The 72,089-nt window shown below is 33.3% G+C and overlaps 1 protein-coding gene and 1 long non-coding RNA gene across 2 annotated transcripts; both read right to left on the bottom strand.

Annotated features, from left to right (window-relative positions):
• Positions 1–49,019: 49,019 nt before the first annotated feature.
• On the bottom strand, positions 49,020–52,032 carry LOC129871053 (uncharacterized). The gene is made up of 2 exons (XR_008762174.1): positions 51,113–52,032; positions 49,020–49,296 (listed from the first exon to the last, which is right to left on the bottom strand). It is a non-coding gene; the product is annotated as an uncharacterized LOC129871053 (long non-coding RNA).
• Positions 52,033–52,974: 942 nt separating this feature from the next.
• LOC129870465 (kirola-like) lies at positions 52,975–53,892 on the bottom strand. Its single transcript, XM_055945271.1, has 2 exons — positions 53,630–53,892; positions 52,975–53,458 (listed from the first exon to the last, which is right to left on the bottom strand). The coding sequence occupies exons 1-2, from the start codon at positions 53,814–53,816 to the stop codon at positions 53,205–53,207; spliced, it is 441 nt and encodes a 146-aa protein (XP_055801246.1). The 5' UTR covers positions 53,817–53,892; the 3' UTR covers positions 52,975–53,204.
• Positions 53,893–72,089: the final 18,197 nt, after the last annotated feature.

The raw sequence follows: 72,089 nt of genomic DNA, 5'->3' as shown, positions 1-72,089 counted from the left end.
TCTAAACTTTGGACTGATTTTATCTTTATTTCAATCACTGAAAACTAGTATTCTATATTAATGACTCTAGCTATGAAGTTTTCTCTTCCTCACTCGTTCCCCTTACTAGCTAGCCCGACGCCCCTGACGTTGTTAAGCTTTTAAAGATGAGGTATGCATGACACTTAATTAGGCGAATCGCACATCATATTTAAAGTGAAAAGTAAAGAATTATATAATATACCTCAAATTTACATAATACATACATTTTTGAAGTTCGATGTGGCGTAGCCGAAAGATATATTTTTACGGACCTAGACAAAAAACTCATGACATGCATGCTATGGACGGGGATCGTGACATATTTCTGCATTCAATTTATATATGGGTTTATGACAGTGACACCATTTTGTCTACAAAATTATTAGAGGCATTGGAATATATTCATGCATGTTACATATACATCGAGCATGTTTGACTTTGCTGTTAAAACTGTTTATTTTTAGAAGCACTTTTTTAAAACAAGGTGTTTTTGAAAAAAAAAATATTTATGTTTGACTAATTTATTTGAAAAATATTTTTGATAAGCATGTTGTATTTGACTAATCTTTTTTAAAAAAGTGTTTTTGAGAGTCAAATTACGAAAAAAGACAAGTATCAATGCACATCTAATATTAAGATTATTTTATAAAAAGAAATTATTTTAAATATCTATTATCAAATTTTTAATTAAATTTTTATCTTTATTTAATTAAAAGGCACATATTCAGATTTTCAATTAATATTATACATAGGTAAATAAAAAATAAATTAAATATTGATATAATATTAACATAATAATTTAAATATAATTAAAAATATCAAGTAGAATAAATTTAAAAATTATTCCACAAATTAAATCACCATATACGAAAATTCACCACAAAAATAAATAAATATAAGAGATATATTGGTAAATATGTATATATGACAAGGATACTTTGGTCTTGAAAAAAATATTTTTTTGGTTCTAGTTCTGCTTTTTTCAAGAAGCAGAGATTTTTATCTTCTTCCCAATAGCAGAAAAGTCGTTTCTGCTAATTAAAAGTAGTTTTACTGATTAGCCAATGTCATGACCCAAAATGGGTCTTGAGTGACACCCACACTTAACCTCCTAGGTGGGAGAACCAACGATACAAACCTCAAGTAATAAATATAACAATAACGCGGAAGCTCAAATAAATACGTTTTTCCCAAAACCTGAAAGTCATCACATGAAGGACATCTAAATTCTAAAACTAAATCTGAAAATATCAACACCAGAATAAACCATTAACATAGTGTGTCCGAAAACTAAAGACATCATGCCATGACAAGAGATTTCATCGCCAGCTAGAAGGATAGCTCACCCTGCAATCCGATGAACTGAAAACTGACTAGAGCTGAGGTCGAGTCGAAGCCTATGGAAGACTCGCTGCACTCCACAAATAAAACAAAGAATGATACAAGTAGGGGTCAGTACATTACAACATGTACTGAGTAGGTATCATCGACTGACTCAAAATAGGAATCAATATGCAATAAGTAATAGCGGGAAATCAGCCGTAGCACTTAACAGGTAGCAACCAACAAGATCAAGATCAAGTGACAACACATTGAACAATTTTATAACCAATCAACAATATTAAAATCACACATGAGGACTCGAGCCTCCACATCATACTCTTTTGAAAAATGAGTTATTGGAGATTGGGTAGTATTAAGTCATTTTAATTTGTTTTCCTTTAATATTACCATGCCGGAATATGACATCCGATCCAAATATACCGTGTTGAAACGTGACACCCGATTCAAATATACCGTATCGGAATGTGACACCTGATCCAAATATAATTAATTTATCATTCTTCATGGTTACATTCCATTTCATTAACAATATTCCATCAAGTCTTCTTTATTCAAGGCACAATTTTTGATAGGGCAAGTTCAAGATTATGGATTTCATGGCCTCGCGATTTCAGACCAATCACAACAACATATCAACCATCCAAACCACAATAATTAAATGCGTAGTAAACTTCACACATTACCCAATGAATATCAATCACTATTAAGAGTCTATTTATGATATAGAATAAAAATCATAACCTTCCTCAACCGAAGTAAAGCAAGCTAATCCACCAATGTCTTTCCTTTCTTCAATGCCTCAGACCAATTTCAATCTATCAAATATATAATATTTATAAGTAAACTAATCCATAAACATCAATATTATATATATGTTTAACCTAGATCCAATAACTCACCCAATTCTATAAACACGTTCCTAATTTTGATGTCACTTAACATGTCAACTCTCATATTTTCTGAATTTCAAAACTAGGGTTAAACCTCAGTTAAATTAAATAATCACTTTAAAACTTGAGCCTTTTGTAATGCTTCCGAACGATCAAAATATGTTCAAATACATAATCTTCATAAGAATATGAATCCAATGACACTCATATAGCTATATTTATTTTCGGATAAAAAATTGGATCAAAAAGTCATCCAGAGTCATTGAAGTCAAATCTAAAATTTTCTTTCCGATTATATTCACTCATGATAAAATAAACTCACATGTCAAATTTCAGCTAAAACGGATCGTTATTCGACCCCCAAATCAAGATTTTATGTGAAGAACCCTAGAGTCATATTTTCTTTCTTCAGCGTTATTTCTCCACTAATATACCCTAAAAATATGTTCATAATCACATAAAAATTTAATGAAAAAGATGAGAATAATTACCTTGACGCTTTGGAATAAAAATTCTTATTTTTCTCTTCTCCTTTATTTTTCTTTTCCCCTTTCTTTTCTTTCTTCCTCCGTGTTTATTTTTTGTTTTTCCCAGCTTCTGCGTTCGTCGTCGCTGGTGAGCTTTGTTCCTTTTCTCTGTTTCTTCTCTTCTCTTTTCTACTTAATTATGTATAAAAATTAATAAACTCTATCATTTTCCTTTAATAATTGGTATAGAGTGTTAAATAAATTATCAACTTAGCCCACTAATTAAATTAGTTATTTAAATTTACCCCTCAACTAAATAACTATGGTTATCAAATAGTCCAAAATACTCATAAAAAATATGAATGAGTCTTTTATGTAAGCTCTATTTCTCAAAACGATATAATGGATCGTTACAACCAAACACCTTTAATTTTCTCAAAAAAATATTTTTATCTTAAAATAAATATTTTTGGCCTCTCAATACAGTGCTAAAGAGGCTCTTACACAACTTGATCAATAATTAGAAAGAAAAAAAGTTCTATTTAGTCCCTCAATATTACTTTTATCTCTCTCTATAATTATTGTTCGTTTTAGCTTAAATTCATGACAATCTTATATATTCAAGGTAGACAAAGACACATGATTTAATAAATGGAACGTACGGTGCATTATTCGTGTAATAAGCCAAGCACTAAATTAAGATTCCATTTTCATGTCAATGTGAGTTAATTGGGAGACAAAACTTAAATGATGAACTAATTAGTCTACCTAATACCATTAAGCAAAGTCAAAAAGAAAATGGTGGTTGGTCCACCAGCTAAAGAACCCCCAAATTTAACATAGTTTCAAGAGAAAAAGGTATATATATCAACTATTCAAAATATGCCAATCTTTTCGTTATATTATTTGCTCAAAAATATCATCCTTCCTTCTAACTGTTATTCCAAAACAAACGAAAAATGATCAATTATATTGTTACACGTACTATTCAAAAGGGACAATTTTATTTGTTGGGGGGAGGGGAAGGTGAATGTGAGAAATATAATAAGAGAAGAACATAAGTAGTATAAACACCTTTAAAAAGTAAAAAAGATGACATAATTTTTTTTTCATTCTTCTTCTAGTTGCGTGCACATTAGATGAGTTATTATTTATGAACATGGTATCATGTACCTTTTCTTACTAACTCTAGGAACAATATGATAAAAGAAATCGATTTCAATTATATCTTGATATCTTTCATTACTTATTTTAATTTTAAGTTATTTCAAATTTCAATTGAGGGCTAGTATAATAGTTTTGAAAAGAAATAATTGAACAAATATTTAGTTGAAAAATTAATATTGGTAATTAAATTTATATTTCGTAAATTTGGCATTTGTATAAAAAAATTCATCTAAAATAATCAAATTACTCTCATAACCTCCAAAATGAATTTTATTCAAATTTTTAAAATTAAGAGCACTATCTTGAACTTTAAATGGATGGAAAAATTATCCCATTTTAAATAATTCAAGGGAAATCGGTTCTTTTTTTCCTCAGAACAATCGTTAGAAGAAATGGTATTTTTTATTCAATTGGATATAATTAAAGGATATCTTTTTTAGCCAAAAATATAAGGATGATGACAATTTTAACCCAAAAATATAACATATAATAAATTAAATTTATTTTAAATAGTTTAGAGATATTTCTTTTATCCTTTTCCCTAGTTCAAGAAAGAAAATCATGTGACAGGAGTGCTAGCTAAGGAGAAAAACTAGATTGAAGGTGTCTAACATTTTTGTGTAGTGAACAATTCCACTTTTATTTTTGTGTCAAAAAATTAAAAACAGATAAAGTAGGAAAAAATTGTTAGGAGAAAGTGACCCATATAATTTTGCATAATGTCACGATCCGAATCCGGGTGTGATGACACTCATCTCAATCCACCGAGATGAGTCAGCCTAATACCCAACGAAAAGTAGATGCGGAAGAAAAAGAAAAGGATCAAAATTTAACTTAAGCGAAAACACATAAAAGAAGCTCAACAACCCCCCATGATTGGTTGTCACGTGTACAAGCCACTAATTTATTATTGAAGTACGAAAAAAAATACAGTCACAATGTCTTTATCTCTAGAGTAGGACTAAAACATAAGAAAAGAGCAAGAGGTGTCCGCTAGATAGATGTAACAGCTACCTCGACACTCGGAATGATAGCCTCGGTTGTAGTAGAAAATGCTAGAAGATCAAACAGGTCCGAGCTCACAACCTACACAAGTGTGGAAGCAAGGGGTGAGTACCAAACAATACGGTACTCAGCAAGTGGATAGCTAAAACTAAGCAAAGCTTAATAGATACAAGTACTCTTGTCCTCCCAACCGAACCTCCTTAACTACAACCTGCGTAAAATCAGTTCAACTCTACACTTGTACAATAACAACAGTAATACAATCCACAAAATACTCATCAATAGTCTCGTCAATGAATCATACCAAGTCAAGTTCAGCACACACAGAGCAATATGGGGATAAACACAAATTCACAAATATCAACAAAATGCGATGCAATGCAATGAAATGATGCATGTCTGTCCTATCGGTACATATCCACTGAATCACAGTACGGAACCCATGGGAGACATTTCTGTCCATGTAACCTGCTACGGAGCGTGTGGCCCGTCCCCTCAATATACATATTCTGCCACGGAGCGTGTGACCCGACCCCTTTGTCTCATAATACCTGTCACGGAGCGTGTGGCCCGACCCCTTTATTTCATAATTCCTGCCACGGAGCGTGTGGCCCGACCCCTTTTGCTTCATATCATTTTAAGTCTCAACACAATATGTCAGAACCAATGCAATCAATTCATGCCCATATAATTCACGATAATAAAATGACAACAACAATAGTTCTTCATATCTCACACCGACATAGTCATTTCATATGTCCAAAATAAACTCATAATCACAACATATCAATTCCACCAATACATGTCATTAGATCACCATTTTATACCCCACATCACCATTTTTAAGGTCAATCATACAGTAAATAACTCAGTCCAATTCTCATTACTCCCTAGTATACATGACACGGAAATACAAGCATCTATAAGCTTAAACTGAGGTTTAGAAATTTACTTGTTTTAAATAATCACGCAATTACTCCGAGACCTGAGCCTTCCCTTTTCGCTGGGTTTCCAAATAAGTATGATCTAAACAAATAATTAACCACAATAAGATTTCAAAACTAACAACACCCATGTCTAGCCTAGACCCCAAACTTACACAAGTCTATAATCAAGTTCCTAAATCTTGATGCCAATTAATAAATCAAATATTATATTTTTAAAAAAAAATTCAAGCCTAGGATTATGGCTTAATTCCTCCAATTAACACTTAATAATATTCGTATAATTTTTACTCCTAATTAGTCACTAATGTAGCCAAATATTTAGTCATCCAATAATTCCAAGGAATTACACCCATGTTGCAGCAGCAACCAAGATCCCCAAATATATATAAATATATATTTTTTTATTTCTTTAGTTCTTTCCAATCCCAACCTGCCATACAAATTAACTAATCATTACCTCACATTTCTTTTTTTAATACTTTAGTTAATTATGGAAAACAAAAAATGTTGTCCCCTCAAAACTTCAAACCATAGGAACGTGACAGCTTGCACCTCAATTTTAATATACAATCACATTAATATATAGTTGATTTGAGCATCTTTCAAGTTTTAATGTATGCATGACAAATTTTGAATCGAGAAAAAGAGGTTCACTTACCAGAATGTTGTCTTTCGTTGCCGACGCCGCACGAAGTCACGTTCTAGGGCAAGTCTCTTCCTTTTTTTTAAAAAACAAAGATGATTATGAATTAACAGTCCTAAATTTCACTACTCATTTTATTATATGGGCTAAGTGGTATAAGATATTAAATAAATTAACCATTTTAGTTCATTAATTAATTAAGTTATCTAAATTCCCCCCCTCAATTAAATAACTATATTTATCAAATAGTCTAAATTTATAATTTAAATTATTATTATTTTTTCGGAGAGAGTATTTTATGGAAGAGAGATGACTCATTCTCAAAATGACCATTGTACCTTCACTGAAGCTATCTCCTTGGTTCTAAGCTTGCGAACCTGCCTATCTAGAATGGCTATAGGCTCCTCCTCAAATGTCAAGTCTGGACCAAACTCCACTGAATCGAGTGACAACACATGAGACTCATCCGAAACATACTTCCGAAGCATAGAAACATGAAATACGTTATGCAGAGCCGATAAGCTAGGTGGTAAGGCCAATCTATAAGCCACCTCTCCAACTCGTGCCAAAATCTCAAATGGGCCAATGAATCGAGGGCTGAGCTTGCCCTTCCTCCCGAACCTCATCACGCCCTTCATAGGAGACACTCGAAGCCAAATGTGATCACCCATCCATGAACTCCAATGGTCGAATTCTCCGATCTGCATAACTCTTCTGCCTGCTCTGGGCTGTCAAGAGTCTACCCTGAATTTTACGAACCTGCTCCATAGCATCTCTAAGAAAGTCTGTGTCTAAGGATTCCATCTCAGCTAAGTCAAACCATCCAATAGGAGATCGACACCGCCTACCATACAAAGCCTCAAATGGAGCCATCTGGATACTGGAGTGATAGTTATTGTTGTAGGAAAACTCCGCTAGGGGCAAGTGTTGATCCCATCTAGCACCAAAATCAATAACACAAGCTTGAATCATGTCCTCCAATACCTGGATCGTCCGCTCAGACTGACCATCGGTCTGTGGGTGAAAAGTTGTACTCATATCAAGTCTAGTGCCCAAACCATGCTGTAATGCCTGTCAAAAGTGCGAAGTAAATACTGAACCTCGATACGAAACAATGGATACTGGGACACCATGAAGCCGAACGATATGGCTAATATACAACTGGGCTAACTTATCCGTTGTGTACTTCACCTTAACCGGAATAAAATGGGCAGACTTTGTCAGTCTGTCAACAACCATCCATATAGAATCATAACCACCCACGGTGGGAGGTAAACCCACAACGAAGTCCATGGTGATCATTTCCCACTTCCAAGTGGGAATAGGCATCCTCTGACTCACACCCCCAGGCCGCTGGTGCTCGCACTTTACCTGCTGATAAGTCAAACATTTGGACACGAACTCTGTGATGTCCTTCTTCATCCCACACCACCAATAGTGCTGGCACAGATCATGATACATCTTGGCCGCTCCTGGATGGATGGAATACCTTGAACAATGAGCCTCTTCCAAAATAAGTCTAGTCAGGTCACCCACTTTAGGCACACAAATTCTGCCGCCAATCCTTAATACACCTTTCAAGTCAAGTACTGCCTCCTTAGCTTCACCCCTTAATACCTTATCTCGAATGATACATAACTTTTCATCCTCAAACTGCCTCTCTCGAATTTGCTCAACCAAGGAAGAACGTGCCTCCACAAAGGCAAGAATACCACCATCCTCTGAAATCTGTAACCGGACAAGGCTATTAGCCAGCCTCTGAACATCTCTAGCCAATGGTCGCTCTTCAACTCGGATCGCAGCAAGACTCCCCATACTAGAGGACTTCCTGCTTAAGGCATCCGCCACTACATTGGCTTTTCCTGAGTGATACAAGATAGTCATGTCGTAGTCCTTCAGCAACTCAAGCCATCTACGTTGCCTTAAGTTCAGATCCCTCTAACTGAATATATACTGAAGACTCCTATGATCGGTGAAGACCTCGCAATGCACACCGTATAGGTAATGACGCCATAACTTAAGCACAAAAACCACAGCCGCTAACTCCAAATTATGAGTAGGATAGTTTTTCTCATGGGCCTTCAACTGTCTCGAGGCATAAGCAACCACTTTCCCCTTCTGCATCAACACACCGCCTAACCCAATGCCAGAAGCATCGCAGTATATAGTAAATCCCACACCTTCCTCGGGTAGCGTTAAAATAGGAGCCGAAGTCAATAAAGTCTTGAGCTTTTGGAAGCTCGCCTCACATTCGTCGGACCAATGAAAAGCCACGGCCTTCTGAGTTAATCTAGTCAGTGGAGCTGCAATAGTGGATAAGCCCTGCACGAACCGTTTATAATAACCAGCTAACCCCACAAAACTACGAATCTCAGTAGGAGAAGTAGGCCTTGTCCAACCTCTAACTTCCTCAATCTTAGTTGGATCCACTCTAATCCCCTCTTTGGACACCACGTGTCCTAAAAATGTAACAGAATCAAGCCAAAATTCACACTTGGAGAACTTTGCATACAACTTTTCTTCCCTCAATTTCTGAAGTACCAACCTCAAATGGCGGACATGATCTGCCTCAGTCTTGGAATACACCAGGATGTCATCAATGAATACTATCACAAAAGAATCTAAGTACGGGCGAAACACTTCATTCATCAACTCCATGAATGCTGCGGGGGCATTTGTCAACCCAAATAACATCACCAAAAACTCGTAGTGACCATACCGAGTCCGAAAATATGTCTTAGGAATATCTGATGCCCTAATCTTCAACTGATGATAACCGAACCTCAAGTGTATTTTGGAAAACAATACCGCTCCCTGTAGCTGATCAAATAAATCATCAATACGGGAAAAAGGATATTTATTTTTAATAGTTACCTTGTTCAACTGCCTGTAATCGATACACATCCTCATAGTTCCATCTTTCTTCTTTACAAACAAAACTGGTGCACCCCAAGGAGACACACTAGGGCGAATAAACCCCTTACTCGACAAGTCTTGCAACTGATCCTTCAACTCTTTCAATTCCACTGGAGCCATGCGATATGGAGGAATAGAAATGGGTTTCGTGCCAGGCTCTAAGTCAATAGCAAAATCAATGTCCCTATCCGGAGGAATACCAGGAAGATCAGTAGGGAATACATCAGAAAATTCCTTAACCACTGGAACAGTCTCTATAGGAGGTGACTCAATACTGGTATCCCAAATAAAGGTCAAATAAGACATACACCCTCTATCAATCAACCTCTGAGCACGAATATATGAGATAACCTTACTGGGATAGAAGCCACTAGTACCCTTCCACTCAATCCGCGGGGCACCAGGTATCGCTAAGGTAACAGTTTTTGCATAACAATCGAGAATAGCATGATGGGGAGAAAGCCAATCCATACCCAATATCACATCAAAATCTACCATCCCCAGAATAATCATATCTACCCAAGTATCATACCCGGCCAAGGAAAAAAGACAGGATCGATATACTTGATCCACCACTAAGGGTTCACCCACGGGTGTAGAAACATGAACGGGCACGGACATACGATCACATGTCAAATCAAAGTTAGATGCAAAATAGGCAGACACATAGGAAAATGTAGATCCTGGATCAAATAATATAGATGCAGGTTGATGACAGACTGGGACAATACCTGTGATAACGGCGTCGGAAGCCTCAGCCTCGGGTCTCCCTGGAAAAGCATAACACTGAGCTCCTCTACCACCTCCGGCCTACCCAACACCTTTACCTCCTCCCTGAGGGATTATAGCACCACCCGCACCCCTACCAGGAGTGCCACCACCTCTACTAGTCTGGGCTTTACCTCGACCTCTGACCGGCGGCGCTGGTCCTCTAACTGAAACTGAAGAACTAGGATGGGTTCCTCCTCGACCCTGGGATGTACACTGCCATGAAAGATGATACGGATCACCACAAGTATAACATGCTCTCCCGTGCGAAAACCTCTGCGATGAACCTAAAGAACTTGTATAACCACCCCGGCTAACCGCCCTCTGCTGTGACCCATGGTAACTCTGACCTGTACTGTAGGACCCACGAGGTGTCTGACCGTCCTTAGAAGCCGGCATAGATGCATGAACTGGTCCTCTACGCTGGAAGGAACCACCTCCTCTATAGGACCCTCTACCTCCAGATGAGGTACCCGAAAACTGACCAGAAGCACGGGCCCTCTTGGGCTCCCCAAACTTTTCTCTCTCCATCAACTCCGCCTCTTTGGCAGTACCCACAATGGACTGGAAGGAAGCGCCCTCACGAGCGGGTCGAAAAACTGCTGTACGAATGGTATAGTTCAGTCCTCGAACAAACCTGGTAATCCGCTCTGTCTCATCAGGAAGGACAACCATGGCATCTCTGGACAACTGGTAGAAACGAGTCTCATATTTAGCAACTGTAAGTCCCTCCTGCCTCAAATTCTCAAACCGTAATCGGCTCTCTTCCTTCACACTTCAGGGGACGAAACAGTCATAAAAGGCACTAGCAAACTCATCCCAAGTCATCTGGGGTAACCCAACTGGCCTGGAACTCGTATACACTCTCCACCACTCTCTGGCTGGTCCACATAACTGTAGTATAGTATAACGAACTCCATGAGTCTCAGCTAACCCTACTGCCTCCAACAACTCTCGGCACATGGTCAAGAACTCGTGTGCATCCTTAGTCTTTCCCCCCTGAAATTGTGGGGGGTCCATTTTTTGGAACCTCTCATATCGGCGTTGCTCGTCGTCAGTTAACATGAGCACAGGTGCAACCTGGGCTCCTCCTACCTGTACTCCATCCTCATCCGCTCTAGGGCTCGCAGGTGGCTGGTCCACCGGACTCCGAACAATTGGAATATGATGCTGCCGTGGGGTCTGAGCTCCTGGTCTAGTCTGAGAACCCTCAGGTGTACCATTCACCCTCACACTCTGATTAAATCCTTCGAGCGCATCCAATACTCATATCAAAGTGGCCTGAAGCAATGGTGTATTAGCAGACTCTTGAGGGACCTGTTCCTCTCTACCATCAATCTGTGGCTCAAGAGAAGCCTCTCTAGCACGACCTCTAGCTGGCGCCGCTCCTCGGGCCCGACCTCTGCCTGCAGCCACACCCCGACCACGGCCTCTAGTTCGGCCTCTATCTCTACCCCTAGTTGGGGTCCCAACATCAACCTCGGGAAGTGCCTCCCTTCCTCTACCTCTAGCCATAATTCTGGTCCTGGCCATCTATCAAAAAAGACACGCAAAAATTCAGTACCAACACAACACACACGATACAAAGTGAAAGAACAAAGGGAAAATTTCCTAAAAGTCCTCATAGCCTCTCGAAGATAAGTACAGACGTCTCCGTACCGATCCGCAAGACACTACTTAAACTTGGCTTGTATACACGTGAGAACTATGAACTTGGGGCTCTGATACCATCTTATCACGACCCGAATCCGGGTGTGATGACACTCATCTCAATCCACCGAGATGAGTCAGCTTAATACCCAACGAAAAGTAGATGCGGAAGAAAAAGAAAAGGATCAAAATTTAACTTAAGCAAAAACACATAAAAAGAAGCTCAACAACCCCCCAAGATTGGTTGTCACGTGTACAAGCCACTAATTTATTATTGAAGTACGAAAAGAAATACAATCACAATGTCTTTATCTCTAGAAAAGGATTAAACATAAGAAAAGAGGTATCCGCTAGATAGATGTAACAGCTACCTCGACACTCGGAATGATAGCCTCGGTTGTAGTAGAAAATGCTAGAAGATCAAACAGGTCCGAGCTCACAACCTACACAAGTGTGGAAGCAAGGGGTAAGTACCAAATAATACGGTACTCAACAAGTGGATAGCTAAAACTAAGCAAAGCTTAATAGATACAAGTACTCATGTCCTCCCAACCGAACCTCCTTAACTACAACCTGCATAAAATCAGTCCAACTCTACACTTGTACAATAACAACAGTAATACAATCCACAAAATACTCATCAATAGTCTCGTCAATGAATCATACCAAGTCAAGTTCAGCACACACAAAGCAATATGGGGATAAACACAAATTCACAAATATCAACAAAATGCGATGCAATGCAATGAAATGGTGCATGTCTGTCCTATCGGTACATATCCACTGAATCACAGTCCGGAACCTATGGGGGACATTTCTGTCCATGTAACCTACCACGGAGCGTGTGGCCCGTCCCCTCAATATACATATTCTGCAACGGAGCGTGTGGCCCGACCCCTTTGTCTCATAATACCTGCCACAGAGCGTGTGGCCCGACCCCTTTATTTCATAATTCCTGCCACAGAGCGTGTGGCCCGACCCCTTTTGCTTCATATCATTTTAAGTCTCAACACAATATGTCAGAACCAATGCAATCAATTCATGCCCATATAATTCACGATAATAAAATGACAACAATAATAGTTTTTCATATCTCACACCGACATAGTCATTTCATATGTCCAAAATAAACTCATAATCACAACATATCAATTCCATCAATACATGTCATTAGATCACCATTTTATACCCCACATCACCATTTTTAAGGTCAATCGTACAGTCAATAACTCAGTCCAATTCTCATTACTCCCTAGTATACATGACACGGAAATACAAGCATCTATAAGCTTAAACTGAGGTTTAGAAATTTACTTGCTTTAAATAATCACGCAATTACTCTGAGACCTGAGCCTTCCCTTTTCGCTGGGTTTCCAAATAAGTATGATCTAAACAAATAATTAACCACAATAAGATTTCAAAACTAACAACACCCATGTCTAGCCTAGACCCCAAACTTACACAAGTCTATAATCAAGTTCCTAAATCTTGATGCCAATTAATAAATCAAATATTATATTTTTTTAAAATTTCAAGCCTAGAGTTATGACTTAATTTCTCCAATTAACACTTAATAATATTCGTATAATTTTTACTCCTAATTAATCACTAATGTAGCCAAATATTTAGTCATCCAATAATTCCAAGGAATTACACCCATGTTGCAGCAGCAACCAAGATCCCCAAATATATATAAATATATATTTTTTATTTCTTTAGTTCTTTCCAATCCCAACCTGCCATACAAATTAACTAATCATTACCTCACATTTCTTTTTTTAATACTTTAGTTAATTATGGAAAACAAAAAATGTTGCCCCCTCAAAACTTCAAACCATAGGAACATGACAGCTTGCACCTCAATTTCAATATCCAATCACATTAATATATAGTTGATTTGAGCATCTATCAAGTTTTAATGTATGCATGACAAATTTTGAATCAAGAAAAAGAGGTTCACTTACCAGAATGTTGTCTTTCGTTGCCGACGCCGCACGAAGTCACGTTCTAGGGCAAGTCTCTTCCTTTTTTTTTAAAAAAAAAAGATGATTATGAATTAACAGTCCTAAATTTCACTACTCATTCTATTATATGGGCTAAGTGGTATAAGATATTAAATAAATTAACCATTTTAGTTCATTAATTAATTAAGTTATCTAAATTCCCCCCCTCAATTAAATAACTATATTTATCAAATAGTCTAAATTTATAATTTAAATTATTAATTTTTTTTTTCAGAGAGAGTATTTTATGGAAGAGAGATGACTATTCTCAAAATGACCAAACAGGTAATTACACATAATTATTGTAATAGCTCTATTTACCCCCTCTCAAAATGATATTAATGGCTTAGCCGTGCTGCCATTTCTTTGTAACGATGCATATTAAGTTTTATTAATATATAATTATTACTAACCAAGAAGAAAAGAAAATAAGATTGCTAAATTTGTTGTCGATCAATTTTTAATTTGAGTACAATTTTACGAATAAAATATATTTTTAAATTAAAAAATTAAAAATTATAAGATAGAAAATCGAATCGAGTCTTATCAACAAAATAGTAAAAGTTCATATAGTCAATTTGTGATGTATTTGTTTAGGGTGGAGAAAAAGATAGTAATGTCATTTATAAGGGAAAAGAGATGCACTTTATATCACATATTGTATTATTTAATTATAAATTCTAATTAGGACATTTATGTTTTATCATTAGCGTAAATGAATTTGTAGCAATCATAACTTGTGTCGCCATTGTGAGAAATTCTCAGAAGACAAATTTTCCTTATTTTCACGGCCTAAAAAATCCTCACCAAGTAGATGAAGAGAATCTTCCATTTGTAAATTCTAGCCGTCATATTAATATGAAATATTCTTATTTTTTTCAATACCTATAATGATATATGTATACATTACGGATATAGTTTAAGAGGAGAGCATACCAATAGACTACTATAAAAAAATTAAATAGATTTAGCTACTCCATTTTTTTAATGAGACTGAATTTCTATTTTTAAAAATCATCTCAATAATTTATTTACGATCTTCATTTCACCCGACTTATCAAAACCCTTATTTTCACCTTGCTTCATAATAATCTCCACTATTATTAATAACATATTCTTATTATTTTTTATTTCACAGACGCAATAGTGAATTAGTGTTCTGCCATTGTTGGAATTAATTCGAAGTTTCAAGGTTTGAAAATTGAATTTTCGCAAATAAGCTTTGTTTTGAGCAGGTATTGTTGTAAAAAATTGGTTATGTATTAAGAAACTCAAATCTGACACTTTAAGTGATATGATGTAGTTTTGAAGTGTTTTTGGATAAATCTCGTGCTTGAATTCAATAAAAAAGACAAAGTCCATTTTTAATATATTAATGTATGATATTGTATATTATTATATATAGGCATATAAATATCTCTTATAATTTCATATAATAATATATTTTGAGTGTATGATAATATATATTACGTTTTAAAAAAATATATGAAAATTTTGTATATTATTATATACCAAATATATAATATTGTATATCGAATTATACTTTCGACTAATATATCAATGAGACAAGTCTAGCAATCTTGTAATTCTTTTATTATGTCATTAAAGATGACGTAATTTAGTGATCAAGGACAAATTTAAGATGAAACAATCTACTACCTTTACTTCAAGAGAAACAGATAACACTGGCTGATTGAATATTGATTACTTATAATTAGTAATATCAAAGGAAGGAAAAATAATATTCTCTACGATTTAATTTGTGTATTCTATTTATTTTTTTTAGTATGTTTTCAAAATAAAAATCTCTTTTCTATTTTTTTAACTCTTTAATTTTAATTTTTTACATGATATATTTTAAATTATAAAATTAAATAATAGTTAAATATATTCTACATTTTAAAATTAATATTACAAAACTCAAAAATTTTGTTTACAAAATAGAACAAACAAATCAAACGAAGGAAATATCTTTCCAAGGTGACAAAAGAGATGGAGACGTGACATAGCATTTTCCATGAAAGAAGTGTAGCAATCAACTTAGGTCGTTTGGCAGGATGTATTATTAATATTTTATTTGATATATTTTTTAATTTATGTATAATTATATTTTATTTGATATTATGTTACGTATAATTGATACATGTTAAATCATAGTATTAGCAATGCAAAGAATTTTAATGCATGCATTAGTATGGGTAAAAACACAATTGTTGTTAACATATTTTTCATATCCTTTCTATCAGGGGCGAAGCTAGTATAGGCTTAGAAAATTTATCTGAATCTCTTTCGGTGAAAAATTATATTATTTATACATTATTAAAATTATTTTTGTGTATATATAGTAGAGATGAGAATGTTGAGATGCATGTGTGGGCATACTAGGAGTGACAGGATTAGAAATGAGGCTATTCGGGACAGGATATGAATGGCCTTGGTGGAAGACAAGATGCGAAAAATGCAACTGAGATGGTTTGGGCATGTGAAGAAGAGAAGCACAGATGCCCCAGTGCGGAGGTGTGAGAGGTTGACCATGGATGATTTTAGAAGAGGTAGGGATAGACCGAAAAAATATTGGGGAGAGGTGATTAGACAGGACATGATGCAGTTACAGCTTAACGAGGACATGACCTTAGATAGGAGGGTGTGGAGGACCCATATTAGGGTAGAAGGCTAGTACATAGTCTCGTTATTCTTCCGTATTAGTAGGCGCATTACCACACTATAATTTTTTGTGCTCTGACTTCTGTTACTATCTCTCTATTACTTTCTGTACTTTGATTACTCTACTTTATCTGTGTCGCTTTCATTATTTGCGTTATTCGTTATTTGATTTTCCATATCGCTTTTTCTTAGCCTTATCTGACCTCTTTTTATGATTCTTTTGATCCGAGGGTCTCTCGGAAACAGCCGTCCTACCTTGGTAGGAGTAAGGTCTGCGTACACTTTACCCTCTCCAGACCCCATGCGGTGGAATTTCACTGGGTTGTTGTTGTTGTTGTTGTTGTATATATAGTAGATATTGAACCTCATTCGGCTTCTTCGTATGTTTACATTTTCATATTTTGAACCCCTTAAATTAAAATTCTGGTTCCACCGCTACTCTCTACTATATTAGTGGAAGATATTTTTGTAAAGCAATAATTATTTTTTTTTGAAATATACAATGCATGTTATTTTTAATATTTCAAATTAAATATTGTAGAAGAAATAATTTCAATTTAACTAATACCAACATATAATTAATATCAACATAACTATTACACTTTATTCAACACTATTCTTATACGCTTACAGAATGACACCTCAATTTTTTTTCTCATGTCTTGAGGGGAAGCAATACATTGGGAGGGGTATTTCTTCTTCTTCTTCTTTTTCTCACAAAGTTGAACCTAATTTTCTTTTAAAAAGAATTTATTTATTTCAAAAATAATTTTAGATGTGATTTTAAATATTTTCGTCTGATATGTGGTCATTAAATGCCAAACTTTCTAAAGTTTGGTATGACATTTTTTTTGAAACCCCAGGGAGATGTTGAGCGATCTCAAATCTTTCATGTGGGAAATCACTTAATCAATCCCTACAGATAAATTGATATGATTTATTAAGGCTAACTTCAAATATTTTTTTACTAAATTATAACTTTAACATAACTTCACATGTATAATGTTTTGCCAAAATCAACTTCAGATAGCTTTGTTTACTTAGAAATCTTTAATTCGTCCATTTATTACTAATGAATTCATGATGACTTTGTTTACTAAGAAATCTTTAATTTATTTTTCTATTGCCACCCATTAATGCCTTCATATTCTTAATTCATTTAATATATTAATGAAAAAAATTGTCATAGCACCATCACTTTCACAAGAAAATTGAATTCATAGAAACCAAAGTTTTTGCATTTTCATATCGTTGTCCACAAGGTCTTCATCAAGAGTTTTGTTTTATTACTTATTCTTCATACAAGTAAAAAGATGTCGTTTAAATAGGGTAAAATTCATAAACAATCATTTTCTTATTCAAATTTTCAATCAATATTATATATAGATAAATTTAAAAAATATATTGATATAATATTAACATGATAATTTAAATATAATTAAAAAGTTCAAGCAAAATAAATTTAAAATTAGTCTACAAACTAAATTACTAGATATGAAAAATTCCCATAAAAATAAATAAATATAAGGGATATATTGATAAATATATATTTATGGCAGGGATATTTTGGTTTTGAAAAAAATAATTTTCTAATTTTATTTCTGGTTTTTTCAAAAAAATGGAAATTTTTAGCTTCTTTCCAATGATAAAAAAAATGCTTTTACTTTCTTTTAAAAGAAGTTTTACTGATTAGTCAAGCACTTTTATTTTACTCGCAGACAAAAAATAACATTGGCTGATTGAATATTAATTACTTAATTATTACAGTGTTTTGTCTTTTCAAGGTGCCAAAAGAGAGAGAAACTGGACACTGCATTTTTCATGAAAGAAGTGTAGCAATCAACTTAGAGCCTCGAAAACCAACTTAAAGTTTTTTTTTAGCTTTTGAATGTGTTTGTCTAATGCTGACTTTAAGTCATAAAGTTCTTAAAGTCAGTCAAAAATGAAAAGTTAGAATTCCTAACTTTTTTTTTCAAAGTGCTTAAAGTCATTTTTTTTTACAATGAAAATTACTTTTATATCCCTTATATTTTAACTAAATTCTCAAACTATCTTTTTTTATTCTTTTATCCCTAAAATTCACATTATAAGCACTTTTATCCAAACACTCAATTGCTTATTTATAAAAATAATTTTCAGCACTTCAAAGTTCTAAAAGCACTTCATACATAAAAGTTACTTTTTTTAAACCCATCCAAACGGGCTCTTAGATTTCTCTTCATGTCTTAAAGGGAAGTAGTAAATTGGGAGGGATATTTCTTCTTCCTTTTTTTCTCTCAAAGTTGAACCAATTTTAAAAAATAATTATTTATGAATTTTATCCAATTTAAACGACATCTTATTATTTGTAGGAAGATTAAGGCATGTAATGAAATTCTTGATGAAGATGAACCATGGTTAAGGGTGGAAATGTTATGAGCAGATAAAGAAGATCTTGTGGACAACGATATTAGAAAAGGAAAATCTTTGGTATATGACTTTAATTTTCTTGGGCAAAATCTATTTTTTTTTTTGATGTAGCGCATCTGTTTTTCTTATAATTTTCAATAATATCTCTATTCAACTAGGTCTAATGTGACTCGCTAAGATACAGAGGCTTGAAAAGATAGGTGGGTCCAGGATTTAATTTGGGTGTGTTTGGTAGAAAGTAGAATATTCTTTGAAAAAAATAAGTGAATTTTTTATATATTTATTTAATATTATTGGTTAGTAAATAAAAAATAATATTTCAAAAATATTTATATGTAATATATCAAAACACTATAAAAATAGAATGGGGTGAATATTGGGGGGTTGGGGTGGTGGGGGATGGGACGGTTGGAGGGTGGGAGTTGGTTACATTGTTCGGTGAGGGATGAAAATAAACTTTGAATGTCACCTGTGAAATTTGTTTTATCTGCTTTTATTATTGAATTCATTTTTCTTATTTTTAAAAAACTTAGAGAAATATTTTCACCAACCAAACATAAAAAATTTAATAATATTTTTTTTTGTATGCCAAACACACTCTTAAAATTTATTGATTCCTACAACAAATTCAAGTTAATTTACAATAATAATAATTAAGTTCATTTAGTAAATATTCTAATACATATATAAAATTTGACTGCAAACTGATGAATTTCTATAAACACATGTTATTTTATGTATCCGCCCCGGATTGGATATATAAGATGCCTATCTTTTAGCCATCACTATGAAAAAAAAATAGATTTTGCGGCGACTTTAATAATGCCACAAAATTTCTAATAGCAGCGACTCTATTAGTAATCGCTGCTAAAATCCATTTAAGGTAACGTTAATAGCCACTAAAATTGTAGATTTTGTGGAAACTGCAGAAATTATCTTTATATCTTTTATTTTGAAATGTAAAAATTATATGGAAATGTTTTTTTTTCTGTTAACTAATAAAAATTGCACATTATGAGGCTTGAGTTGTCTTGTCTTATATATTTTCGTTTATGTATATTTATTGATAGGCCATAATTAATATAATACATTTTCCTACTGTAACTTTGAATGGGTCACATAATATATATAGGAAAAATGTAATTTTTAAAAATTAATTACTGATTTTAACGATATTTTTTATTTATTATAATTTATAGCAATACATAGTAATATTATGATAAATCTACACTTGTATTAAAAGTAAATTATGCATACAATATAAATGTATTATAAGAGTTTTAAAATATATATTATGTTTGTGTATTAAGAAATTGACAGAATGTATTATAAATCTATTAAAGTATGTGATAAATGTATTATCTATTTATAAAACTTGTATTATATATGTTTTATAAATAGTTCTCTGTAATATGTATTAAAACTGTATTATAAATGTATTATAAGTGTTTAGTGAATTTTTTTATTGCTATAGATGGTAAATATTTTCTTAATATTGTATATTTATGTAAGTTTCCCATATATATATTCGATACAATCAGATATGAGAAAGATGTTGTGTATGCGGCCTTATTCATACCTTGTGTAGATCGATAGAAAAATTGCTCCCAAAAGACTCTTTACTCAAGTAAAGCAAATATAATTGAGAAAATAACATTATTAACAATAAATAGTACGTTAACCAAAGCAAATGAAAGAACATGTAATAATAATAGTTATCACTCTATCATCCAAACGGTTCCTTTTGAAGCATTGTACGGGAGGAGATGTAGATCTCCAATGGGATAGTTTAAAGTTGGTGAGACGAACTTGATTGGTCCAGATTTGGTTATCGATGCTATGGAGAAGGTAAGTGTAACACCCCTCAAAATTTTTCCTAAGATTCGGGCCTTCTTTGTATACGTGTGGGGCCCATCGTATTTATTTCGAAGTATGTGCTTGAGTTAAGATGAGTCCCTAAGAAATTTAAGAGCGCTAGAGGTGATGTGGGGTCATAGAGGATCCCTAGGACCGAGCAAAGTCCAAAAGATCCGTCGTGGTTAAGTTTAGGACGAGTTCATGTAAGGGTCGACTTTTAACAACCTATCTTTCGAAAGACGTCAATCCGGGTGACCCACGACCTATCAAATTAAAGGTCGTCGAGTCTTCTTTCCAACGCCACCAAGAACGTAAATTTTGGAGTTCGGAGTCAAAAGATATGACGGTCCTAAGATGAACTAGCACGGCAGGGATCCTAATCTTTGGCCTGGGTGACAACTGCTGGGAAATGGGCTTGGCGCTGTAAGGGCGCGACGCGCCACTATCGCGCCAGGAACATGCCTCAGTAGTTTGGTCCCTGGCGCGACGCGCCACTAAAAAGTGTGCGGGGTTTTTCAGGCCAAATTCCCAGAATTTGGAACAATAGGCTTGGCGTTGTAAGGGCGCAGCGCGCCACTATCGCGCCAGGAACATGCCTCAGTGGTTTGGTCCCTGGCGCGACGCGCCACTAAAAGCTGTGCAGGTTTTAGGCGTGATTGGCCTTGGCGCTGTAAGGGCGCGACGCGCCACTATCGCGCCAAGGGCGTTTTAGCCTATTTTCAGAACATTTTGAGGAGGGGCAATTTGGGAACTTACCCAATTATATATATGTAGCCCTTGGTCTTTTGGGAACTCATTTGGCAGCCCCCACTCTCTCTCTAAAAAGCCCTAGGAGCTCTCCCTTCTCTCTTCTCTTCTTCTCCATTTCCAACCAAAAAGGAGTCCAAAAGCTTCAAGACCCCAAGCTTCCATTGAAGACCCAACATCAAGGTTTCTTCAAAGTCTTCACTAAGGTATGTAAGGCTAATCAAAACATGGGTTGAGTCCACCCATGTGCCCTATTCTTGTGTTGGGGTTAGATATCCATGAAAATGGAGTTTCTTGGTATGGTACATGTTTGAATGAGTTTTGTTTCCATCTTATTTAAGTATTTATGTGCCAATGTTGTTGAGCTAAGAGATTCCTAAAATGAGCCTTATGTAAGTATGAGATGATGAGGAAATGAGTTGCTAAATATGTTTTGTTGGTCTTGTTAATTATATAGATTCTATAAAGTATATTATTTTCCTATAAATGTTGCCTATTATAAGAATGTCGATTTGAAGTCTTGGAGATGTGATGAGTCACAAAGATTTTTTCTCAAATAGATGGAGGTAATGATTGATTTTATATCTAGATGATGTTATATATGTACATTTAAAGCTTCCTTGAAGATATGATTGAGATTGAGCATTGAGATTGAGATTTGATTGTGATAGAGTTGATGAGTCGATAAGGTTGTAATGAGACTTGTTGATATGAGTTGATTAAGTTGAGTTGATGGAGTTTTATGAACATTGAGTCTTGGGAGGAGTATCGAGCACCGAATTGGGCAAGAGTATAGTCCATACTCGAACCCAATACCTGTGTTGCCAAACATAGGGGGGATTGAACCGTTAAAGTCGGATGCTTCCCCGAGAGCTTTTGTCCTGACATTATAGGACCTGGTTGGATTGGATCCATGAGTGTTCGTCGTTCATGCCCTGGCAAGGTATGAACGTGTGTGGCAACAACGTCGTTTCGTTGTACCTTCACTGGCTTATAAGTGTTGGTTGTCGGTTAAGAGAAACTCCCAAGTAAGTTTTGATAGCACTCTGAGTCAGATTGAGTTGAATTGTATATGATTGGTCCAGTCTAAATCATACTCTTGTTTAGACTTAGGACATTTGATTGAGTTGTCATTCCTTTTGAGTTGAGCTCCCGAGTCGGTTGATTTATTCTTCCTTGATGTTCGTTGTATTTGACCATTTTACATACTCGTACATTCCATGTACTGACACCATTTGGCCTGCATCGTTTCATGATGCAGAGACAGGTACTAGAGATCATCAACCGGTGCTCCGTTGAAGATCCACTTATACTTCCAGCCAGTCGGTGAGTCCTCCTAGTTCCCGGAGGATATTGCGTGCGTTCATACGTTACAGATAATGCCTCCTAAACGTACCACTAGCCAGAGGAATGTTGATAATGCAGGGATGCCACAGTCAGAGGCACGCCCAGCAAGGGCTAGAGGCCGACCCGCGAGATATGCAGAGGCACCTCAAGTGCCATCTACTCCACCTGCACCCACATCAGAAGCTGAATTTCGAGGGGCAATTGCCATGCTCACTCAACTAATGGCCGCCCGAAGCGGCAATCAAAGTTCGCCGACTCTCAGCTCTAGTTCCCAAGAGCCATCTGCTGCCACTAGAATTAGAGACTTTCTGAGGATGAACCCACCGGCATTCACGGGTTCTAAGGTTGATGAAGATCCCTAGAATTTCATTGATGAAATGTGGAAGATTCTAAAAGCTATGCACGCTACAGAAATCGAGGGGGTCGAGTTGGTATCTTATCAACTCAAAGAGGTGGCAAACATTTGGTATAACCAATGGGAGTAGAATAGGGGTGAAGATGCTGAACCTGCTAGATGGGATAAATTCGAGGGGATTTTCTTGACCACTTCTTTCCCCGAGAATTGAGGGAAGCGAAGGTGGAGGAATTTGTTAATCTAAAGTAGGAAGGTATGTCGGTTAAGGAGTATGGACTAAGGTTCATCCATCTGTCCAGGTATGCTCCAGAAATGATTCCTGATGTGAGGTCGAAGATGAGGAAGTTCGTCTCCGGATTAGGGAGGCATGTGAAGAAGGAATGCAAGGCAGCATTGTTGATCTCGGATATGGACCTTTCCAGATTAATGGTGTATGCTCAACAGGTAGAGGAGGAGAAGAGGAAAGACAGAGAAGAGCACCTGAGCAAAAAGGCAAGGTCATCTGGGCATGAGAATGAGCAGAGGCAAAGCAAGGGCAACAGGTCCTTCTTCCAGAAGAGGCCATCCACCTATGCCTCATCTACCGCCAGCGCACCGATGCCGCAGGACAGGTATGATCGGCAGGGACAAAGTTGCCAGAATTTTAGACCCCAGGTTTCTCAATCCCCGGCTAGTGTAAGTCAGGGTTCGAAGGGAAAGCCACCATGCGGCAAGTGTGGTAGGCTCCACTTGGGAGAATGCAGGGCAGGAAGGGTTGGTTGCTATAAATGCGGCCAAATGGGCCATCTTCTGAGGGAGTGTCCAACATGGGGTAACAGGGCCCAGTCCTCTGCCATCGCACCACCAGCTAGAGGAAATCAGAGGGGCGCTACTCCAGGTATGAGTGGAGGTACAAACTGCCTATATGCCATGGGTAATCGCCAAGATCAGGAGAACTCTCTAAACGTCGTGACGGGTATGATTCGAGTCTCTTCCTTCGATTGTTATGTATTGATGGATCCAGGTGCCACCTTATCTTTTGTGACTCCCTATGTGGCTAGTAAGTTCAATAAAATCCCTGAACGTCTTCTTGAGCCCTTTTGTGTGGCCACTCCTGTCGGTAATTCTGTCTTAGCTGAGAGAGTCTATAGAGATTGTACTGTGTCAATTCATCACAGGGACACCTTGGCTGACTTGGTTGAGTTAGACATGGTTGATTTCGACGTAATCCTTGGTATGGACTGGCTTTATGTCTGCTATGCCTCTATTGATTGTAGAACTCAAATTGTCACATTCAGATTCCCGAATGAGGCTGTCATAGAATGGAGGGGTAGTCCTATTGCGCCTAAGGGTAAGTTTATTTCATACCTTAGGGCCAGGAAGCTAATCTCAAAAGGGTGTGTCTATCACCTTGTCCGAGTGAAAGATGACAGCATTGAGTCTCCATCCCTTGAGTCGGTTCCGATTGTCAATGAGTTTCCGGATGTCTTTCCTGAAGATCTGCCTAGAGTCCCTCCTGATAGGGAGATCGACTTCGGGATTGACGTTCTTCCTGATACACAGCCTATCTCAATTCCCCTATATAGAATGGCTCCGGCCGAGTTGAAGGAGTTGAAGGAGCAACTGAAGGACTTGTTAGATAAGGGATTCATTAGGCCGAGTGTCTCACCATGGAGTGCTCCGATCCTATTTGTGCGGAAGAAGGATGGGTCCCTTAGAATGTGTATCAATTACAGGCAGTTGAATAAAGTCACTGTGAAGAACAAATACCCTCTCCCCAGAATAGATGACTTATTCGACCAACTTCAAGGTGTCACTTGTTTCTCAAAGATAGACTTGAGATCCGGCTACCACTAGTTGAAGGTGAGAGAATGTGATGTTCCGAAGACTGCTTTCCGGACTCGTTATGGCCACTTTGAATTTTTGGTCATGTCTTTTGGGTTGACTAATGCTCCCACCGCTTTTATGGATCTCATGAACCGAGTATTCAAACCATACCTTGATATGTTTGTGATTGTATTCATAGATGATATTCTGGTTTACTCCAAGAATGAAGAGGAGAACGCCTATCATCTTAGAGTCGTTCTACAAACTTTGAGGGACCAAGTATTGTATGCAAAGTTCTCTAAATGTGAATTTTGGCTTGCATCGGTGGCCTTCTTAGGCCACATTGTATCTGGAGATGGTATTCAGGTGGATGCTCAGAAAATAGAAGCTGTGAAGAATTGGCCTAGACCCACATCCCCAACAGAGATAAGGAGCTTTCTGGGCTTGGCCGGGTACTATCAAAGGTTTGTAGAGGGGTTCTCATCCATATCATCACCATTGACTAAGCTGACCCAAAAGAAGGCTAAGTTCCAATGGTCTGATGCTTGTGAGGAGAGTTTCCAGAAATTGAAGACCAAGCTAACCACTACTCCTGTTCTAACCTTGCCCGATGGAACAGAAGGTTTTGTGATTTATTGTGATGCCTCCAGAATTGGTTTAGGTTGTGTGTTGATGCAAAGGGGGAAGGTGATAGCCTATGCTTCAAGACAGCTTAAGCTTCATGAGAGGAATTACCCAACTCATGACCTTGAGCTGGCAGCTGTGGTGTTTGCACTTAAAATCTGGCGCCACTACCTGTATGGAGTGCATATCGATGTATTCACCGATCACAAGAGCTTACAATACGTCTTTAGCTAGAAGGAACTCAACCTTAGGCAAAGGAGATGGCTTGAGATACTCAAGGACTATGATATGAGCATCCGCTACCATCCAGGTAAAGTTAATGTTGTTGTTGATGCTCTCAGCAGGTTGTCCATGGGTAGCACTAGCCACGTGGAGGAAGGAAGGAGGGAATTGGTGAAGGAGGGACACAGATTAGCCCGATTGGGAGTTCATCTGGAAGAGAATAATGAAGGCGGAGTTACCATTCAGGATGGGTCTACGTCCTCACTTGTGGCAGAGGTGAAGGAGAAGCAAGACCAAGATCCCGTCCTTCTCCAATTGAAGGGAGGCGTTCACAAACAAGAGGTAATGGTTTTTACCCAAGAGGGAGATAGTGTGTTACGGTACCAAAATAGATTGTGCGTGCCGGATGTCTATGATGTTCGAGAGAGGATTATGGCTGAAGCGCATAGCTCTAGATACTCTATTCATCCGGGTTCCACAAAAATGTACCATGACTTGAGGGAGATCTATTGGTGGAGCGGGATGAAGAGGGATATTGCGGAATTTGTTTCCAAATACCCAAATTGTCAACAAGTGAAGGTTGAGCATCAGAGACCATGTGGTCTAGCCCAAAACATAGAAATTCCAGAATGGAAGTGGGAGATGATCAACATGGACTTTATTACAGGCTTGCTGAAGTCCCAAAAGCAACATGATTCCATTTGGGTAATTGTGGATAGAATGACGAAATTAGCTCACTTCTTGGCGGTTAAGACTACTGACACCGCAGAAGATTATGCGAAGTTATACATACAGGAGATCGTTAGATCGCATGGGGTCCCTTTGTCTATCATCTTAGACAGAGGAGCCCAATTCACTTCCCAATTTTGGAAATCCTTTCAGAAGGGATTAGGTTCGAGGGTGAACTTGAGTACAGCCTTCCACCCCCAGACAGACGGCCAAGCAGAGCGCACAAATCAGACATTGGAGGATATGTTAAGGGCGTGTGTGCTTGACTTCAAGGAAAATTAGGATGATCACTTGCCTCTCATAGAGTTTGCATATAACAATAGCTATCATGCAAGCATCCAAATGGCTCCTTATGAAGCCTTGTATGGGAGGAGGTGTAGATCGCCCATTGGGTGGTTTGAAGTAGGTGAAGCCGAGTTGATTGGGCCTGACCTCGTTCATCAAGCCATGTAGAAGGTACGAGTTATCCAAGAGAGGCTAAAGACAGCCCAAAGTCGCCAAAAGTCTTACACCGATGTGAGGAGGAGAGACTTAGAGTTTGAGGTGGATGATTGGGTGTATTTGAAAGTGTCACCCATGAAGGGTGTCATGAGGTTTGGAAAGAAGGGGAAACTTAGTCCTCGATATATTGGTCCGTACTAAATTTTGAGGCGGGTCGGGAGTGTTGCGTATGAGTTGGACTTACCCTCGGAATTAGCTTTTATTCATCCGGTATTCCACGTTTCCATGTTGAAAAAGTGCTTGGGCGACCCCTCGTTGGTAGTCCCCATTGATAGCATTGGAATTAAGGATAGCTTGTCTTATGAAGAAGTTCCAGTCCAAATTCTTGATCGCTAAATTCGCAAATTGAGGAACAAAGAGGTCGCCTCAATCAAGGTCCTGTGGAGGAATCAATTTGTTGAGGAAGCCACATAGGAAGCGGAGGAAGCCATGAGATCTAAATATCCCCACCTATTCGTGCCTACCGAGGAGAATGTTGAAGGTAATGACCATTTCCTTGACTCGAATTCATTTGTGCCTTTTTGAGTTTGATTGGTACTTGATTGAAAATTTGATTGATTGAATGACTGAGTTTTGATTGTGATTTGTACCCCGAGTCTATTCTTTGCTGCTCGTCATTCGAGGATGAATGATCCCAAGGGGGAGATAATGTAACACCCCTCAAAATTTTTCCTAAGATTCGGGCCTTCTTTGTATACGTGTGGGGCCCATCGTATTTATTTTGAAGTATGTGCTTGAGTTAAGATGAGTCCCTAAGAAATTTAAGAGCGCTGGAGGTGACGTGGGGTCATAGAGGCCTAGGACCGAGCAAAGTCCAAAAGATCCATCGTGGTTAAGTTTAGGACGAGTTCATGTAAGGGTAGACTTTTAACGACCCTATCTTTCGAAAGACGTCAATCCGGGTGACCCACGACCTATCAAATTAAAGGTCGTCGAGTCTTCTTTCCAACGCCACCAAGAACATAAATTTTGGAGTTCGGAGTCAAAACATATGACGGTCCTAAGATGAACTAGCACGGCAGGGATCCTAATCTTTGGCTTGGGTAACAACTGCTGGGAAATGGGCTTGGCGCTGTAAGGGCGCGACGCGCCACTATCGCCCCAGGAACATGCCTCAGTAGTTTGGTCCCTGGCGCGACGCGCCACTAAAAAGTGTGCAGGGTTTTTCAGGCCAAATTCCCAGAATTTGGAACAATAGGCTTGGCGCTGTAAGGGCGCGGTGCGCCACTATCGCGCCAGGAACATGCCTCAGTAGTTTGGTCCCTGGCGCGATGCGCCACTAAAAGCTGTGCAGGTTTTAGGCGTGATTGGCCTTGGCGCTGTAAGGGCGCGACGCGCCACTATCGCGCCAAGGGCGTTTTAGCCTATTTTCAGAACATTTTGAGGAGGGGCAATTTGGGAACTTACCCAATTATATATATGTAGCCCTTGGTCTTTTGGGAACTCATTTGGCAGCCCCCACTCTCTCTCTAAAAAGCCCTAGGAGCTCTCCCTTCTCTCTTCTCTTCTTCTCCATTTCCAACCAAAAAGGAGTCCAAAAGCTTCAAGACCCCAAACTTCCATTGAAGACCCAACATCAAGGTTTCATCAAAGTCTTCACTAAGGTATGTAAGGCTAAACAAAACATGGGTTGAGTCCACCCATGTGCCCTATTCTTATGTTGGGGTTAGATATCCATGAAAATGGAGTTTCTTGGTATGGTACATGTTTGAATGAGTTTTGTTTCCATCTTATTTAAGTATTTATGTGCCAATGTTGTTGAGCTAAGAGATTCCTAAAATGAGCCTTATGTAAGTATGAGATGATGAGGAAATGAGTTGCTAAATATGTTTTGTTGGTCCTGTTAATTATATAGATTCTATAAAGTATACTATTTTCCTATAAATGTTGCCTATTAAAAGAATGTCGATTTGAAGTCTTGGAGATGTGATGAGTCACAAAGATTTTTTCTCAAATAGATGGAGGTAATGATTGATTTTATAACTAGATGATGTTATATATGTACATTTAAAGCTTCCTTGAAGATATGATTGAGATTGAGCATTGAGATTGAGATTTGATTGTGATAGAGTTGATGAGTCGACAAGGTTGTAATGAGACTTGTTGATATGAGTTGATTGAGTTGAGTTGATGGAGTTTTATGAGCATTGAGTCTTGGGAGGAGTATCGAGTACCGAATTGGGCAAGAGTATAGTCCATACTCGAACCCAATACCTGTGTTGCCAAATGTAGGGGGGATTGAACCGTTAAAGTCGGATGCTTCCCCGAGAGCTTTTGTCTTGACATTATAGGACCTGGTTGGATTGGATCCATGAGTGTTCGTCGTTCATGCCCTGGCAAGGTATGAACGGGCGTGGCAACGACGTCGTTTCGTTGTACCTTCACTGGCTCATAAGTGTTGGTTGTCGGTTAAGAGAAACTTCCAAGTAAGTTTTGATAGCACTCTAAGTCAGATTGAGTTGAATTGTATATGATTGGTCCAGTCTAAATCATACTCTTGTTTAGACTTAGGACATTTGATTGAGTTGTCATTCCTTTTGAGTTGAGCTCCCGAGTCGGTTGATTTATTCTTCCTTGATGTTCGTTGTATTTGACCACTTTACATACTCGTACATTCCATGTACTGACACCATTTGGCCTACATCGTTTCATGATGCAGAGACATGTACTAGAGATCATCAACTGGCGCTCCGTTGAAGATCCACTTACACTTCCAGCCAGTCGGTGAGTCCTCCTAGTTCCCGGAGGATATTGGGCTTTCCTGTACAGTTTTTGATTGTCTTTTCTTTATTTAGATTATCGGTAGCCATAGGCTTGTCATTGGCTCCTTTTAGACTTGAATAGAGGCTTCATAGACTGATATGTGAGGAGGTCGAGCGGTCATCTTAAGAATTCCTATTTTGATTATCGTCTTGATTGTAAATATTTGGCCTTCGGCCCTTATGATATGAGAAGTCTTTCTTAAATTGAGTTTTCTGCTAATAGAATGTGCTTGAATGATTGAGTGACTGTACCAAGTGGTTCGCTCGGAGGTCAGAGATGGCCTTCGAGTGCCGGTTATGTCTAGGATACCCTCCTGGGGCGTGACAGTAAGACTCATAAGGCAGAGGCAGAAGATGGCTCAAAGTTATCAAAAGTCCTATTTAGATGTTAGGAAAAAAGTGCTTAAATTTGAAGTGAATGATTGGTTCTATTTGAAGGGTGTAATGCATTTTGGAAAGAAAGGGAAATTGAGTTCTAGATACATTGGACCTTACAAGATATTGATATGTGTTGGTAAAGTGGCTTATGAGTTAGATTTTCCATTCGAGTTAGCTATGGTTCACCCGGTGTTTCATTTGTCTATGCTGAGGAAGTTCGTGGGTGATCCAAAATCCATTGTGCCCTTGAAAGATGTAAGTGTAGAGGAGAATTTGACTTATGAGGAAGTTCCGGTGAAAATCTTAGACCGTCAAGTTAAGAAGTTAAGAAACAAAGAAGTTGTGTCCGTCAAAGTGTTATGGAGAAATCAACAAGTAGAAAGTGTTACTTGGGAGGCGGAGGCGGAAATGATGAAACGATACTCGTGCCTCTTTCCCTCTACTCAAGCCTAAAGTAGTAAGTTGTTCTTATTCAAGATAAATTGAACTATTATGTATTCAGTTTATCCTATGCCATTCATATGCATGCATGTTCATGAAAGAGTTGATTTTAAAGTCATGATTTTATGTTAAGTTGAAGTTTTCATGTTCCATGCATTTTAAGATATCATCATGTTCATGTTGGGTTGCTAGTACTTTTTTTTGTGTCCCCTCCCTATAATAAGTTAATCTCATTCGAGTATGAATATTTTCAAGGGGGAGACATTATAAGACCCCGAAAGTTAGAAAGTTGAAACCAAGGAGAAAACTACCAAAATGATTGAAATGACCCATGTGAATGAGTCACTCTACGGCTCGTAGATATTTCTACGGATCGTAAAGTTGAGTCGTAGAGTGAGCCCTTGAGCAAAATGAGATGTTGCCCTCAGAAAAGGTTCTACGACTCAATAGGATGAGTCGTCATCATTTTGACGGGTCGTAGAAACCTCTCGTAAACCATACCTCAAGGGCCTTATTCAAAGATCCCTTAAGGCCAAGTCTACGGCTTGCCAGTACGAGTCGTAACAACAACTCGTGACAAAACTTCAGAGACCCTCTAATTTGCAAGTTTTTGGGACCTATAGGACGAGCCCAAAGAAAGGATTATTTCCTTTATGATGGGTTGTAAAGTAGAGTTGTTCCAAAACTTCAGAGACTCAATTTTTGGTACTTTTATCAGACCTACAGGATGATTCATTTAGACGACTCGTCATTCCTTCAACGACCCGTAGGAGATGGTTCGTAGGTTCAAAATTTGAGATTTAATGAGGGGTAATTGTGTCCTTTCCAAAGTTTGGTTCAATGAACCTAGACACTTTTATGGCCAAGTTCAAAGTCTATAAGTATTCAATTCATTCTCCTAGAATTTTATAAGGCAAGAACAAAGTCTCTCAAGGTTTTATCTTTAAGCTAAAGCTAGAGTTTCTAGATTTCTACAAGGTTTCTTCTTCAATTCTTAGTGAATTCTAGCAAGGTATGTGGGAATTGATTCATGGGATTTTTTCACATATGAAGCCCCAAAGATTCCTTAAGTTTTCATTCAATTTTCAATTGATTATAAACCCTAGTTTTGATGAATTGCATTGGGCTAGTTTGATTTCATTTTTAAATATTATCAATGATCTTTATATGCATGTTCTCATATGAATTGCATGATTTCAAGTTGAATTATAGATGACCATGCATAAAGCTATATTTTTGAGCTATGATTATGAAGTTAAGATGAGTTTATGATTTGATCATGAGTTAAATGATTTTCAATGAAAGTTTTATATGAGATTTTAAAGTTAAAGTTATGATGATGATCAGAATTAAGATCAAAAGATGTTTAAAGATGGTGATAAGGACAATTCTCACTAAAGTTATGGATTCTTATGAATCACCAAGTAGATGAAATATTCCTAATATGTTTTAAAGGTGGATTGTAGGCAGTTACTATCTTTCTCTACTATGTTATGATCATGTTTATGAGTTTCTGTTGGGATATTAACTAAGAACCGAGAGGGCTTCTAGGTGGGGTTTGGTCCGATAACACAGTTAGTTACACAAGCGAATCCTAGTATCAACCTAAAGTCTCAAACTACGTTGTCCACGTAGGTTGCCTTCATGGCCTAGCTAGTGGATCCACATACCCTAGTTGAATAGTTATTTTTGGAGTATGCCCTAGCAAGGTAGTCTCCCCTATTTCGATGCAAGAGTCATCGGCCTGTCTCGATACAGGAGTCATCATATTTTATGTAATACTTCGCATGATCTTAGTTCTTAATGGTCCTATCTCACACAAGTTGGAGTTAAGTTATGAGTTTATGATAAAGTTTGATGATATGCATTGACCAAGAGTTTCTTATGTTTTGAATTACTTTTAAGCTTTACTCATGTTCATTATGATTGGTCATACATCTTATGGCATATTGATTACATTCTTTTACTTGTTCATGCATACCTTATATACTTAGTACATTCAAATATACTAACGCATATTTTGCCTATATTGTCTCATAATGTAGGAACGGGCGACACTCGCGATCATCCTATTCGTGGCTAGAGTTTGCCCTAGATTCTCGAGAAGTTGGTAAGTCCTCATTCTATCGAGGACATGACTTTTATTCATGTTTCTATGGTTTTGACTAGAGGCATGCTTAGACGATATTATGGTGTAGTTCGATTGGACGTTTATAGAGTTGATCTTCCTTAGTCCCATTCCCTTGTGATGATTACTTCCGCTTATCTTTATCATGTTCTTTACCTTATGTATGCGATATATGCTAAGATGGCTTATGGTTGGGGTCCCTCATATCCCGATCATGTTGTCGTGGCTTGGACCTAATTTGGGTCGTGACAGCCCACTTGTATTATTTGTCATTTATGTTATGTTAAACCTTTCGCTGAGATTTCGGATGTGTGATTGGACCAAGTGGTTCACTTGGAGACCAGTAATGGTCTTAGAATGCCGGTCACATCTAGGGTACCCTCATAGGGCGTGCCAATATGTGCTTACTATGTTGAGTTTAGTTGTGTATGATCTACTTACTGGCTAGCAGCATGATCCTACCAGTACACTATTGATTTTGTATACCGATACTACACTTTCTCTGTCTTGGTTGACTACAGGGAATATTCAACCGACTGTGGAGAGACCTCTCTTAGAGGAGTGACAATTGTTCGAGTTCAAGGGTGAGTTGTTCTTTCATCCTTTCGTGTACTCTCTTTACTTCTAGTCCTTCTTACGGGACTTAGATGTCTAACACTGGTTTACTCTTAATGGCTTTATTTGGGATTGCATTCCCTTTTTCCTAGACTTGATGACTTGTTTAGAGTTTTTATACGATTGACTTTCAGTTCCTAGGTATCTCATCATGTTTTGAGTTGTTGACTGAACTTTACTGAGTTTATAGGAACTCAGCCTTATTTTACTTAAATTAAGCTAATGTTGTATCTTTACATTTCTTGTATCTCGAATTATGTGATAGTTGGGTTCTATTAATAGTTCTCCCACTAGAGGATTAGTATGGGTGCCAGTCACGTTGGGTCAGGATCATGACATTTAGAAGCCATTGTTGGCTCTTAAGTGAACCACTTGTCTTGATCACACATTTACTTATTCAGCAGAACACTTAGTTTAAGAGAAAAACAAATTTTAGTGGGCTAACTTAATTAACAATCTCAATCATTCTAATCAGAAACATAGTTTGAAAGAAAACTAATCAAGAGTTAAAGATATCAAAACAAATCCATCACTATCTAGTCTATGAAGCTTCTATATCTACTATCTAGATGGTGACAATGACAGGTTTATGACTACATCAAAAGAACTACTCATAAGATATAGAAAGAAAAAAAAAAATATGATTCCTTCGAAAGCAAGGAGGTCTCACCACTATCAAGAAAGAAATAGATCTTCAACAAAGCGTCCATTGATGAACTCTAATACATATTCTTTTATCAAAAATTGATCCAAGGCCAAATAGATGTCAGTACGTGGAATATATGAGTATGTAATATAGTAGAATGAAACAACAATACATCAAAGGTACTCAAGATAGAATGAAACTCACCCAACTCAATATGATATGTAAGTATAAAATATAATAATGCTTTAAGAAGGACTCCTTAATATGTAACTTGTTCAAAATATGTTATATACTTTCATGCACAATTTGAGAGTCTCTCATAACCGACAACAATACCACCACCTATAAGTAGGTGTTGTACAACGAAACGACATCATTGCTGTATCCTTCCAATATTTGCCAAGGTAAAGGAAGAATCTACCAATCTTGGATCCACAATCAATCAAGTCCTATCTTGTCAGGACAATAAAAAGGGAAACATCTAACTTTTGACAATTCAATTTTCTCCTACATTATCTATGTAGTTATTGAGTTTTACTCTCACTCAATTCGGTGTTCAATACTACTCCCATAACTCAATATGCTTTTGCAACTTCAACCAATCAGTTTAGTCAATACTTTTGACTAGTCTCATTGGACTCTCATCAAAACTCAATCTCATCTCAATCATTATGCTCTTTCAAATTAATTCAATTAAATCCACTCATTTAGATTAAATACACAACTCTTTTTAAATCTCTTTAAGACATGCAATCTCGACTCAAAATAATGTATAGTAAAATCTGGATCAAAACAGTTATAATCTTAAAGACTCTTTCAATTCAACTCGGGCACGGCTCATGCTCAAATCATCAAGTTCTTTCATAAAAATATATTTTCGAAATCAATCACAACTTACTAAGACTCTGTCTCAAAATCATCATTTATACTCAAAATATTCATGTTCAAAATAATGAAAACTTTCAAAGACTCCTCAGACTCAACTCATGTGAAAACTCAAACTATTGTAAAATCAATGCTCAAAATCAAATATAATCATCAATCAGGGTTCATGTGAATAAAGACATGAACATGCATCCAAATTAAATACTCAACCCATGAACAACATCAAAACGTATTTAAATAAGTACAAGAAACTCAATAAGACAATAGATGACTCAAGAATTCAATCTAAGGAACTTGAAAACTCCAACTCAACTCAACTCGAATCAATAAATTTGAAAGGGCATGCGGAGGAACCTAGTCCAAAGTTTTGTTAGCCTTACATACCTGAAAGAAATAGATTCTTGAAGAACTTTAAAGAACTCGACGAATGCTCTTGGAACCCTAGCCTTTTCTCCTCTCTTTAGCCCTATGTCTCTAGTTATAATGCGTAAAAAGGGACTTAGGAATGTTTAGAAATCCTAATTAGGTCAAAAACAACTTATATTAGTCAAGGGTTAAGTATAGGAGGGGTAGAAAAAATATCAGAACGCCCCTCACTGAAACTAAAAACTTATAAAAAATTTACACATAATTTATGAAGAAAGAGGTAAATCGCATTTAACGAATATGTTTTATGTATAAGGGATAAAATGAACTATGCTAGGGCAGGCCCGCGACGCGGACCTGATCCGCACATTTCTGAAATTGTAAATTTTGCCCCAAGAAATTATTTTTTGATACGGTTGGCCTAAACTTCAATCAAGACCACTTTCCCACATGACTTTCCCCCTGATCGATATTCCGGCCTTGGATTAATCGAAAAAGTTAAGAATGGTGCGTTGTGCGAGTGTTCTTTTGTCTAGGGGTATTTTGGTAATTTTATCGGATGTAATAGAATGAGTTAGTCATATATGATATCATATTAGCTTATGATTTATACCATATAGATATCATAAAAGTCTACAAAAAAATTTAAAGAATGAACCAGCTCTTTGTGATACCCTATTTGTATGTGATTCATATCATGTGAATATGATAGAGGACTGAACTCTTTTTTTAAAAATTAAATTAGTTATCTATGATATCTTATCAGTATATGATATATCATGTATACAATCATTCTGTCCTATGAGCGAGTATATGATTTATACCATGTCGAAATTATTGAGGATTGAGTTCTTAAAGGATTTAATTGATTCTGTATGATACTCTTTCAATTGTGACATACTATTTGCATATCATAGAGGACTAGGGAGTGTTTTCATTTGAGTGAATGAACCGGTCCTCTATAATATAATGTTAATATATGATATATACCATGTGAGTATCATAGCATACTGCAACAATATACTTCACAATTGATATATTATTTTGATAAATGATATGCTAGAATACGTTGTTTTCTGGATAAAGAAAATAAAAATAAATAAAAAAATTTACTATATGAGTTATCTTTTTCTAATGATATAGAAAGAAAAAAAAGGATTAAAAGAAGAAATAAAAAAAGTGTGTAAAATTCGATTATGGAGAAAAAGTGAATTAGAAAAGGATTAAAAAAGAAGAAAATAGAGAAAATAAGTATTAATGTGTAGTTTATTCAATAAATCTATAGTATATCAATTAAATAAATAAATAAAGTGAACAACTTTTTTTATTATATAAAAAAGAACAATAAATAAAAGATAAAAAAATTCTCGGGTATTTAAACATGCTTTGTGGCTTTATAGGAGTTATTTGTTATACTTATTTGAGTTGGTTATCTAGGGGTTTAGTGGTTAGCAATATCTTTACTCGCAGTGGTTTCTATGGGTCTAGAATTAAATTCTATACTTCGGTCATAATAGGATTAGTCCAGGGATCAACGCTAAGCCAATTCCTATTTGTCTTAGCGATAGACAAATTAATGCAACATATTCAAGGAAAGGTGTCGTGGTATGTGTTATTTACAAATAATATAATATTGATCGATGAGTTGAGCGGTACAGTTAATGATAAGCCGAAAGTTTGAAGACACACTTTATAATCTAAAGGTTCATATTAAGCTGGACCAACACAATTACTGGGAGTACAAGTTTAGTGATTTAAAGCATGGAATAGAGGTGAAAGTGAAGATCGATAAACGAGTCATACCCATGAAAGAAAGTTTCAAGTATCTTGGTTCTATAATCTAATTAAGAAAATGAAAAGATGACGATGAGCACATACATCATATTGGAGCAGGGTGAGCGGAATGGAGGCTCACCTCCAAGGTACTATGTGATAAGAATTTGTCGCCAAAGCTTTATAGAATGATGGTTAGGCCTACTTTATTGTATGAGGCAAATTATTGGTAAGCCAAGAACGCACACATTAAGAATATGAAGGACGCGGAGATAAGGATGCTCATATGAATGTGTAGTCATACTAGGAGAAATAAGATTAGAAACGAGGTTATACAGGACAAGGTGCTAGTAAATTTGTGGTGGAAAATATAGTGAAAGGGAGACTGAGATGATCCGTGTATATAACGAAGAGGTTTGTGAATGCACCAGTGAAGAGGTGTGAGTAAGGGTGTTAAGTGGGCCGGGCCAAGTCAGACCAATACCCTTACTGGGCCGATCCGGTCAGGTCTCTACAATGGAAACAATGTTAAAAACATGGCCTATGACCCATTAAGGGTATAGTGGTCGGGCTTAATGGGTCGGGCCGAGCCCGTTGGGCTTGATTATTTTTTTTGCGGTGTTTATTGTATTCGAAAATTTGAGTCAATCATCAACATAGTGTATCATTAGCTATTTAATTTAGAAGTAATTATAACAATTTATATACTCACAATATACTATCTATTATAGTGATATACTTAATTATATATTTTGTATATACTTATAATCTGTATCTAATATAGTAACATTAGACTATATATTATAGTGATATAATTAATTATATATTATATATATACTTAAAAAGTATACCAAATATACTCATAATATACTATCTATTATGGTGATATACTTAGTTATATATATTTTATATATATACCTAAAATGTATATCTAATATACTCACAATATACTATCTATTATAATAATATACTCACTATATACTCACTATATACTATCTATTATAATTATATACTTACATTATACTATATATATGTATTATATATATCAAGTATACTAACATTATACTATCTATTATAGTGATATACTTATATTATATATACTTACAATGTATATCTCATATACTAACAATATACTATCTATTATAATGATATATTTATGTTATATATTATATATACCTACAATTTATATCTAATATACTCACAATATACTATCTATTATATTTATATACTTATGTTATATATTATATATACCTACAATGTATATCTAATATACTCACAACATACTATCTATTTTAATAATGTACTCACTATATACTCACAATATACTATTTATTATAATTATATACTTACATTATACTATATATACGTACTATGTATATCATGTATACTAATATTATACTATCTATTATAGTGATATACTTACATTATATATACTTACAATGTATATCTAATATACTCACACTATGCTATCTATTACTTATATTATATATTATATATACTTACAATATATACTTAGCATACTCACAATATACTATCTATTACTTACATTATATATTATATATACTTACAATGTATAACAAATATACTTATAATATACTATTTATTATAATAATATTTTTTCAAGTATTGAAATCTTATAGTGACTACATATTTAATTTTCTTTAGATGACTGTGTAAAGTAAAAATAATTATTTAATTGAATCACACAAAAATTTGTAGGGAAAAATTTAACTTTATTAATATATTGATAAAATTCAAAACATACAAGTTACAAACTTATAATTAGTTGTATATAATAAATTGTAACTTCTACATATTTTGAATAATTTTCTCCAATTCATCTGTATTAACATTAATAGAAATTGACTCATAATTTTCAAAATCAACAAATCCGTGATTTGGACTAGCTTGTGTCGAAGGATCTCCAATTGACATTATTTCTTCAAGTTCTTCCTCTTCTTCCGTATCTTTTGCTCTTTCTTTATTCTTACTCTATGATCTAATCCAATCTCTGAAACAAACTAAAACATTCATGACATTGCTCCCCAAAGAGTGTTGATTGTCTCCGATCTGCTGCCTTTCTTGACTAAATGCGCTCTCTGATGTAACAGTTGATATTGGAACATTTACAACGTCCCTAGCGATGGTTGATAATACTAGATATTATTTTTGATTGTTCTTCCACCATTCCAATGTAGTGACACTATTTTCATCATAGATCTCTGGAGTCTGTCTCAAATAATAATTAAGCTTATCCCGATTTATGCTCCGTTGTGATGTTATTCTATTCCAGATAGATAAATTAGAAAAACCATGGGCAGTTATACCACGTGCCTATCTTTTAAAAAATGATGGCTTGTCAAAAGGAAGAGATAGATGAACAGTATATTAGGGGTAGCATTATCAAGTAAATCGATATAACAATTATATAATATTTGAATATAATCATTTGTATCACTCATCGCCTTAACCATACTAGGATCTTCATCTTTTTCAATTTCTATAGAAGTATATATATGGCGAACAGGTTTAGACATAGTATTAAATTTCATATACGAATTTAACATAACACCAATTAAATAAATAGGAGGAATAGGAAAAAATATTTTTTAAATTTTTCTATCATTTCAGCAACCGCATTTTTGTAATCAACTTTCTTTTTATATTCCATAAGCAATATAGAAATTACGATTAAATAAGTTAAAATGTTAGAAACAGTAGGATAATAAGCATCGAAAATTCAAGAGTAGCCAAATAATTTTTTTCTAAAAACACAACATCATTAATTTTAGTCCAATTAGATTCTTCCAACATGACTTCGGGAAACTTTTATGCATATTGATTAAAATTTGTAGTTATAAGGGTTTTATAAATATTACAAGTCTTTAAAAAATTATAAGTCGAATTCCACCTAGTCTCAATTTCTTCGGACATTAATCTAGGTCTAAGATTATTTTTCTCGCATTTTCTTTTAAATTCTTTAAGTTTAGCTTTTCTATTATTTCCTTGAATAAAACCAACTGCATGTCTAATTTTTTCAATTGTTGGCTCAAAAAAATAAAGTTCATCTTTTACAATTAAATTATATATATGACAAAAACATCTAATATGAAAAATATCATTTAAAAGGGGGGAAAGCTCAGTTTTCAAAGAATTAATAGCAGCGATGTTGTTAGACGCATTATCAAAAGAAATACATAAAACTTTGTGTTTAAGACCATAATATTTCGCAACCATTGATATAGAATCAGAAATAAATTGTGCATTATGCCTTCGGTCTTCATCATATTGAAATGCTAAAATATATTTTTGCATAATAAAATTACTATCTATCCAATGAAAAGTAACAGTTAAATAATCATTTTTATTTATAGCACGACCAAGATCAGAATTAATTGAAACTTTACATGAAAGATTTGTTAATAACTAACATAAATAATATGCATATTGTCCATGAAGTCTAAAAATATCTGATCTAAAAGTACTTCTAGGAATACTGTTAAACATGGATTATAAATTGATTGTATATAATGAATAAAAGCATCAGAAGAAGCAAATGAAAAAGGTAGACAACCCACAACTATTATTTTCTCTATCTCTTCACGGTCCCTCATTTTAGTATACATCTCCATTAATTTTCCGGTGTGTGGGTTTATTCTACCTTGCACTGGCCTAGTAGCACCCCCTATTCGTTCTTTCCAATCAGGATGCTCATTGCCTAGATGTCTAGTCAATTGACCTGTTTAACCTCTATTACCCTTGGTCTTATGCTCAAATTTTTTTTGACATTCTTTACATTGAACTTTAGTTGTTCCGGCTATGCATTCAAAATAATGTCATACTAAACTATTTTTTTCCTTCTTTTACAGGTCGTGGAGGAAGATTAACAGTTCTAGATTGAGCATTACCTAAATCTATATTAGGACTAGTTGGTGTAACATCCATATCATCATTATCATCTTGTTCTATTTCTACTTCAAATTCATTTGGTCTTCTATACCGTAAGTTTTTTTATATTCATTTTCATTCATATCATGTGCGCCTATACCTATTTTTCCAAATTTACTAAATGGTGCTTCGGGCATACGAGAATAATTTCTACTTGTACTGCCTCTATCGGAAACACTTCTTTTCTTACTACCACTACCTCCGTCGGGACACAAATTTTTAACACTTTTACCTATATTTTTTAATCTATCCATTATGCAAATTAAACTAATAAAAATTATAAACACAAAAATTAAATGTTTAAATATACTTGAATTAATTTACTAAATAAAAGCAAGAGAATAAATAATTATACCAAATTGCCGGAATCAAACAAAAAATCGTAAAAATTGATGAAATGTTGAACACTTGAAAGTTGAAAACTTCCACTTGATGTTGTTAATTGCAAAAAATAATAAAAGATTGATATCACTTTAAAAGAGAATTGAGAAATTGAGAGAGAATTAGATGATTCTTGGTGGGAAAAAGTGATTAAATGTTGTATGTATTTATAGATTTTTTTTTGTTTTTTTTTAAAAATAGGCATATTTTCAGATTTGGCTGTTGGGCCAATGGTTATATAGGTATTGGGCTGAATGACTCTTTTTGAAAATCTGGCCCAAAAATATTTCTAAAAATTTTTTTTACGTTACCAGGCCTGTCCTGGACCGATGGACCGGTGAGCAGGTACCAGTCCCTTATCGGGCCGGTCTTACCGGTCCAAGGCCAAAAATAGAGCGGACCGGCCCAAATTTTTGTTGTGTTGGACCGGTATCCGGTCTGGTCTCCCAACCGACCCATTTATCAGGCTTAGGTGTGAGAGGCTGACTATAGAAGGTTTTAGAAGACGTAGAGATAGGCCGCTCGGGAGCCAAAACAAACATGCTTGCTACCTACTAATTACTAGAGCTTCAACTAGGAAGAAGAACTAGGTGGAGGTAATCAGATAAGAGTTGACACATCTTCAACTTACTTGACATAACTCCAGTTATACGGGAAAGTATGGAGACTGAGAATATTGATAGAAGGGTAAAAGGTAGAAAAAATATTGTCATACTTTTATGTGGAAGAGATAGGATCAGTCTCCTCGTAAGATTTATTGCATGAAATATATCATGCATTCTCTACTCTCACTTCATTGTAAGAGAGACACAATTATACTTCTACTATATATGGATGGCATAATAATTACAGGAGTAAATCTCAAAGATTATTGCATTACATTTATTCTTAGGTATTAAGGTTAGATACTTTTCAGGTAGGATTCATTTGAGTCAGAGTGAATGTGCTACTAAACCACTCAAGAAAATGTATATCCTTAATCAGTGAGTATGCCTTTTTCTTAGAAACATAACTTACAAGAGGCTTCTTGAATTCCATTAATTAATACATCCTTGCATAGAATCATTGTGGGAAGTCTTCAGAGACTCACTAGACGAAGAGTCTACTCTACAATACTTGAATTCAAGATGAAGCAAATGAAGACTGAATTTTTCAAACCAAGCTTTAGGTGTGTGCACTACATCAAAAATGATCTTTAGCGGCAATATCTTAATTGCCGCTAAATATATTTTTTTAGCGGAAATTAGCTTTTTTGTAAATGTTCCTAAAGACTATAGAAATATTAGATCAACGACAATTAGCTAATGATAGTAAAGATTTGAGCACTCTTTGTTAATGTGCATATTTATTAGCGCTAAAGCTATTTTTGTTGTAGTGTTGTTTGAGGAAATACAGTGCCTTCCTTAGTAAACAAACATAATTTGGATAACTAGGATCAATAAAACCTTGTGGTTGACTCATGTAAACTTCCTATATTGAAGGTATCTATGCATAAATGCATGTGACATGTAACTTCCTAATTAATTATTTCAAACTAATAACTACAAAATAACACTACCCTTATAGTTGTGGCTTTGATAGCAAGGTTGAATGACTCTTTAAAATCAACTCCTTCAAGCTTTGAGAAGCCTATAGCAACTAGTTTTGCTTTGTATTTGTCTATATATAGTTCCATATTCTGTTAGTTTTGACTTGAACACTCATTTTAAGCCTTTTCATGTAGTCTTAGGTATCCAAGTGTATGTCTTGTTCTTATGTAGATCGTTAATCTCTTCTTGCATTGTTGCAAACCAGTGTAGAGTTCTAATTGCCTCATTTTTACTACTTTTGTCAATGTATGTTCCTCTTTTACTTGCAAAGAAAGAGATTTAAGTTGGCGGTACTAACTTTGATTTGTATCTTGTTACCAATTACCATGTGATGACCTTGTGATCCATTACAACAAAAACAACTTTTTAGCGATAATAAATATGCACATTAACAAAGAGTGGTAAAGCCTTTACCGACATTAGTCAATTGTTATTAAATTCAATGTCGCTATAGGCCTTTAGTTAGGGACATTTACAAAGAGTGTTAAAATATAATTATAACACCCCCAAGATATTTTTAAGCTAAGATCAAGCCATCCTTCATATGTGTATGCGATTTTACCGGATGATTCATAATTGTGTAGATGCATGGAGGTTAATTATTTAGTATGAGAATAGATTTGGAGATGAATTAAGGTCATAGAAATCCTCTAGCACAAAGTCGAGTTGAAAACTTCCTTAGCAATTGAGTTTTGGTAAAATATTTTACTTAGGTTAACTCCAAATGATTATATCTCCTATAATATTAAGTGTTAGGTGTCCCATGAACTATTAAATTAAATATTTATGTGTCCTCTTTCCAACACCATCAAGTTTTCTTTCATTGGAGTTTGGAGTAGAAAGTTATGATTGTTTTACTGAAGCATGTACGGACAGAACAATTCGATTAGCTTACTAGCCAATTTGGCGACTCGCCGAATAGTTCGGCGAGAACCAGACTAAGCTCGCCGAATGGACCAAAAAACCTTCACAAATTGTTATTTTAGGTGATCTAAGGCACGCTTTTGTCGACTCGTCGAATAGTTAGGCGAGGAGACCTCTAGCTCGCCGATTTGGCCGACGAAACTCACTAAAAGGTCTTTTTTAAAAAAAACAAATTGGTTTTCTTACGTTCCCAAAAGGGTATTCTTGACCTTTTACCCTCAATTAACATCCCTAAGCCTATATTATAGCCTTATTACCTCCCTATTCATTCCAAACTCTCAGACAAATCAAACTCACACGTTCTAAGTTATTTCAAGAGGAGAAAAGGCTAGGGTTCCAAGAACATTCGTCGAGTTCTTCAAAATTCTTCAAGAATCTAATTCTTCCAGGTATGTAAGGCTATCTATAAAGTAGATTGAGTCCATCCACGTGCCCTACATCTTTATTGATTCGAGTTGATTTGAGTTTCGAGTTTCCATGAGTTGAGTTCTTGAGTTATTTATAATTTATATTGAGTTTTGTGTATAAATTCCATGTGTGTTCTTGTATATATTTTTATATTCCTTGATTAGTTTCTTGAATTGAGTCTTGTTAAAAGTATGAATTCATGTTTGCATTTACATGAACCCTAATTGAGATTTTTATTTCTTTATGTTAAGCATTGATGGAGTTTTTAAAGAATAATTTGTGAATATTTTTACATTAATTATTTTATGCACTATTTGGAGTTTAAAGAGTGAATATTTTCATCTTTGATTTAGAAAGATTTTAAGCATGAGTTGAGTTTGAAAAGTCTCTTAATTATTACTATGAGTATGGATTTGAGAAATCTTTTAATTATTATTTTAAGCATGAGTATTTTGAGTATAAACGAGTTGAGTATTATTACATTAAACATCTATTTTGTGATTGAGTTGAAGAGTTAAACTATGTTTTTAAATGCATTCCTTGAGTTGAGATTATATTGGTTTTAAAGAAAAGAGATGAGTCGAGACGAGTTGAGTTTTGAGCTAAGTCCAAAAGAGACTAAATGATATATTTTGAGTATTTTCTCACTTGACGTATATGAGAATAATACAATATTTTGGGAGTAGTATTGAGCACCGATATGGGGTGAGCCCATAAACTACGAAGCCAGCGTAGGATAGGATCGTGACCGTTAATACGGGCGACTCCAAACTAGTCCCAAAATGATGGACTTTGAAAAATTTTGCATCTAGAGATGAGTTTGCATCCCTTACCTTGGCAAAGTATTGGACGGGTGTGGCAACGACAGCAATTCGTTTTATCATCACTAGCTCATAAGTGGTGGTTGTCGGTTAGAGAAACTCCCCAAAAAGTAAAGTATGATATTTTTATATATTGAGTTACATTTACTTATTCATATCTTTTAAAGCAGTGTTTTACACATATTGCATGCTTTATTGAGTTGAACTATTTTCATAGTCGATTCCTATGAGATGAGTTGAGTTGAGCATCTTTGAGTAAGTTTTCTTTCAGCTATTTTACATACCTTACATTCCATGACATAATTTTGCGCTGCATCGTTTTATGATGCATACACAAGTGATAGAGATCCTCAATAGGCGCATCGTTGAAGATCAACTTTCTACTGGTGAGGCCTCTTAGCATTAAGAGGATCTCTTGAGTCTTTATCTTTCAGTCTTTATTTACCAGTGAGATAGCCATGGATTGTCCCAGTACCCATTTCAGAGTTAGTTTTAGAGGCTTGATAGACTAGTCACAGATAGAGTTTATTCAATTATTTTTCAGAGTTCATGTTTTTAAAACATTGAGTTATATTCTATATATATTTGAGTATTGAGATTTATTTCAAGAAGTTAAGTTTGCATGTACTATTTGTGCCCATCTGAAATCATTTTCATGAGTTAATTCTTCCGCTGAGTGAGTTAGCCAGACCAAGTGGTTTGCTTGGGACCAACAATGGTTTCTGAGTGCTGGCCACGCCTAGGGTACCCTCTCGAGGCGTGACAGTAATTGTCACTAATAATTACCTCTAAATAAACATAATTATTGGCAATTAAGCTATTGTCGTTAATTAATCGCCGCTAAAGATATCTTTTGATGTATTGTGAGATTAAGATATTTTTGTAGTTGTAAATTAATTCATTAAGGATAAAAGAGTAATTTTAAAATTAAATTATTTCTAATTATAGTAAGATGACATTCATTTTTGGACGGATTAAAAAAAAGTGTCACATAAAATGAAACGGTGGGAGTACTAATTTATACACAATAAATGAAGATTGGATTGTGGAATTACCTCCTTAAAACAAATCTTAAAATGTCTACTTTTTGAAGAATTCTTGAGCAGATTTAGATTTTTTAATTAGACAAGCCACCATTAATCATAGATGTTAGGTCTAGCATTTATCGTGTACAATTAACTCAAAACATCCATATGCCCTTCCAAGGATGATGGAGTTAGCCCATCAAAAGGACTAAATATGGTAAAATTGCTTTTGATAAAATTTATTGAGTACAAGTAAACTCACTTCTCACTTGCCCAAATCACTCTATTATCAGTTATGAGGCATCAATAGCAATTGCAGGAAAGAGTACCTGTCACACCCAATTTTCGAGCGGGTCGAAATAGTTCACAACATTAAAAATGGTTATGTCTCTGATTTTTGAAATTGTTTGTTTAGAGTCGCCACCTAATTTTAAGGAAAATATTAGGAAAACCATTGTAAATGTAAACTCTGTTTTGATTTGGGATATGTATGCATCTCCTTCTCGTTGGGGTATGTATGCATCTCCTCTTCACATATCTGCATCATCTCATCCTCGCCTCCCTCATTTTCTCCATCAAAGAGGTCACTCATGTCTAGTATTAGCAATAATTACTTTATTTGTAGCCACAATAAAAAAGAAATGAATAAGATAATAGGCAAGTGTAGATATATAAATATGTAATATGTTGTAAATGTAATTTGGGTGAAATCTCTAATAAGATTAAGGATGTCAAAAATCATTGAGTTTTAAAATATTAAACTACTCCAAATATATATACAAACAAAAATATTTAAAAGTCGACAGGAAATAAAATTATCTACGTTCTTATTTTCTTCGGATCAACACCGGCTCATTAATCGGAAGACAAAATATATAAAGTTTTTGTCATTTTTCTGCTCGGTTCAACTTTCATCATTTCCGAAGGGCCTAATTACCCCTACCCCTCTTAAGTTTATTTATTATTATAATCCTAAAGCGATCTAAAAGAAATAATAAAAACTAACACCTTAAAAGGTGTCTAACGTCCCCACTTAATATCCAAGAGGCATTGGATGTACTATTTAAGATAGGTTTTAGACCGAAGGAAATATAGGCATCCTAATTAGACACATCGTCAAACAAAACAGATAGGACAAGCAATTAGCACATAAAATCTCAAGTAAGCCTCTAAATTAATTAATTAACATGCTTGAAAACACAGATAAGTTGTGAAGGTTATTATGATCATGTGTGTGCGTACAAATTTGAATAATATGACGGACAAACTTAATTACTAAGGTGATTTTGATAAAAGAAGCATGCTTGATAATTTAATTATTAACTAATAATATTTTATAAAACCCTATTAACATGACTTTAGTTGAGAGCATGCTGAAAATTTATTGAACACTATAGATGTGATCTTCTAAATGTTGATATGCTGAAATTTATTAAAATATAGACATGATTTTTTTAAAAATAAAATAACATGAGAAATACTTATTAGAACCCTATGGGCATGACTTCTACATATGATGTTATGAAAAAATATATTTATGAAGGCCTAATATCTATTTAATTGGCATGCTAGAATTATAATACCTATAAACATAATTATTATACGATAAAATATGCGGGAAATGTTGTTAGATCTCATGGACCCAATAGACTCAAAATATTCTCACCGACATGGTTTTCTATATGCTTGAAATAATATTAAACCCTATAATCGATACCTAGATGATTAGTATATTGAAATTTATTTTAAATATTATTTATAGACATGGTGTCTAAATGAAATGATATGTTGAAAATTGATTAAAATTTGTAACCATGGTTTTAAAATAAAATAACATGACAAATATTTATCAAATCCTATAGACATGGTCTCTATATATAAACTATGATAAACATTTGCTACTATTCTAGAGGCTTGGTTTTAATATAAGGTGCTAAAATATTTATTAAGAATCTAGAGGTATGATTTTTTATTAATAAATATTATACTAAAAAATATTTTATAACGGCCTATAGACATGAATTCTACATAACAGATAAATTATTTAATTAATGCATGATTTATAAAGCTTGACCACATTCTTCATTAAACATGATTTCTATATGGTTAAAAATCTTATGGCCATGGTTTTCAAATAAAGTATGTATTATTAAATTCTATAGATATAGTTTCTATATGAGTCAATATGATGAAAATATTTGTAATCTTATAAGCATAATTTAATTTCTACAAAAATACTAAAGATATTCATTAAGTGCTAAAGACATGATTTATGTATATTTCTTACAATAGAAATCTTGGTTTTATATGCTTGCAATATTATTCAATTCTATAAACATAGTTCATAATGTTATAAAAAATATAATGATTTATGTATATTTCTTACGATGGAAATCTTGGTTTTATATGCTTGCAATATTATTCAATTCTATAAACATAGTTCATAATGTTATAAAAATATTTATTAGCAAATATATAGGTATTGCATCTATTAAAGTAGCCTATTAAACTTATTAAATCTTAAACATGGTTTCTATACAAATTAACATGCTAAAGTCATGTAGATATAGTTTCAATTAATATGCTGAAAATATTAAGCTTAAACCGTGACATATGATTTAATTAACATGCTGGAAATTATCTATCAAAAGCGTTTTGTACATGATATGTAATAATAGAATGGTTGATAGTTTGAATAAAATATACAAGAGTTGGGCATGTTGTTTAATATATATAAATATATGAAAATATTAAAATTGATAAACTAATTAAAGTATAGGGCTTATCAATATTTATTTGTGCGGTAAACGTATTTCATTTAAAATTAAAATCTGAAAGTCAACAAAATAATTAAAATAACTAATTTCTTTTGGTATATTTGTTTAGCGCACGCAACCACATAAAATTTGTGTCAAAGTAAAAAAAAAAAATTGCAAGTAGCACGTAGATTCCCCCCCCCCCTTTAGACAGTCCCCAAATATATATTATTATGCAGAGTGGGGTTTACAAGATTATTACAAACTAAAATAAAAGATAAGTGAGTAATACATAATATGTAAACGAAATACTACATGTTAACATTTCGTTCGCAAATCTTCGTGTTTTGAACTTTGAAGTTCAAGCCCTGCTAAATCATAAAGAAAACACAACCAATATACAAATATATATAGAGGTATATCATGATTATATAATTTTGCTACAACAAAGCAAGCAAATAGAACAAGAACACATTTCAAAATAATAAACCAATATATATCAAAGAAATGGGAACTAACCTAGATACTTCATGTATTTATTTTGACAAAATATAATATGTAAGAACCTAAAGTAAAGACAGTACAATAAAATAGGAAAAGAAAGTACTAACCGGTTCATATGAGTTTTATGTCAATGAAAAGCGGTAGCAATATTCGAGATCCAAACAAGTTGAAGTAGCAAAGAGGCAAAAGAAAGAACTTAAAAGCAATTAAGTATTTTGTTAAAGGCTTCTCTAAGTTGTAGTGTTCTTTTTGTTTTGTTTTGTTTTTTTATGTTCTTGTATCTTTTTTTTGTTTGTTTTTGTCTTTTTTGCTTTTGTGTATCTGTTCTCTCTGTCTGTTGTCCTTCTTTTCTTCCCTTAAATGAAGAATGAAGATGTGAGTTCTTCATTTATAATGAAGAAAGGTATTCAAGAAAATCAACAAAAGTAATTTTACTATTCTTAGTCAAGATTTTTTCAAATAATTCAAACAAAAGAGCAAACATTTCAAAAGGGGTACAAAATTTCAATAAAGTCAAACAAAATTTTCAACAACAAATCAATTAAGATTTCAACAATGAAATCTATCAAAATTCAAACAACCAAATCAATTTAGTCAGATATATTCAAAACAAATGGTGAAAAAGTCAGAAAGAACAACTCCATTTGTCAAAAGAAAATCTCAAATATCATGCCAAGAGGGACCTACTATCATTAATTGTACATAAATTATTACTTTAATTTACAAATCAACTTGTTTCATAATTAGGCTAAATATACAAGAAAAGAACACATACTACACAACACGTAAATATCGATCATTTATTCATAGCTAACTGAAATATCAACAATGAAGTAATATAGACACAATAATACTCGTATACTTCAAAGGCCGACTAAGCAAGTTAATAACAAACATTACATTCACATACACAGAAAGAAGGAGGGGACAAGCATGGTTTTTTTTTATTTTATTATTATTATAAAGTAGCATGAGTGCTAACTTTATCTAAAGTGGTGGAGCGCTAACTTTATTTTTAAATTTCAACTATACTTGTCCATAATCAAATATAAGATTATAAACATTGACAGAAAACAACAACACAAATACGTATAATAATCTTCATTTCTAAGAAACAAATAAACATTAAAACAAATGATCTACATTTTACGTATAATTAAAATATAAGCTTATGAATATGAATAAGAACAAAAACAAGAGCAAAACAACATAGTATGCTTTGAAATCTTAATCGATTATTAATGAGCAAAAAATCTTTGAATTTCAAGTTTAATAAATCATTTGAAGTAGACAATCAACCCAATATTTGTTTTGAAAACAAAATCTGTAAATGGAGTCTAACATGAGAATACAAAATATAATCAAACCAACATATACACAACAATCATATGAAATTTAGATTTGCAAGAAACATAACATATATATCTATATACACATATAATGAAGGAAAAAAATTTAAATGCAACCATACCAACATATACACAATAATCATATAAAATTTAGATTTGCAAGAAACACAATATATATATAAATCTGTATACGTATATAATAAAATAAAAGTAAAATGAAATCATACCAACATATACACAACAATCATATGAAATTTAGATTTGCAAGAACACAATATATATATAAATCTATATACGTATATAATAAAATAAAACTAAAATGAAATCATACCAAGACGGATCTATGAAGATCCGTTTTCGATTTATCGTTTTGTTCGTTTAGCAACGACGCTCGAAGAGATCGTCGTCACTGGTTGGAGGCCGCCGTCGTCACTGCCGCTGTGCGCCGTCGGAGGAGCGAGGAAGGAGCAGCAGTTGCAGCTGCTGCGTTCGTGCTGCTCGCTGGAGGTGTTGCTGGAGAAGCCGCTGCTGTTCGCCGTCGGTGGCTCGCCGTTGCAGCTGCTGGTCGCTGGGAAGTTGCTGCGCGTTGACGGAGGAGCTGCTGGTTCGCAGCTTACCATCGATGGCTGCTGCTGTTGCAGCGATGGAGAAGCTTGGCTGCGCATAGTGTTGTTGCAGTTGACTGCTGCGCGTCACTGCAGCTTAACGTCGCGGCGTGTCGTCGGCTGCTGCGGTGTGTTCTCCGGCGGCGGCGCGGTGGTGAGAGGGCTGCTGGACAGCGAGATGGAGTAAGAGGGAAAAGAGAAGAGGGAGGTGGCGGCTTGTTGTCTTCTCTTCTCTTTGGAGTAGATGAAGAGTGGAGAGAGAGAGGGAGAGCCGTCGGTGGCGCCTATGTGGTGGAGAAGACAATTCTTGTTGTTGTCTTCTTCTCCTTTTGAGAAGATGATGAATAGAAAGAGAGAGTTAGGTGAAGAGGTAGAGAGAGAATTAGGTGAAAGAGATAGAGAGAGAATAAGATAGTTTTAGGGTTTTGGGGTGTGAAAAAGGATAAGAACGAATGAGAGCCGTCCGATCAAAATACAATCTATGGTTGAGATTATAATTTGATATAAAAATAGATTACATTAAAATTTGATTAGGAAATAATTATAAGTAATTGTAAAAATAAAATGTCATCTAATTAATTATCAAATACATGTTGAATAAGTAAAATCATAAATTTATAAAATTATAATATTATATATGTAAAGTAAATATGCATGTACATACAATATAAATATTTGCGTATATACATATAAAATGTCACATGTATATAATACATACTAAAATAGATATGTTAACATAAACAAGTAAAAATATATAATAAACTTAAATAATAACCCATTTTTATATACATATGTACATAAGATCTATTAAAATAGATGTAATACGTATATATTAATATGAATGAGTAAATAACAAAATAGACTTAGTAAGTAATATATTTTTTATATAAAGAAAATACTCATGTGTATATATATATATATATATATATATATATATATATATATATATATATATATATATATATATATATATATAATGCATCGTATGCATACTAGAATAGATATGACATACCTATTAACTAAAATTCACAATAAACTTAATTAATTAAAAAAAATACTTTATATGCATATGCATATAAGTCGTATTAAAGTAGGTATGCAATATGCACAAATTAATATGAATAAGTAAATTGATAAAATATACTTAATTAAGTAATATTTATACAAAGAAAATACACACACACGTATAATATATACTAAATAATGCGAAGAAAAAAAATAATAATATTTGAATGTACAAAGCTTGTTATTTTCATAAACAAAAAAAATGATGTTAATAATATTAACAAATAAAAAATATTATAAGCTATGAAACCTAAAATATATGATTTTTTATTACTATTATTATTATTATTATTATTTTTGGTAAAAACTAAAAATAATTAACTTTATACATATATATATAATTCAAGAAAATAATTTTTTTAAAAATGCCTATCTATTAAGATAGTGATTCAAAAATAATTATAGGTCGGCCAAAATTGGGTGTCAACAGTACCTAGATCAAATCCCCGTAAATTTGGCAGTAAACTTATCTTTAGCACTTTAACTATACGAATGTTTAAATACCTCATTAACATCTTTCAAGTGAATTAAATATCCCAAAATTCCCATATATTTACATATAATTTTTTACATTTATTGAACATTGGAAATACATCCCTAGAAGGAGAGGAACATAGGTAATATATTCTTCAAACATAATATTATTTATTTATATATATATATATATATATATATATATATATATATATATATATATATATGTTGCATATATTTAAATATGGCTATGAGCCATTGAATAGCATCGATATTCTATTACTTAAGAAGGTGACCCTCTATATCTTTTGTCACATGAAGGGCAAAACCCAAGAGAACGAGAGGCTCTGGTATGTCTTCAGTTTTCTTCTCATACACAAATGTACATGTAGTCCATTGATGGTCACATGATGTGATAATAGTGAAGGAATTGTACAACTCTAACAAGTCTCCACCAATCACTTTCCAAGTGATTGTTTTAGTTTGAGGATCAACGGCTTCAATCACTTGCTTTGAAACCTTGTCTTTTCCGTCTACAATCAATAAAGTCAAAAATATAAGAGATGATAATAGGCTACTTCAGTTTGAACATTCACAATCACATAATATTCAATTGGAAATGGAATTTCTCAGTACCATCAAACACTCCTAAAAGTTAAAGAATTGATTCATATGTAGAGAGAGGTAAAATGTGTATATATTACCGTCATTATAGTTCCAGTTAACAACTGAGCCAACTTTTACAGATTCACCTTCATGAATCTCAAATTTTTGGATCTTGTCAGGGCTTATGTTGGATATATGATGAGTTTTGGTGTGAAAAATATCATGAACCAAGTGTCCTCCGCACTTCACCTCTACTGAAGCGATCAACTTGCCTTTCACACCCATATATATATATATATATATATATGTATATATTAGGTATAGCAAAATGTTTTGAAAAGAAAGTGGTGATAAAATGGTTACAGATGATAGTCTTTATATAGATTACAATTAGCTGTACCAAAAATTATTATAAATATCATAAAACATGATCCACGACATGTCGTGTTAGGTTGTTAGCCCATTACTGAGATAACGACAAAAAGGGTATTTTATTCGGTAATAGATTTAAAATAGTCTCATGAAAATGAAAAAAAAAAAGAGATGGTATTTTTAGGTGTTTTACCACGCGTTTAAATAAGTCAAAATTGCTTATAAGTCACATTTACCAGCTTATAAATTTAGTCAATAACCTCTAATTAATATTACGAATTGCCAATTATGACTTATTGTTGGTTTTCTCTTTTTACTTCCGCATTTAACCTGTTAATTGAACTAAGCATTGTGTATCGCCTATGAGGATTGGATAGACGCCATCACAGCTTAAAATTTTTGAACCATGCATGACAGAGAAATGTGTATTATCGATGTTATATTTCCAACCAACAATCGAATCAACATTTATAATTGCACCTTCATAAATTTCAAAATGTTGAACCATAGTAGGGCTTATATTGGAAAAATAACGAGTATTGAGGTAAAAAACGTCATGAACCACATGTCTCCAAACTTCACTTCTAATAAAACAATTAACGCCTTTTACAACCATATTTTCTTCTTCGAGTTTTGATAAGAAAGTGGTATTAAAATAGTTAGAAGTTGTAGTCTTCACTATAGATATCACCACCACCAAAAGATGTAGTGCAGCATATGAGGCTGCTCCTCCTTAACCAGAGGTTTCGAATTCGAGCATTAGGTATAAAAAATCCTTGGTACGTAGGAAGTGCTTCCCCCCGGATGGAGCCCTATGCAGTGCAAATCTGAATTAATCGGACTCCAATACGAATATCAAACATTAGATGAAAAAATAAATAAAAAACTATAAATATCAGCTATTCACTGTGTAAACACTCACTTCTTCAATGTCAATACATTGAGAGCTTCCTAAATGTGCTCTCTCTTTCTCTTCTTCTCTTCTTCTTCTTCTTAGATACTTCCGATTTCTTCATTTACGAACACTATGGACTCTTTCTCATGTCATAAATAACATGCCAACAAATACCCTTATTTTAGTCTACCAAAGTTTTTCTCACGTTCAGAAATGGTGTATACCACAATGGCATAGCCAGAAAATGGCTAAGGGTGTTCAAACTTATCAAGTAAATATTTTTTTTATTAATGGGTGCACCACGTAATATTTAACTTTACAAGTTTATTTAATTTGTAGTTTCATTAAAACCATTATCTGAGCACTACATTCAAATGTATTTTTGAATTTTTCGAAAGATTTTAATTGAGAAAATAAATCACTCAAGGACATCAAATAAAAAAAATAAAGCACCACCAAATGAAAAAAAAAAAAAAAAGTTGAAAGGTCAACATTTAGTGAAACAATTTTTATTTAACATTTAGAATTTAGAAAGAATACTTTAAATAAAAATGAAGTAAAAGAGGGTAGAAATTCATTTTATTGTCAAAACTCCACTTAAAATCCAATAAAACTAAATAGAACCCACAACACCTAAGCCAAATTGAACGCCCTTAAGCAGTTGTTTTTACGGTGTTCAGTATGCCGTATATATTCAAAACATATAACATTTTCCCTATATTTTCGATATATTTTTTCAGCGAAAGGTGTTCTCATAATGTAGCTTTGCCCTTGTATGCCGCTGAAAGGTGTTCTACTGATCATAATGTAGCTTTGTCCTTGTATGCTAACAAACATTTTTTATATTTTAGTTGTTTTTCAAATTTTTATGATCAAATATATTTTTTTGAGTTTAACTTAAAAAAAAAATCATGGCCAAACACCTCCTAAATAGCTTAGTTATAAAACATGATCCACTAGGACTACGACATATATATCATTGAAGATTAGCGTTAGCTGTCAGCTCATAACTCATAACGTGTATATTGTCCTTCAACATGAAACTTTTAACCACTCAACTTATTATTTTTAAAATGCTGAAGATAAGGTTTACACCTCACAAGGATTACTTAATTTTAACTTAAATAGTAAAATGTTTCAAAAGGATAAAAATCCTAGAATAAATTAATCCTCTATTACATAATTAATTTTTCTTAGCCAAAGTGATTTTGTGAAGGATAGATTAATTACATAAAAATTTCCCTTGGCTCATGAGATAATTAAGAATATCACTCAGGCGAATAAAGGTAATAATGTGGTGTTTAAACTAGACATGATGAAGCCTTATGACAGAATGTCTTGACAATTTGTTATAGTTGTTTTGAGTAAATTTGATTTCTCTAAACTTTGGACTGATTTTATCTTTATTTCAATCACTGAAAACTAGTATTCTATATTAATGACTCTAGCTATGAAGTTTTCTCTTCCTCACTCGTTCCCCTTACTAGCTAGCCCGACGCCCCTGACGAAGGGCAGACTAATGAGGGTGGGTCAAACAGGACTCAAAGACTTTTAGGTTACGTTGTTAAGCTTTTAAAGATGAGGTATGCATGACACTTAATTAGGCGAATCGCACATCATATTTAAAGTGAAAAGTAAAAAATTATATAATATACCTCAAATTTACATAATACATACATTTTTGAAGTTCGATGTGGCATAGCCGAAAGACATATTTTTACGGACCTAGACAAAAAACTCATGACATGCATGCTATGGACGGGGATCGTGACATATTTCTGCATTCAATTTATACATAGGTTTATGACAGTGACACCATTTTGTCTACAAAATTATTAGAGGCATTGGAATATATTCATGCATGTTACATATACATCGAGCATGTTTGACTTTGCTGTTAAAACTGTTTATTTTTAGAAGCACTTTTTTAAAAGTCTTACAAGGTGTTTTTGAAAAAAAATATATTTATGTTTGACTAATTTATTTGAAAAATATTTTTGATAAGCATGTTGTATTTGACTAATCTTTTTTAAAAAGTGTTTTTGAGAGTCAAATTACGAAAAAAGACAAGTATCAATGCACATCTAATATTAAGATTATTTTATAAAAAGAAATTATTTTAAATATCTATTATCAAATTTTTAATTAAATTTTTATCTTTATTTAATTAAAAGGCACATATTCAGATTTTCAATTAATATTATACATAGGTAAATAAAAAATAAATTAAATATTGATATAATATTAACATAATAATTTAAATATAATTAAAAATATCAAGTAGAATAAATTTAAAAATAATTCCACAAATTAAATCACCATATACGAAAATTCACCACAAAAATAAATAAATATAAGAGATATATTGATAAATATGTATATATGGCAAGGATAGTTTGGTCTTGAAAAAAATATTTTTTTGGTTCTAGTTCTGCTTTTTTCAAGAAGCAGAGATTTTTATCTTCTTCCCAATAGCAGAAAAGCCGTTTCTGCTAATTAAAAGTAGTTTTACTGATTAGCCAATGTCATGATCCAAAATGGGTCATGAGTGACACCCACACTTAACCTCCTAGGTGGGAGAACCAACGATACAAACCTCAAGTAATAAATATAACAATAACGCGGAAGCTCAAATAAATACGTTTTTCCCAAAACCTGAAAGTCATCACATGAAGGACATCTAAATTCTAAAACTAAATCTGAAAATATCAACACCAGAATAAACCATTAACATAGTGTGTCCGAAAACTAAAGACATCATGCCATGACAAGAGATTTCATCGCCAGCTAGAAGGATAGCTCACCCTGCAATCCGATGAACTGAAAACTGACTAGAGCTGAGGTCGAGTCGAAGCCTATGGAAGACTCGCTGCACTCCACAAATAAAACAAAGAATGATACAAGTAGGGGTCAGTACATTACAACATGTACTGAGTAGGTATCATCGACTGACTCAAAATAGGAATCAATATGCAATAAGTAATAGCGGGAAATCAGCCGTAGCACTTAACAGGTAGCAACCAACAAGATCAAGATCAAGTGACAACACATTGAACAATTTTATAACCAATCAACAATATTAAAATCACACATGAGGACTCGAGCCTCCACATCATACTCTTTTGAAAAATGAGTTATTGGAGATTGGGTAGTATTAAGTCATTTTAATTTGTTTTCCTTTAATATTACCATGCCGGAATATGACATCCGATCCAAATATACCGTGTTGAAACGTGACACCCGATTCAAATATACCATATCGGAATGTGACACCTGATACAAATATAATTAATTTATCATTCTTCATGGTTACATTCCACTTCATTAACAATATTCCATCAAGTCTTCTTTATTCAAGGCACAATTTTTGATAGGGCAAGTTCAAGATTATGGATTTCATGGCCTCGCGATTTCAGACCAATCACAACAACATATCAACCATCCAAACCACAATAATTAAATGCGTAGTAAACTTCACACATTACCCAATGAATATCAATCACTATTAAGAGTCTATTTATGATATAGAATAAAAACCATAACCTTCCTCAACCGAAGTAAAGCAAGCTAATCCACCAATGTCTTTCCTTTCTTAAATGCCTCAGACCAATTTCAATCCATCAAATATATAATATTTATAAGTAAACTAATCCGTAAACATCAATATTATATATATGTTTAACCTAGACCCAATAATTCACCCAATTCTATAGACACGTTCCTAATTTTGATGTCACTTAACATGTCAACTCCCATATTTTCTGAATTTCAAAACTAGGGTTAAACCTCAGTTAAATTAAATAATCACTTTAAAACTTGAGCCTTTTGTAACGCTTCCGAACGATCAAAATATGTTCAAATACATAATCTTCATAAGAATATGAATCCAATGACACCCATATAGCTATATTTATTTTCGGATAAAAAATTGGATCAAAAAGTCATCCAGAGTCATTGAAGTCAAATCTAAATTTTTTTTTCCGATTATGTTCACTCATGATAAAATAAACTTACATGTCAAATTTCAGCTAAAACGGATCGTTATTCGACCCCCAAATCAAGATTTTATGTGAAGAACCCTAGAGTCATATTTTCTTACTTCAGTGTTATTTCTCCACTAATATACCCTAAAAATATATTCATAATCACATAAAAATTTAACGGAAAAGATGAGAATAATTATCTTGACGCTTTCTTGACGCTTTGGAATGAAAATTCTTATTTTTCTCTTCTCCTTTATTTTTCTTTTCCCCTTTCTTTTTTTTCTTCCTCCGTATTTATTTTTTATTTTTCCCAGCTTCTGCGTTCGTAGTCGCTGGTGAGCTTTGTTCCTTTTCTCTGTTTCTTCTCTTTTCTTTTCTACTTAATTATGTATAAAAATTAATAAACTCTATCCTTTTCCTTTAATAATTGGTATAAAGTGTTAAATAAATTATCAACTTAGCCCACTAATTAAATTAGTTATTTAAATTTATCCATCAACTAAATAACTATGGTTATCAAATACCAAAATACTCATAAAAAAATATGAATGAGTCTTTTATGTAAGCTCTATTTTTCAAAACGATATAATGGATCGTTACAACCAAACACCTTTAATTTTCTCAAAAAAATATTTTTATCTTAAAATAAATATTTTTGGCCTCTCAATACAGTGCTAAAGAGGCTCTTACACAACTTGATCAATAATTAGAAAGGAAAAAAGTTCTATTTAGTCCCTCAATATTACTTTTATCTCTCTCTATAATTATTGTTCGTTTTAGCTTAAATTCATGACAATCTTATATATTCAAGGTAGACAAAGACACGTGATTTAATAAATGGAACGTACGGTGCATTATTCGTGTAATAAGCCAAGCACTAAATTAAGATTCCATTTTCATGTCAATGTGAGTTAATTGGGAGACAAAAATTAAATGATGAACTAATTAGTCTACCTAATACCATTAAGCAAAGTCAAAAAGAAAATGGTGGTTGGTCCACCAGCTAAAGAACCCCCAAATTTAACATAGTTTCAAGAGAAAAAGGTATATATATCAACTATTCAAAATATGCCAATCTTTTCGTTATATTATTTGCTCAAAAATATCACCCTTCTTTCTAACTGTTATTCCAAAACAAACGAAAAATGATCAATTATATTGTTACACGTACTATTCAAAAGGGACAATTTTATTTGTTGGGGGAGGGGAAGGTGAATGTGAGAAATATAATAAGAGAAGAACATAAGTAGTATAAACACCTTTAAAAAGTAAAAAAGATGACATAATTTTTTTTTCATTCTTCTTCTAGTTGCGTGCACATTAGATGAGTTATTATTTATGAACATGGTATCATGTACCTTTTCTTACTAACTCTAGGAACAATATGATAAAAGAAATCGATTTCAATTATATCTTGATATCTTTCATTACTTATTTTAATTTTAAGTTATTTCAAATTTCAGTTGAGGGCTAGTATAATAGTTTTGAAAAGAAATAATTGAACAAATATTTAGTTGAAAAATTAATATTGGTAATTAAATTTATATTTCGTAAATTTGGCATTTGTATAAAAACATTCATCTAAAATAATCAAATTACTCTCATAACCTCCAAAATGAATTTTACTCAAATTTTTAAAATTAAGAGCACTATCTTGAACTTTAAATGGGTGGAAAAATTATCCCATTTTAAATAATTCAAGGGAAATCGGTTCTTTTTTTCCTCAGAACAATCGTTAGAAGAAATGGTATTTTTTATTCAATTGGATATAATTAAAGGATATCTTTTTTAGCCAAAAATATAAGGATGATGACAATTTTAACCCAAAAATATAACATATAATAAATTAAATTTATTTTAAATAGTTTAGAGATATTTCTTTTATCGTTTTCCCTAGTTCAAGAAAGAAAATCATGTGACAGACGTGCTAGCTAAGGAGAAAAACTAGATTGAAGGTGTCTAACTTTTTTGTGTAGTGAACAATTCCACTTTTATTTTTGTGTCAAAAAATTAAAAACAGATAAAGTAGGAAAAAATTGTTAGGATAAAGTGACCCATATAATTTTGCATAATTATTGTAATAGCTCTATTTACCCCCTCTCAAAATGATATTAATGGCATAGCCGTGCTTCCATTTCTTTGTAACGGTGCATATTAAGTTTTATTAATATATAATTATTACTAACCAAGAAGAGAAGAAAATAAGATTGCTAAATTTTTTGTCGATCAATTTTTAATTTGAGTACAATTTTACGAATAAAGTAAATATATTTTTAAATTAAAAAAAATAGAAATTATAAGATAGAAAATCGAATCGAGTTTCACCAATAAAATAGTAAAAGTTCATATATTCAATTTGTGATGTATTTGTTTAGGGTGGAGAAAAAGATAGTGATGTCATTTATAAGGGAAAAGAGATGCACTTTATATCACATATTGTATTATTTAATTATAAATTCTAATTAGGACATTTATGTTTTATCATTAGCGTAAATGAATTTGTAGCAATCATAACTTGTGTCACCATTGTGAGAAATTCTCAGAAGACAAATTTTCCTTATTTTCACGGCCTAAAAAATCCTCACTAAGTAGATGAAGAGAATCTTCTATTTGTAAATTCTAGCCGTCATATTAATATGAAAAATTCTTATTTTTTTCAATACCTATAATGATATATGTATACATTACGGATATAGTTTAATAGGAGAGCATACCAATAGACTACTATAAAAAAATTAAATAGATTTAGCTACTCCATTTTTTTAATGAGACTGAATTTCTATTTTTAAAAATCATCTCAATAATTTATTTACGATCTTCATTTCACCCGACTTATCAAAACCCTTATTTTCACCTTGCTTCATAATAATCTCCACTATTATTAATAACATATTCTTATTATTTTTTATTTCACAGACGCAATAGTGAATTAGTGTTCTGCCATTGTTGGAATTAATTCGAAGTTTCAAGGTTTGAAAATTGAATTTTCGCAAATAAGCTTTGTTTTGAGCAGGTATTGTTGTAAAAAATTGGTTATGTATTAAGAAACTCAAATCTGACACTTTAAGTGATATGATGTAGTTTTGAAGTGTTTTTGGATAAATCTCGTGCTTGAATTCAATAAAAAAGACAAAGTCCATTTTTAATATATTAATGTATGATATTGTATATTATTATATATAGGCATATAAATATCTCTTATAATTTCATATAATAATATATTTTGAGTGTATGATAATATATATTACGTTTTAAAAAAATATATGAAAATTTTGTATATTATTATATACCAAATATATAATATTGTATATCGAATTATACTTTCGACTAATATATCAATGAGACAAGTCTAGCAATCTTGTAATTCTTTTATTATGTCATTAAAGATGACGTAATTTAGTGATCAAGGACAAATTTAAGATGAAACAATCTACTACCTTTACTTCAAGAGAAACAGATAACACTGGCTGATTGAATATTGATTACTTATAAGTTATAATTAGTAATATCAAAGGAAGGAAAAATAATATTTTCTACGTTTTAATTTGTGTATTCTATTTATGTTTTTTAGTATGTTTTCAAAATAAAAATCTCTTTTCTATTTTTTTAACTCTTTAATTTTAATTTTTTTACATGATATATTTTAAATTATAAAATTAAATAATAGTTAAATATATTCTACATTTTAAAATTAATATTACAAAACTCAAAAATTTTGTTTACAAAATAGAACAAACAAAACGAAGGAAATATCTTTCCAAGGTGACAAAAGAGATGGAGACGTGACATAGCATTTTCCATGAAAGAAGTGTAGCAATCAACTTAGGTCGTTTGGCAGGATGTATTATTAATATTTTATTTGATATATTTTTTAATTTATGTATAATTATATTTTATTTGATATTATGTTACGTATAATTGATACATGTTAAATCATAGTATTAGCAATGCAAAAAATTTTAATGCATGTATTAGTATGGGTAAAAACACAATTGTTGTTAACATATTTTTCATATCCTTTCTATCAGGGGCGAAGCTAGTATAGGCTTAGAAAATTTATCTGAATCTCTTTCGGTGAAAAATTATATTATTTATACATTATTAAAATTATTTTTTGTGTATATATAGTAGAGATGAGAATGTTGAGATGGATGTGTGGGCATACTAGGAGTGACAGGATTAGAAATGAAGCTATTCGGGACAAGATATGAATGGCCTTGGTGGAAGACAAGATGCGAAAAATGCAACTGAGATGGTTTGGGCATGTGAAGAAGAGAAACACAGATGCCCCAGTGCGGAGGTGTGAGAGGTTGACCATGGATGGTTTTAGAAGAGGTAGGGATAGGCCGAAGAAATATTGGGGAGAGGTGATTAGACAGGACATGACGCAGTTACAGCTTAACGAGGACATGACCTTAGATAGGAGGGTGTGGAGGACCCATATTAGGGTAGAAGGCTAGTACATAGTCTTGTTATTCTTCCGTATTAGTAGGCGCATTACCACACTATAATTTTTTGTGCTCTGACTTCTGTTACTATCTATCTATTACTTTCTGTACTTTGATTACTCTACTTTATCTGTGTCGCTTTCGTTATTTGCGTTATTCGTTATTTGCTTTTCCATATCGCTTTTTCTTAGCCTTATCTGACCTCTTTTTATGCTTCTTTTGAGCCGAGGGTCTCTCGAAAACAGTCGTCCTACCTTGGTAGGAGTAAGGTCTGCGTACAATTTATCCTCCCCAGACCCCACGCGGTGGGATTTCACTGGGTTGTTGTTGTTGTGATATATATAGTAGATATTGAACCTCATTCGGCTTCTTCGTATGTTTATAGTTTCATATTTTGAACCCCTTAAATTAAAATTCTGGTTCCACCACTACTCTCTACTATATTAGTGGAAGATATTTTTGTAAAGCAATAATTATTTTTTTTTGAAATATACAATGCATGTTATTTTTAATATTCCAAATTAAATATTGCAGAAGAAATAATTTTAATTTAACTAATACCAACATATTATTAATATCAACATAACTATTACACTTTATTCAACACTATTCTTATACGCTCACAGAATGACACCTCAATTTTTTTCTCATGTCTTGAGGGGAAGCAATACATTGGGAGGGGTATTTCTTCTTCTTTTTCTCACAAAGTTGAACCTAATTTTCTTTTAAAAAAGAATTTATTTATTTCAAAAATAATTTTAGATGTGATTTTAAATATTTTTGTCTGATATGTGGTCATTAAATGCCAAACTTTCTAAAGTTTGGTATGACATTTTTTTTTTGAAACCCCAGGGAGATGTTGAGCGATCTCAAATCTTTCATGTGGGAAATCACTTAATCAATCCCTACAGATAAATTGATATGATTTATTAAGGCTAACTTCAAATATTTTTTTACTAAATTATAACTTTAACAAAACTTCACATGTATAATGTTTTGCCAAAATCAACTTCAGATAGCTTTGTTTACTTAGAAATCTTTAATTCGTCCATTTATTACTAATGAATTCATGATGACTTTGTTTACTAAGAAATATTTAATTTATTTTTCTATTGCCACCCATTAATGCCTTCATATTCTTAATTCATTTAATATATTAATGAAAAAAATTGTCATAGCACCATCACTTTCACAAGAAAATTGAATTCATAGAAACCAAAGTTTTTGCATTTTCATATCGTTGTCCACAAGGTCTTCATCAAGAGTTTTGTTTTATTACTTATTCTTCATACAAGTAAAAAGATGTCGTTTAAATAGGGTAAAATTCATAAACAATCATTTTCTTATTCAAATTTTCAATCAATATTATATATAGATAAATTTAAAAAATATATTGATATAATATTAACATGATAATTTAAATATAATTAAAAAGTTCAAAAAAAATAAATTTAAAATCACTCTACAAACTAAATTACTATATATGAAAAATTCCCATAAAAATAAATAAATATAAAGGATATATTGATAAATATATATTTATGGCAGGGATATTTTGGTTTTAAAAAAAATAATTTTTTACTTTTATTTTTGATTTTTTTTAAAGAGGCGGAAATTTTTAGCTTTTTTCCAACAATAAAAAAAATTGTTTTTGCTTCCTTTTAAAAGAAAATTTTAGTGATGTCAAACACTTTGATTTTACTCGCAGACAAAAAATAACATTGGCTGATTGAATATTAATTACTTAATTATTACGAGTGTTTTGTCTTTTTCAAGGTGCCAAAAGAGAGAGAAATGTGACACTGCATTTTTCATGAAAGAAGTGTAGCAATCAACTTAGATTTCTCTTCATGTCTTAAAGGGAAGTAGTAAATTGGGAAGGATATTTCTTCTTCCTTTTTTTCTCTCAAAGTTGAACCAATTTTAAAAAATAATTATTTATGAATTTTATCCAATTTAAACGACATCTTATTATTTGTAGGAAGATTAAGACATGTAATGAAATTCTTGATGAAGATGAACCATGGTTAAGGGTGGAAATATTGTGAGCAGATAAAGAAGATCTTGTGGACAACGATATTAGAAAAGGAAAATCTTTGGTATATGATGTTAGAAAGCCAAGATAAAGATGAATGAATTTTTGGGAATTTCTGTATATCCTTTCAATATTGTATTTGTATATTTTATATACAAATATCTAATTATTAATCTATTAAAGAAAACAAAAAATCCTACATATTTGTGCTATTCTCATTGGTTAAGTAAATAACAAACTAACTAATTTTGTTTTTACGTACAGGTGTTATATGCTGAGGTGTATGGCGCAGATTTGATCCATCAAAATTACTTTCAATGGCTGTGATGTTATCTTAAGCATCAATGGCTGTGATGCAATCTTGAGAATCAATGGCGGTGATGCAATCTTGAGAATCAACAGCTGTGATGCATTTTGTCCATTATCTTGGACACATAAATATCTTCTGACTTCTTCCGGAGACTTATGTGTCCGTTCATTTTCTTCTCCTTCATCTTTATTTTCTCTTCATCTTTCTCTTGAAGTTTTAGATTCAGAGATGGCTTTTTGCCAACATATGACTTTAATTTTCTTGGACAAAATCTATTTTTTTTTTGATGTATCGTATCTGTTTTTCTTATAATTTTCAATAATATCTCTATTCAACTAGGTCTAATGTGACTCGCTAAGATACAGAGGCTTGAAAAGATAGGTGGGTCCAGGATTTAATTTGGGTGTGTTTGGTAGGAAGTAGAATATTCTTTTGAAAAAAAATAAGTGAATTTTTTTATATATTTTTTTAATATTATTGGTTAGTAAATAAAAAATAATATTTCAAAAATATTTATATGTAATATATCAAAATACTATAAGGATAGAATGGGGTGAGTATTGGGGGTTTGGGGTGGTGGGGGATGGGACGGTTGGAGGGTGGGAGTTGGTTACATTGCTCGGTGAGAGATGAAAATAAACTTTGAATGTCACTTGTAAAACTTGTTTTCTCTGCTTTTATTATTGAATTCATTTTTCTTATTTTTAAGAAACTTAGAGAAAATATTTTGACCAATCAAACATAAAAAAATTAATAATATTTTTTTTCTCTATGCCAAACACACTCTTTAAAATTTATTGATACCTACAACAAATTCAAGTTAATTTACAATAATAATTAAGTTCATTTAGTAAATATTCTAATACATATATAAAATTTGACTGCAAACTGATGAATTTCTATAAACACATGTTATTTTATGGATATATAAGATGCCTATCTTTTAGCCATCAATCACTATGAGAAAATAGATTTTGCGGCGACTTTAATAATGCCACAAAATCTCTAATAGCAGCGACTCTATTAGTAATCGCTGCTAAAAGCCATTTAAGGTGACGTTAATACCCACTAAAATTATAGATTTTGTGGAAACTATAGAAATTGCCTTTAAATCTTTTATTTTGAAATGTAAAAATTATATGGAAATGTTTTTTTTTTCTGTTAACTTATAAAAATTGCACATTATGAGGCTTGAGTTGTCTTGTCTTATATATTTTCGTTTATGTATATTTATTGATAGGCCATAATTAATATAATACATTTTTGTTCTGTAACTTTGAATGGGTCACATAATATATATATATATTCAATACAATCAGATATGAGAAAGATGGTGTGTATGCGGCCTTATTTATACCTTGTATAGATTGACAGAAAAATTGCTCCCAAAAGACTCTTTGCTCAAGTAAAGCAAATATAATTGAGAAAATAGCATTATTAACAATAAATAGTACGTTAACCAAAGCAAATGAAAGAACATGTAATAATATTAAAATCAAAAAATAATTAAGATAGTAGGAGAGTACTAATAATAAAAATGATAAGAAAAACTCAACTACCTGCTAAACTTCTACACTAATCCTTGACCTTCATATATTTCTATCTAGGATCATATCCTCAGTATGTTGTAGGTCATGTCACATGTGTCATGTTTTGTTTAATTACATCTCTCCAATACTTCTTTGACCTGCTTCTACGTCTCCTTAGAGAGGCCCCAACCGAGTCTAGTTAGCAAAAAAAAAAAAAATCGTTGCCAACTTCTCACACCTTCTCGTTGGGGTATGTATGCATCTCCTCTTCACATATCTGCATCATCTCATCCTCGCCTCCCTCATTTTCTCCATCACAGAGGTCACTCATATCTTTTCTTGAATATTTGCGTTCCTAATCATATCTCTCCTATTATGCTCACGCATTTATCTCAACGTCCTCACTTTTGCTGCTCGCATAATTCTTTACTTTCATTACCTTTATTATTCGTATCACTCAACTAACTTTATATTATATGTATTATTTGTTATTTATGTTGAAGTTGGAGTAACGTTTACTCCCTCTAATTAGTTTATGATTCTGTTTAGCTTGAAGTATTTAGAAGTGATCTCATTCAATTAAATTTGTTTTGGAAGAATTTATCGTAATGACATTTTCATTTTGTTCTTATTCATGCTCAACGTTTCTTTTTTTTTAGGGTAAAAATGGGCAGATTTTTGTTTACAAGGAATAAAATTTATTTCTCTTTCAATCTGGGTTCAAATGGCTAGCAAAAATTTTCAAAAGATATTAACTAATGGCTCATTTATTTTAGTCGGATTTTTAGTAATATTCTAGACAGTGGATTATAGAAACTAGAAAGGAAAAATCAGATAAAATGTCCACTTCTTCTTCTTCCTCCTCCGCTTCTTCTTCTTCTTCTTTTTCTTCTTTGTTTTTCTTCTTCCTTCCTCACTTGAAAGGAAAAATCAGATAAAATGTCCACTTCTTCTTCTTCTTCCTTATTTCTTTATTGTTTTTCTTCTCTTCCTCCTTATTCTTCCTTTCTTCTCCTTCTTCCTTATTTCTTTATTGTTTTTCTTCTTCCTTCCTCACTTTTTCTTCTCTTCCTCCTTATTCTTCCTTTCTTCTCCTTCTTCCTTATTTCGCTATTGTTTTTCTTCTTCCTTCCTCCTCCTTCCCCCTCCTCCTTCTTCTTCTTCCATGTTCAATGCTTTGTTCAAAACTCGACTCTAAAAATCATCATGCCGGAAACATGAATCGTTTCGAGTGAATAATATGTCAAAAGACTTAAAACATTGAGAGGAGATCATAAATAAACTTTGGGACTGTTTAGAAGAGATTTGAGTTGGTTGTGATTAAAGAAAAACTAGTCTTCAATATATACTTTATTGTATCAACAATATATATATATATATATTTATATACACACATTATCTATACATAATAAAATAATATTTATATTTATATAATATCGATACGTTACATATACATATGGTCATTTTGTTGGAAATATTTTTTGTTGCCCATTCATGTTGGTAATAACCCTTATAGAAATGGATCCAAGTGATTAGGCCCATTCCAGATTTCCTAACAAAGCCCAAAATTAAAAAAATCGGGTTTTTGCTGAACAATAATAGTCCAAATATTTTTGCTATGATTCTTTAGCAGGCCTCCAAAAACATAAGGTATATACGTGTATACACTATATACAAGGTATATTTATATATTTTATTTATTTTTATATCCACAATACTTCATCTTTATTTACTTATTTGCTCAAATAGCATTTACTATACATGTTTATTATTTCACCACATATATTTACTACCTCATCTATCAAAATATTAAAAATAAAAATAAAATAAGAAACTTTCACTTGTTTTAAACATATTTTTACTTTATGACAAGTACGTGCAACTAAAATTACAAACTTGCATATACTTTAAATATACACATGTTTATTTTTAGTTTATAATAAATATGTATAAACAAGATAATAGATTTCTATATGTATGTATGTCTTGTCTAAGTACATAAGATTATAAACATTATATAACCTTAAACATACATGTATATTTTCTAATATATAGGATCATAAAATTTTCACAGTTTTAAATATTTATATTTTTACTTTACAATAAATATTACTATTAAATAGCCTTGTATATTGTCGGCATATATCATATATATCTTAGTGTATTTTCTTTTTCTCAAAACTAATAAATGCTTTCTTCATTATTACCATTATTTTCTAGCAAATAAATGAACAAAAATATCTCAAATTGTTTTTCTTAAATTACAAAAAAAAAAAAACTATCTTTGGATAGGCTCTGAGGAATGCTTAACACATTCCCCTCGTATAACCAAAACTCTTACCTAGAATTTCAGTGGTTTTCGTAAATCAAATAGAGTTTACGTTTACATTTCACTAAGAAATGATTTTTTTTATTTTTTCCAAAAGATTAGGTGTTGACTCTAAACATTTTTCAAAATCTGAGGCACAACATACGTTTGATAAACTTATTGATTTATCTTCGAAATAAATAAAGAAATACATCAAATAGGTGAAAATGACAGTTAAAAAGAGCTACTAAACAACAAAAAATATATGCAGAGGGTTCACAACAAGGAACATCACTCGCCGTAAAGATATGGATTTTGGGTCTCGATTCCAAAAGCTAGGTCAAGAGAGGATGATTGTCCAAGTCTACATAAGGAGACCACTCATCCCTTTTTCATATGATGTGAGACTCTTTAACATCTCACGCCCAGGTCTAGACATCTGGTGTGTAGGCAATTTAATTTGGGGGCAATTATCGATAACATTAATTATATTGTGTTAGCATGGAGATTCAAGAATCCCGAGTAGTGTGGAATTTAGCCAAGTAAATTTTATAAGGACAATAACAAAGGCGATTGTAATAACGATAAGTTGAGAATATAAAAAAAGCACAAATTTAACGTGATTTGCGTGACCTATGTCCACAACCAAAAGGAGGAACGAATTTACTAACACCAACGGATGCAAAAGAGAGTATAAAATTAGAGTAATTGAATGCTCTTATACCACAAATACCCAAAAGAATAATTTCACAACATTACTCCAAAAAAGGTTTTGGGTTCACACGAGTTTATGGAATAGTATTGTGTCCGCATTCTAGCGATGATACGATCTTTTTAATACCTTTGATTTTACATTTTATTGCCTTTTTCCACTCAATTTTTCTATTAAATGTATTTTCTCTTCTTTCAAAGAGAGAAGTGAAACAATTACAATAATGGTAGCAACTAAAAATAATTTTGTTGAACATTAGCAAATGAAATGGTAGGAGAAGCTATTTTAAGAAACAAGATAATTTGTTTTTTCTTTCTAGAAAAATATGAGGAAAGAAAAGAGAAATTGACTAATTGGTTATCTATGCAAGATAGTCAAAACGCGTTTTTAACGCGTAGTCAACAAAACGCGTTTTGAACGCGTAGTCAAAAAAGGAACAAAACGCATTTTGAACGCGTAGTCAAAAAGGGAGGTTCAATAGGCGAATTTTACGCGTTTCTAGTTTCCTATAAATAGAAGACCTCTTGCCCTCATTTATCCCATCCCAGAAAGAGAGAGTAAGAATACAAAGAGAGTTATACACCAAGATAAATATTTTAGTCTTGAGTGTCCTCTTTAGTAGTTGTTCCTTTTACAAGAGAGAAGTGTTAATTGTTGTTTTCTCCTTGTATTTGAGAGCTGTGTACTCCATATTTTTATAGTGAGATCCTTCTACCCCGTGGTTTTCCCTTCTATCATTTAGAGAGGTTTCCACGTAAAATTCTCGTGTCCAATTTATTTTCATTATTTTCATCATATCAAACTTTAGTTGTGGTGCTTCCTCCCCCAAACAGTGGTATCAGAGCTCTCGGTTATTCTGTCTGTTTTATGCGAAGATACTATTCGTGAATAGTAAAATTCGGTGAATAGTACTATTCACGTGAATAGTACTATTCACGTGAATAGTAAATTTCGATAACGGTACAATTTGTCACGATTGTTCGCAAAAATATTTAGAAGCGATCTAGAAGGGTGTGAAGCAAATAACAATGTCGAGTACAACAAAGTTTGACATTGAGAAATTCAATGGGACTAATTTCTCATTGTGAAAAATGAAAATAAAAGCAATACTGAGAAAAGACAATTGCTTAGCTGCAATTGAAGGCAGGCCCACAGACTTTGTTGATGACAGCAAGTGGAACGACATAGACAACAACGCAGTCGGCTCCACATGACCCCGGTTGGTTGCCGAGCTCGCGGTCTATCAGCACTTGAAGGGCTACACAATGGAGATCGGATCGGCCTCGTATGCTGATCTACACTTGGCACTAGCTGGTCAAGTATTGTCTAGTGTGGTAGAAAAGCGGACGGCGAAGGAAATATGGGATACTCTTACAGGGTTGTATGAGGCCAAGTCTTTGCATAATAAAATTTTCTTAAAAAGAAGATTGTATACTCTTCGAATGACAGAGTCCATGTCAGTTACTGAACACATCAATACTTTGAATACTCTGTTTTTGCAACTTACGACAATGGGTTGCAAAATAGAGGGGACTGAACGTGCAAAGCTTCTACTTCAAAGTCTGCCTGACTCATATGATCAACTCAACATCAACCTGACGAACAATACAGACAGCCTAGTTTTCAATGAAATTGCAGCCGCTGTCTTGAAAGAAGAAAATAGGCGCAAAAATAAGGAAGATAGACAAGCAAGTTCACAGCAAGCTGAAGCTTTGATGATGGTGAGAGGAAGACCAACGGAACATGGGCCCAGTGGGAGTTACAATCATGGCAGATCTCAATCAAGAAGTAAGAAGAATATCAAGTGCTACAACTGTGGCAAGAAAGGACACTTCAAGAAAGATTGTCGGTTCAAGAAGAAGAGTGAAAACCCTGAGCCATCAAATGCTCAAGGGAATGTTGCATGTACCTCGGATGATGGCAATATTTTATGTAGTGAGGCAATATCAAATAATGAAGGCAAAAA

This window comes from Solanum dulcamara, chromosome 10, assembly GCF_947179165.1.
Source record: "Solanum dulcamara chromosome 10, daSolDulc1.2, whole genome shotgun sequence".
Taxonomy (NCBI): Eukaryota; Viridiplantae; Streptophyta; class Magnoliopsida; order Solanales; family Solanaceae; genus Solanum; species Solanum dulcamara.
Note: the sequence above shows the minus strand (reverse complement) of the source record. Positions and strands in the feature narration are given on the sequence as shown.

What these genes read in the sequence shown, in the direction of transcription:
- LOC129870465 (XM_055945271.1), bottom strand. Translation starts at nt 53,816, where the DNA reads ATGGGTGTGAAAGGCAAGTTGATCGCTTCAGTAGAGGTGAAGTGCGGA. An exon ending in TAACTGGAACTATAATGACG is followed by an intron (nt 53,459 to 53,629) that starts GTAATATATACA and finishes TATTGATTGTAG; the next exon opens with ACGGAAAAGACAAGGTTTCA.